General features: G+C 39.7%; 3 protein-coding genes and 1 long non-coding RNA gene across 6 annotated transcripts; 1 reads left to right on the top strand and 3 right to left on the bottom strand.

Annotated features, from left to right (window-relative positions):
* The first annotated feature begins 17,024 nt into the window (after window positions 1-17,024).
* Window positions 17,025-47,280, top strand: lin7a (lin-7 homolog A (C. elegans)). 2 transcript variants are annotated; one of them, XM_055006700.1, is made up of 5 exons: window positions 17,025-17,144; window positions 27,980-28,051; window positions 37,158-37,367; window positions 37,772-37,983; window positions 45,269-47,280. In XM_055006700.1, exons 2-5 carry the CDS (start codon window positions 27,992-27,994, stop codon window positions 45,291-45,293), a joined length of 507 nt encoding a protein of 168 aa, XP_054862675.1. In that variant the 5' UTR covers window positions 17,025-17,144; window positions 27,980-27,991; the 3' UTR covers window positions 45,294-47,280. The 2 variants fall into 2 exon arrangements, with proteins under 2 accessions (XP_054862675.1, XP_054862676.1); XM_055006701.1 differs by having other exon boundaries at window positions 37,772-37,987.
* On the bottom strand, window positions 34,598-35,741 carry LOC129347906 (uncharacterized). Its single transcript, XR_008600246.1, has 3 exons — window positions 35,669-35,741; window positions 35,527-35,592; window positions 34,598-35,119 (listed from the first exon to the last, which is right to left on the bottom strand). It is a non-coding gene; the product is annotated as an uncharacterized LOC129347906 (long non-coding RNA).
* Window positions 47,281-55,505: 8,225 nt separating the features above from the next.
* myf5 (myogenic factor 5) lies at window positions 55,506-57,926 on the bottom strand. The gene is made up of 3 exons (XM_055006335.1): window positions 57,377-57,926; window positions 56,416-56,488; window positions 55,506-56,042 (listed from the first exon to the last, which is right to left on the bottom strand). The coding sequence occupies exons 1-3, from the start codon at window positions 57,827-57,829 to the stop codon at window positions 55,846-55,848; spliced, it is 723 nt and encodes a 240-aa protein (XP_054862310.1). The 5' UTR covers window positions 57,830-57,926; the 3' UTR covers window positions 55,506-55,845.
* Window positions 57,927-67,045: 9,119 nt separating this feature from the next.
* Window positions 67,046-68,488, bottom strand: myf6 (myogenic factor 6). Of its 2 annotated transcripts, none has more exons than XM_055006662.1 (3): window positions 67,927-68,488; window positions 67,530-67,710; window positions 67,046-67,432 (listed from the first exon to the last, which is right to left on the bottom strand). In XM_055006662.1, exons 1-3 carry the CDS (start codon window positions 68,479-68,481, stop codon window positions 67,323-67,325), a joined length of 846 nt encoding a protein of 281 aa, XP_054862637.1. In that variant the 5' UTR covers window positions 68,482-68,488; the 3' UTR covers window positions 67,046-67,322. The 2 variants fall into 2 exon arrangements, with proteins under 2 accessions (XP_054862637.1, XP_054862639.1); XM_055006664.1 differs by having other exon boundaries at window positions 67,530-67,620; window positions 67,927-68,486.
* Window positions 68,489-71,479: the final 2,991 nt, after the last annotated feature.

Raw genomic sequence — 71,479 nt, 5'->3', positions numbered from 1 at the left:
TCCCTATTTTTTTTTTTTTTTTTTTTACAAACTTCAACTAAAGGATTTGGCGACCCGGATTAGATCCAGGTGTTTCAGATTTCCCTACATATTCTGTGTCTCGTTATTCCAAGGCAGCGTGAGCTCACGCTGCTCCAAATATACAGCCTGTCGGTTCCGTGCGCCTAGGTTTTCTTTCTTTCTTTCTTGCAGGATCGGAGCGCTTGTTTCCTCCATCAAACTACTGTTTGGGGCAAATACGTGTGAGGGGATGAATCCACCGCCTGTGATGCGTTTACAATCGTGTATTATGTAATATCCTCGGTCATATTAATCCGCTTTTTCTCATGCGTAAACAGAAACTAATTTTTTGTGAGACAACTTTGTGTTTGTGCAGGTGCAAGACTGAAAACTGCTGTTGTGGACGTAGTTGTTGCCTCTTCTTTTTTTTTTTGTACTTGTTGGAAGCCCATAGTGTGTAAACAAACTGCAATTAATGATGGATTGTGGTGATATTGGCCAGGATGTGCCTCTAATGCCTCTCAGGTTGTGTTTACTAAGAACTGACCATGTGACTAACACATATTTGTCCCCAGACCCCCCTCCCGACCATGCATATGATAGTAAAGCCTCTAGGGTGGCATTCTGCATAATTGCCATTTGTCCTGTCTCCCTTATTAAAGAAAATAGCTGCAGTCCACCAATAAAATACTACAAATGTGCAGTATTATCACAGCAATTGCACTGGGAGGCTTGAATAAGTACAAAATGTCCTCAGAAGAAGCAGAGACTAACTTTAATTCCCTACTTTCTTGTTAAAAGAGTCTATTTTTAGTCGTATATTCAGACCAAATGCTGAAATGGAACTCGGCACAAGCCTCGCACAGGAAACGGATGCTGTCAAATATAGAGAAAGGAGACACCTTAGATATTTCCTGTGTGCCAAGTAAAGCTAGCATCAGCTCCCCAGTCACTTCCAAGCCACAGGAGGGGGGCTATAAATACACTTTAACCAGTTGGAGTAGACATCATCGTGCAGGAATTCATCCGATTGTGTTATTGGTAGCATAAGTAATTAACCGCATTAACACTTCCTGTTGGTTTTTGTGCATTTATGCTCAATTGCAGTTCAGTAAAGTTTAATGCCGGCTGGCAGTGAGGCTGCTGGGTGCAGAAGTGCCAGAGCGTTCAGAGTTAATGAAATGAGGCTAAGATTGCACCGGGCACACAGATCCACTATAAAGCTTTTCCTACATCGCCTCTCTGTTCTATAGATTTATAGAAAGAGGCTGGAAAAACAGGCTGTTAAACAAACTGAGGCTAAGAGCTGTGTCTTCCAGTTTTTTTTTGGTGAAATGTCAGCATTCAGCCGTATCTGATCTTAGTCATTTGCTGGGGCAATGATTCAGATGTGACCTCAGTTTGTACGCAGGGAGGAGGAGGAGGAGGAGGAGGAGGAAGAGCAGGGTGGGGGTGCTGATCCATATTCACATACCGGGGCTTGAATCCGACCAGTCAGCAGCTCACGTGCTGTAATGGTACGGGCCGTAGTAATGATAGTTTCACACTGGAGCTGTCAGAGAGAGGCAAACATTATAGGCTTCCACTCTGGAGAAAACACTGTAATTGCTAATGAAAAGGTGCTCCGGTCTCATGTTGGGTGTGGGCCGGAGGTTGCTGAGTTTACTGAGTGTGTCATCGCAGGGAGGATCAGAGATGTTGGTCTCCACGGCTCCCACTAGGCTCGCCAGGTCAAAGCAGGATGAAGAGTTCTTACATCACTGTCTTTCCTGTTATTGTCAGAGGAAATGACTGTAATAAATAAGAGCCGGCTAGGACAATGGATTCGAACCTCCCTGTATGTAATCCTGCCACAGTAGACGGCAACTGGACTTCTCTGGTTCCTTCAGTTCTGACCTGAAGAAACCTCTTGAATGAGAAGTGAAACATCTTCAGAAACCAAAAAGACGATAACCACGACCTGGATGACAGCATTTCTATATGAAATAATGATAGCAAAGGGCATAATGACAGACATTTCTACACCGATGAGTACGTCTGTGTGCCAAGAGAACACAGTAAATATGAAAAACAGGAGTCCAAATTAGCAGCACCGCCGTGCTTTGAGACAAATGTAAACAGCGGCCTGTTCTCCATGAAGTGTTTACATGCTCATAATGTTGAGTATGTTTAGCATCTCAGTTTTGCACGCAAACACTTGGGACTAATGGACCGTCAAGTGTAGACGTCATGGTGGTGCTAGACAAAAAGACTCAGAGGAATATCATAAACTGTTCCATATGGACTGATTTTTGGGATGGATACCAATTTTAGGGAGTAAAAAATTCTGATATCTATGCGTCGACCATAGTGTTTAACCCTCGTGTCGTCCTGCGGGTCAAAATTGACCCGTTTTAAAGTTTGAAAATGTGGGGGAAAAAAATCCAGCGAATTTCGCAGGATTTTGGTTGATTTTTTTCTGAATGTTCTTAAAGAAAATATTCGAAGTTTTACTGATATATATTTAATCACTTTAGATATTTTTAGGATTTTTTTGGAAGATTTTTCCTCATTTTTTGAAAATATTTACAAGAATTTTCTTGCCAAACTTGGGAATTTTTGTTTTAAAATAATACTTTTAAGGGAAACTTTTAAGGAATTATTGGAATTTTCTTCCTGAAGGTGGCGGAGGGGGGATGGAAGTTTTCATCGTCGGGGTCCAACAGCATTAGCATTAGCATAGATATCTCCGTCTTCGCATTTTGTCTTCTGTTTACGAACACGGGCGAACTGAAGCATGATTATGATGAATTAAATGCATGGCATACAATATATCCTGCTAAAAACTGATGTATACCAAGGATCACAACCTGCACATACATCTTATAATTGCAAAACTGCAATGCAGACGGTGTATTACTGTAAGAAAGCTTTGATGTTTTTATGTATCTACAATACATATCTTCCCTCCATTTCTCAGAATGACCTTCAGGAGCCTCAACACACAGCTGTAAACTTATTGCATTCAGCTGTTAGCTATAGAGCTGGAGACGTAGAAACAGAGAACACAGCCTGGTGTTTCCCGAGGAAGGGCCATGAAAGCTTCAGATTTTCAGTCTGAAGAAAGAGGGGTTGTGCTCCTTGCACTGAATTCAACATCTCATAGCCGCCTCACATTCTGATCTATTATTTCTCCCTGCAAGGTTCAGCTCCAAATGATAACTCTACACAGAGGCCCTCGCTTCTTAAAGTACGACTTGTTTTGGTTTTTCTTCGCTGCGTGGCGAGGTCCCTTTGAGTCAGACATATTTTACTCCGTTTATAGCCTCCTGTCTTAACAGAGTGAGAGGAATAACTGCAGGCTCAGTCCTTGTTTTCCCTCTGAGAGATCATGGCGAGTTCACTGATTTGAAGCAGGACTGTGTTCCCATCACATGCTCTCAGTCATACCAGTGTTTTGAAGGATTAAAGGGGCGCTGACAAGCTGACGTCAATCGCAGCTACTGATGCTTCGACCCACCTCCTGGTAATACAGAAATAAAGACTCTCTTGGAGGGACGCTGCCCAGTAATTGCCCAGAATGAAGAGGACAATGGTAGTTTTGTGGTGTTTTCTGTCTTTGCTTTCATCACAGCCTCCTGCAGGAGCCATTAGCCCTCTAGGAGTGATTTATTCTTCCTGCTATGTGGGGGATCGTCGCAGTAGGGCAAATTAGAGCTAATTCTCTTGGCATGAGGACAGGGCTTGGTGGGTGAAACCATTGTTGTCCCATTTTACTTATTCAGGGGGTGATTATTTCAGTTTTTATGGTTGGGATTTAGCAGCGTAGTCACCAAGGGCACCAAGGACACCCAGGTCAAAGTGGCTCTGACAGATGGCAAGGCCTTTTCAGGACTGTTTATTCTCTCATGCATGACATTCAGATAGCATCTCCCAGGCTATAGAGGTGCGACTGGAGTCAGACAACGGGCATTTAAGCCTCTTCTGTGTGTCTGCCGAGGTGGGAGGCGACCTTTCGGTCAACAATCAAAGTCAGAATATGAAAAGAGGACCCCGATGTTACGGAGATTTAATAACAGCATCGTGGTTTGATGAGCTCGGCCTCTGAGGTGGATGTGTTTATTATCATTGCTGCAGTTTTGTCGAAATGACACTTCTAAGTAGTGAAAATGAATTACACTAAGTTCTGCTCACTGTTATAAATGGACTAATTATACCAGGAAACTGGAACGCTGCCCGGCGCCGACACATTCCCACAACAATGCTGAGGAGCCTTGTCGAGCGTTGAAGCCTTCATTACGTGACACTGTGGCTTTGTTCAGCTCTGTGGCTTTTCTCTAATCAGCAAATGATGAAGATGACCTTTTTTAGTCACAGCCTGATGTTAGCAGAGCTCAGGGAAATGAGTTTCCAGGGTATGGTGAACACACAGCTACAATCATTTTATACCACATTAGCTTTTCACACTACATTGTATTTTCGCATTCTGCAGAAAAATAGATTGAAAACACAAACTTATTAAAAAACTAACTTTTGTATGAGTGTAAAGTGTGCTAGCGTGTGATGAGGGAAGCTTTGGTCTCCGTGTAATTAACCAATTGAACCTCAAAACCCGCTTGAGGGTTTGAAAGGTGTGCTATCTTTAAAAAATAGACAAAATTACAGCATTTATCACAGCGGGAAACTGTAAAAACTGAAGCAATTGTGAGATTTTCAAGTTTGCAAGAATAGAATAGAATAGAATAGAATAGAATAGAATAGAATAGAATAGATCAGATCTTTATTGTTACTGTTAAACAACAAGGAATGGCAGGGAAATAAATATTAACCAATCCTTGAACAAATCATATGTGAGTTTTGCTTCCATGTAGAAAATTACCTTTAAGCTTAACATTGCTATATTTTGTCAAAATACCGTTATTGTACATATTGGACTGAACATTTTCTGTTAATAAAAAAAACAAGAAAACTGTCAGTAATAGTCACATGACAAAATTCAGGGATTTTTTGGCTCAACTGCAGACTGAGTTTATAGCAGAGCAGAAAGGAGACAGGTATGGAAACAAAAAAAATTTAAAATTTAAGTGGTAAAATTGGTTAAATATCCATAGAATGTGGAGTCACCATTTCAAAGTAATCCAAAAATGTTTACTTCAACCAAAACCATCCATTGTTTTAAATATCTAATTTATGAAATCCACTAAAAATATAGCATTTACACTAATAGGATTCTATGAAAACTGAAATATTCTTCACTTTAGAGCTCAATTCTGACACTTGGGCTGCAACTAACAGTTGTTCAGCAGGAAGGTTGTTCATTTTTGTGGTTGTCTCCACTCTGTTTGTTGTAATTTTAGGTCTTTTTGTGGTTGTTTTGCCTATTTTTAAGTTATTTTGTGTCTCTCGTCATTTTGTGTCTTCATATGTTAAATTATCTGTCTCCATCGCATGTCAACAGGTTTACTACAATATCTTTATGAATAAATTTCAATTTTACTCAATTGTATATATGATATTTAGAAGAATCTTTCTGTAAAAATGCCATGTGGTGTTTAGTTATAGGCGGCCATGTTGATTTTAGGCCTGAAAACAGCAAAAATGTCAACTATGATACCTGTCAACTATGTTACAAAAGGTCCCGCATTTATATTTTGACCCATAACTTTGTGTCAGAAATCATGAAAAACTCTTTATACTAAACAAAAGACATTTCTGAGTTCTCTCTACTTCTAGCCATGCTTGTGTTGTTTCCATCGAGGTGCAGGATTTTATATTGCAGTGAAAAATGAGCCCACAGTGAGTAAAATGTGACAGGAAGCAGAAAGGTTAAATTACATAGCATGCTGTTCATCATCATGACTGTTTTGTTCAGTATGTGAGCTGTTATCTAAGAAATCACTGCAGCTCTGATTTTATCTGCCATTTTTAATTCCCTCCATTAATTATATTGTTTTTGCACTAACTTGCCCTTGTTCAAGACTTCGCAGTTTGAGAAATTCACACAACACCACCCTGTGAAAAACGATTAGCAATCTTCAGGTAGAAACTGGAGATGCAGAGGTTCATTAACGCTGAATATTTTGTTAGCTTCCTGTTTCTCCAGACTCCCCAGTGTTGCCTCCAAACTGATGTCATGAGGTCATGTTCTCGACATCAGGTCTTATGATTACTGTTGCTAGGCGACTGACAACAAAAATGGACGTTAACTTGTCTGAATGTCATGTGAGGAAGAGAAGACAGCAAAAAAAGTAGAACCAAGAGCCATCAGAAACATTTCAATTACGTCCAGCTCTTGCTGCCAACCCTTCTTGAAGGTCTTTCACTCGGCGTATGATGACACATTCATTTAGGATTTCGCGATTGGATTTGAAAAGGAATACTGCATGAAACATTTTGGAAAATGAAACAGCCGCTACCCTGGTGTTTGAAGTGTGTTTGAAACGCTCAAATCCCTTCAACTGACGGCATGAGAGCATAAAAGCAGAGGGGAGAGTAAACGCTGTTGGCCACGGTTGAAAACAGCAGATTTTAGGGACTTTATCTCCACAATCAGCTCTGGTTTTTTGGAGTTTCCCTAATGAACCTCCATAAATATTGTGATTCAATCATCAGCACAGTTTTTAGTGTCAGTGAAGCCTCGACAGTGCCGTAATTAAAAAACTTGAATTGAACTTCGCTCGTCTAATCAGTAAGTATCGCTAATGAGAATGGCCTCATCCTAAGCATAGCGCAGGGAAATTAACTTCTGACAGGATCTGTGCTGGTGTCATCACTCTGCTTCGAATCGCAGCAGTGCATTATACTGTAACTGCATCTCCATGTTGCCTGCGCTCATTTACTTTGACTGGTGTCACAACTCCTCATAGATGTGAGAAGATACTCTGTAATTGTGACTTAAATTTCCCTTTGCACTTAGTGATAACTTTTTTTTCCTTCCCTGAGCCTTTTTCTGGCAGATAATGAGAGAGAAAGATACTTTTTCTTGTGCCATCATTCTGTAGAAAACCCTGTTCATTTAGATACAGCAGCATCCACTGCCTCTCCTCTTTCTTTGGAGCAGAATGTGTCAAACTACGCGGTGAGAATGACTTAATTGCGTGCAGTCGGTTTGCTTCGGAGGTGTGCTAAATTTGGCATACTTGCAATTGTCAGGGAAGAGATTAAACATAGAGTTTTCAGTGACGCAAATGTGAAAACCTTTACAGATGTTGCACACATCTGGACCCGCTGAATTCCCTAGAGGGCTAAAACTGCGGTTCTCTGGGTTTGGACGTAAAAGTCAATACAGTACAATGAAGCAGTCAAAAGTGAAAGTTGTTTTTTCGCCGTCTGCATTTTCAGTCAAATGCTGATAAGGTCAGGATTCTGGTGAGGTCTAGTGATGGCAGATGTGTCCAAATGTTTACTGTCTAAAGCAGAAAATGGAAAACTGAGACGCAAAAGGCAAGAAGAGAGATATAGCAAGACATGATTAGGCTATATTTGGTCACAAACTGAAGGAAATGGTTCGGATAGTTGATGAAAAGACTGGCAACAGACAGGAGGGTGTGGTGGTCATGCCGTCGCCATCTGCAGGACAACAATGGAACAGCAAGTTCTGGAGTGATGCAAAAATGAGTAGCCAAGTTTAAAGAAACAAACACCAGAGATTAAAGCTGGATAATCATGTGAGGAACCTGCAGAACCAACCAGCAAGCAACAACATTAGCAACTAACTGGTGAACATAATAGAGCATTTAGCAGCTAAAGAGTCAGATATTTCTTGGAGGAATTGTGGAGACTGGCCCAAAGGAAGTATAAATATCTGTCAGGTGACCACAGCATAACTGATAATGTTTCATATCTGGTAGATGAGTCATATCAACAGCTGATAATATGTCAGAGTTGTGTTTACAGCTTGTTTCTGCTGCACTTGGGTGGTCCAAAAAATAATGCATTGTTGGTATGACATCTTTTTTTATTATCAACATTTACCACGCTTTAAGCAAAGTAGGTTTTTATGGCTTTTGTACTTTCACTTTGACTTTGAAAGTGGATTTCCTCATGGTACTGTTTTTATTACAATAGGTACGCATCGTTCTGCTTCATAGACAACCGTATTGCCCTTCCTATCGAATATAGACAAACCCACTGGACTTGTGTGGATGGTTTTAAAAGGTGACTTTGCACTTTGCACAGGGTATAGCAGCTAGTTACATTATGGGCTATATATATATATAATTGCGGGACTTTTTGTAACATAGTTGACAGGTATCATAGTTGACATTTTTGCTGTTTTCAGGCCTAAAATTAACATGGCTGCCTATAACCAAACACCACATGGAATTTTTACAGAAAGATTCTTCTAAATATTATATATACAATTGAATAAAATTGAAATTGAAAGTTATTTATAACTATCCACTGTCGCAAAATTTACATCACGCTTATCCTTGTGAATTGGCTTTAAGGCCTCTGTATACTTTCCACATCCATGAGGGTCTATGTGGCATCATTTCGGTCATCTGCTGAAGTACACAGGAGTCCTCCACGTACCTTGTGTCCATGCAGACAGTCTGTGTGGTGACTCCTCTACAATGGCAGTAGTATGCATGCGTGGGATACAGAGATGCCAACCTACTACGCATGTAGGGAACTGTGTTCTCTCACTGGATCACACTAGAAAGTACTAAAAATATACAGCTAGCCATCTGTGATGTTGACCCTGTATATTAAACTAAAATCTAATTGTAAGCGACTGCAATGGAAGTTAATTAAAAATATATCATGTCATAGAATCCCACAAAATCGGGGAAAAAAAGCATCATAGTGATGGTGACATATTACTGATGCACTCTGTATAATAATGCAATGTATTTTTTAAGATCATCGTAGATTAAGCAGCAACTGAAGCTGTCCATAAATGTAGTGGAGTAGTGCAATTTAAATCTAGTGACATAGCAAAATGCAAGTACCTTAAAATTGCAATTAAATACAGCCTTTGCTGTGGTGCCGAAGTGAAATGTAGCTTAATATTAAGCACAACTGTTCAGAGTGCATTAATGAAATGCTGTAACACATGTCATATCCAGCGGTTTTCATGTGTGTTGTTATTGTATAGTGGAGGTGGTTAGTCAAGGATGGGATCACGTTTCCTGCATTTCCCTCCAGCTGAAGTTATTCATAGCATGAAACAGGCGCACCATGTGGGAGCTGAGCACACACTCGGTGTTATCTTGAACTCCGCTTCATTTGTTCTGTCAGCCTTCTTTCCTCAGTTGAAGGTACAGCATGAGATGAGCGTGGTCTTTGCCATGGTTATGTCAGTGTTATTGGAGTGCACAAGGTCATTCAGCTGCTCTTTCCCCCTCCTCTCTCTCTCTCTCTATGTCTGCTGGACTATTAGGTAACGTCATATGTCATTTCAGTACGCATCTGATTCGGGAATCTTTCCCTGTTAATGTGACGTAACTGCGATCCCCGCGGTCATCTGAGCTGCTTCGTCATGGAAATAAAAAAATCACCCTTCGATGCTTCCGAGCCTGGATTTTAATACCCTTGTGATCGGTCACACGGCTCATCTGATGGCCCACTTTCGCATTTAGCAGTGAAGTGCACTCGGGGGACGTTTTCTCTCAAATCCATGTACTTGATTTGAGTTGCAGGGTTGAAACGGAGACCTAAACAAAAAGGAAGTGCTTTCTTGCAGTGCACTATATAATCCAGTGTATGCATGCAACATTAGAGCCATGTCTTGATTTGCTTGTACTCTCATAGCAGTATCTCCACTGTGGAGTAAAAGGCTGTAGCACTGAAGCATAATATCTTTCATATTTTCCATGTTTGAGATAAGCTATCTGTGGGAGCGGTAAAGGGGAAAATGTTCCAGTACAGCAGACATTTCATTACCTCTGAGCTGGTCAGTGACAGCCACAGAGGTGTATGAGTACTGCTTATTACCATTCTGTTTAGCGTAGCCGCCTGCAATGACACTGTCTTGTAATAATCACGGTTTCTCTTTGTATATTTACGATAGCTGTCACTGTAAGCAACATTTAAAAAGTAATAATTGAATTTTAACCGCGCAGCTCGTCTGTTTGATGCAAAGCTTATGTAATTCAAAGTCAGTCTAATTTGAAAGATCATATCAGGAAATGGGCAGGCATCACTTTTGATCAGCGAGATGAAAGCACCAGCAAAAAGAAAAAAAATCTCTTCAATATCAATCTTTGAAGTTAAGTTCCAATTTCCCTGCAAAACTCCTTGATGTGGATAAAGAAAATGGTGCTAATGAGCACGAGAAGGCAAATAGCGGCAGAGGAAAAAAAAGTGGATGGCCCTTGACCTTCGTTTAATGAGAAAGAAATGCTCCTAAACCTCCCAGACCAATGCCCTTGCTGCTTGGAAGTGTACCAACTCATTATGAGCTATTCAGAATCAGTGATTCTGATACGCAGGCATAGAGGTAAAAAAAAATGACCCGTTCACCTTGATAAGAAATATTAATGCTGCATATTTAGGAGTGTATTAGTGCTTTAAAATCCCGTATGGTGCAATGAATGGATAAGTAGCATCATATGGGCAGAAATGAGGCTCTGTTTGTCTGAATGTCATTAACCTTATAGGGTTAGTTCACCACTTTTACATAACCTTCTGAGGTTAGCATCCTGCTTTTTATGGGAGTCCTTGCCCGGATGATGGGATTACAAGTTTCACAAACCTTTAGTGGTGTCAGATAGTAATTCTCCCGGTTTCTCAGGATAATGCACAAATTTTGCTGCAAGCAGTTTTCACTCGAGCTACACTGAACAACAATATATAGGCACAGCATGTGATGTTTTATTGAATTCTAGGCGTTCTTGTTTGACACGGAGGAATAGAGGTTTGTTGTTCCGACACACAGCATCTCTACAAAAAAATAGACTTCATGAAACAAGCAAAGTTTTTATTCCGAGGACAGTTTCAGACTTTTGAATTTATCTTGCTTTACTGAAAGCTGTTCTAATTTTAGTTGATTCATTTGTCTTAAATATTTTATGTAATATTTTTATTTTTTGATATTTTATTACTCTCTGTGTCTGTTATTTGTGTCTTACTGGGATTTATGAGGCCTTCATGCTTCAGTCTACTCCGATTTAAACTGAAAGTTGGTGGAAAGAAGTATGTAATTTATTATAAGTTCATAATGGGCAGATGGAGAACAGAATCAGAGACCAGAAATCACGAGTTCTAGTCACACATCTGCAACACATACAGCCAATAAGGTTGTTGATGCTGCTTGTTGAATGTTGTCCCACTCTTCCCGAAGGACTCGGTGAAGTTGACAGACATTTTGGCAAACAGGATCAGGATTTCTGAGATGACACATGGTGGAGTTGTGGAAATTGAAACACCTGGCTACTATCCTAAAAACTAACAACTCATTCCCGTCTTTCTCACGTCATCTGTAGCGTCGTGTTTGAATAAAGCTGCATTTTAAGGTGCCCTTTTATAGTCACTAGTCCAAGGAGTGTCTGCACATTTTTCTACCCATAACAATAGAAATTAGATGTTTTGCTTTTTCTCTGAATCAGAAAAAAGACCATTTGCATGCTGTGTTTATATTTTTGTTCAGTGTACTTTCTGCAGAAGAAATAGTCCCAATTAAAATGTGGTGCTTTGTGAATCATCCAGAGTAGCTAGGACACTGTTTTGGACATGAGATGTAACTATTGATTTTTCAAAATGCAATTTCTCAGCATTAAAGTCTAAATCCTATTTACCTCATTTGCTTTAGGCTGGAGGCAGAAATTATAGACCCAAAACTGCGAATTAGATGTTGACAGGTGAATTAAAAGCAAAGTTTTCTCAGACGCTGAGGCAGACACCGGTTAGCATTCAGAACAGTCAGCCCAGTGCCAGGGGTCATAATCAAGCTGGCAGAGTGTCCAAAAAGGGTCAAAAAGGGTCAAAAATAAACAGGGAGAAAGAGAGGAAAACAGACTAAAAGACTGGAATAGCAATTATAGACACATCCTGAGCAACCTGAAGATTTGCTAAATCTCTTTCCCAGAGGCTGATAGTCCAATTATGGTGAAGCAGTAGCAGTAACTAGACACAGCAAGCCCGTTAATATCAGGCTTTCTCTACATTTTTGAAATGGTGAAAACACAAAAGCAAAAGTGTAAAAAAAAAAAAAAAAAAAAAAAAGGATTGTCTGCTCCAATGTAAGCTGCAGATGTTGGCACCAACACTTGAGCTCAATGGCTACAGAAACGACGGACCATACAGGAATACACACAAATCACAAAGAGGCACCAGGGCAAACTGGTTAGATCAAATACCAGCCGCCTCGACTGAGAGTTTTGGTTGCAGATGTATACTCACGTGTGGTGATTGCTGGGGTCTTCTGGGAGGAGGAGTTGTGGTGGCGAACCAATCCAACGGGTTGGGAGATGTGGAGAACTAATCACTCCTCATGGGTGCCAGGTGAGATCTGGAGCTCAGTCTTCGGCCAGCTGGAATCAATCACCAGTTCTAAACAAACAGCCACCAGCAGCTGTAACATACATATTTTAAATTCATAAAGACAACATGTTAGCCATCAGTCACTTAAGAACCAATTTCAAGCTGCTGCTGCATCGCTAGAATGCTGATTATACAACGCCAGCATCATCTGACAAACTCAGCATAAACATGAGTTAAAAACAACTGTGCTGTGAATTTAGCAGTAGTTCCATGTAAAATGCCGCTCAGAGAGAAAGTTTAACGTGAAAGGAAGGTATGCCCAGATAGCTCAGCTGGCTGGCCAGGTGACCCATAAACAGCAACTATAGTCCCTGATACAGTGGTCATGGGTTCAAATCCAGCTCTTGGCCATTTTGCGCATGTCATTCCCCCACTCTTCTACTCATGTTTCCTGTCTCTTTCTTCACTGTCCTATATAATAAATACCAAAAACATAACTCTAAAAAAAGAAGTGAAAGAAAGTTCTCGCTCCACACAATCGCAGATACAGAGAGTTTTCTTCCTGAAAGGGGCATGAACAGCAGCAGCTGAACTGGATTCAAAGCGACAGATACTCAAAGAACCCTTTTAGAACTGGACTAAAACCAGGGCTTATACAGTCATGGTGAAATGAACCATCTTTGCAGTATTTTGTGTCAAAAAATGAAAGAACATGTAAGATTTAAATTATTTTGCTGAAAAGAGGCACCAATATGTGACCTTTGTTGGCCAAGGATCACATTGTTGGCTAACTACATTTGCTTGTGGGATTACATTAAAGAAAAGAAAAGCATCCACACCTGTGTAGCATCTCTCTACTGTGCAGAAGCTGCTCCTTCATTACTCCACCAAGGAACGCAGCGGAGTTATGTGACGATTGGCGTTGGTTTGTCTGTCTGTCTGTCTGTTAGCAACATTACTCAAAAATGGACTTACAGATTTGGATGAAATTTTCAGGGAAGGTCAGAAATGACACAAGGACCAAATGATTAGATTTTGACAGTAATGTGGCTTATAGTCTGGATCCACAGATTTGTTAAAGATTTCTGTATCATTGCAAGATAGCGGCATGGCGTCACTGTAACTACGACTACAAGCGAACACATGATTGCAATCCTACTACCAATTCACCGCTGTGGACCAAAAATTTTTGAAAGATTTCACCTCTCGGAAATTATACGACTGGGCAGCCTTGGAAGAGTGCTGTGCTCTCTGAATGCTTTTGCTTGTGCTAAAGATGTTGTTTGAACATTGCATCTGGTGTTCCTCATCCCTAAATCCTTTTCTCTTGTACTGTTAAAAGTGAAAACATGGTGGTTGAAAACATGAACAATCTCAGCAGGCCAAAGTGAATCCAGTGACCGATTCGGAGGCGTAAATGTGCCACTCCTATCATTTCACGCTGCTGGTGCTGAGTGAGAAAGAAAAGCCAGCCGGGCATAGCAACAGTAACTAGCTTGGCGGGGTTTGGTGAACAGACCCTCTGGGGATTAGAAGCAGGTGTGCAGGTGAATGCGGGGATCAGGTGAATGGAAGTGGCGGGAACACGCTGTGGGCAACTGCTGGTTGGACTGGAAGTGATAGGAACTGTGATTACTAGCAGGCAAAATCGAAGACAGACAGACGATGTGACGTTTTTATATATACACACACACACATGCGACCACATCTCAATACGATGCTCATACTTATTTGATTAATGGCTCATTAGCATTATCCTGAAGACTCTCATCTGCCAGTGTAACTCTCACCGGAATACTTCTCACCGTGGTCTCGCCGGGAACAGAACCTGCAATTCCGAGAGGATCAATATAATCCTCGGTGCTTTATTACAGAGCGCTTGAAATAGAAACAGCCACTGGATTTCTGCGAGGCAAGCTAATTATACACAGCATAAAGGTGAAATAATACAAAGCATTACTCTACAATATATGTGTGTTTCACATTTTCCTTGTATGGCTTTATACAGTATTCACAGCAGCCTGCGTTCAGGAAGAGCTCTTCTCTCTGTCGTTATTCGGTAATCCCAGAATTCAATATCATGTGTATATTACTAATGTTCACACAGTCACATTATAGATACCTGCCTTCCTTTTGTGGATAGGTTTTTGCGGAAGTTTGCTTAATATAAATCATGAAATTTTTGGTGTTTATCGTCAGGGTAGGTTTCCAGGAAATCAATTCAAATCAGTGTAATGTGTTATGAAATGATGGAAACATAAGTGTGGGTGTTTGTATAATGTCTCAAAGCACAGTGTGTGTTCATCACGACAAGAGATGTTGGTACAATCTTGCAGTGAGATAAGAGATCAGATTGTAGTCTCTGCTTGTTAAAACGTCAACAGAGGGGGCCATTCTCTTTACTGTGTAGATATAGGAGCGTTGAGATCGAGCTTAGCTGTTATTGGGACATTTCTTGGTTGGGTGGTGCAGTGGGCTGTCCAATGCCATTTTACTTTGTTAAATTGCGTCAAACCAACTAAAATCTTATCTATTTGCTGCACTTTGAGGTAAACAAGTCGTGTCTTCGCTTCTTTTTTTTATGCTATTTTTCTGGCTTGCATATGACGCACAAGCCTGAGTGGCTACTGTCAAACACTGCAATCTAGAGAATGTGTCCACTTGTGGCTGTTGTGTATCGATCGATGGCAGACAGGGTGACGGTTGGAAGCATAGTTGGAGCTTTGGGAGGGTCGTTAGAAAAAAAAAGATTCTGTTTTTGCTCAGTGTGGTGGCATGAATCTAAACCAGCTGCTCAGCTGTCAGTCAAAATGTGGTGTGGGCGTTTTGTTGCTGCTGGCCCATCATTTTAAATGAGCACGATAAACTCTTGGTATATGTTTATAGACACTCTATAATTTAGTCATTCTGGCTGTCCATATTGTAAATTTACTGTGTCGGTGTGCTCACAGCATCAACTGAACACAGTGTTTCTCCAGGGATCCTTCCTCTGATGTCTTCCTGAAGTTTCCTGCAGTTTTTATTCTTCTTCTGGGAGAGTTTTTCCTTGTGTATACTGAGCGTTAAATATGGAGGGTGCTGTTCAGATTGTCAAGCCACCTAAGGCAAAAAGGCAATTTGTAATATTGGTGTATATAAATCAAATTTGACTCGACTTAATTTGATAAACTGTGAAGTTAGCTGAAAAAAAGCATTTATTCCCAAAGCAAACTTTGAGCCCCAAGCAGTTTCTGGGCATTTTCTACTCTTGTTACATTTATAATCACTGTGGGATCTTTTTTAATTTTATTTAATGAAGTCCCGCAGTTTTAATATCACAAATTATAATTTTTAAAAAAGAGAAAAGAGGAGTTTTCTTTGACTATTCATGAATTTCTTTGACTATTTATTTTAGAATGTTTGAAAAAAAATTTAATCAAAAATGTGCAAAATTTTCAAAGTGTCCGTAGGTGTTGCTAATACTGGAAAAATAGATATTGACGTATTTAATTCTCAATTTATTTCCATACTGTGCAAACACAACCTGCCGTTCAGCTGAAAAGTCACTGAATTTTTGTTCCTTGACTCTTTGTCTAAGCTGAGTCACTAATGGTTTCACGGTTGCAGCAAGTCACACATAATTTTATTTTTTTTTTTACAGAATCTGGTTAGAGCAAACACTTCATTTTTGCCAGATTTTCTGTTTTTACAGTCTCTGACTCTGACTAATGGTGTGATTTTGGTGCTTGCAGCTTTTAGGGTTCAGAAGGTTAAAGAGTGCAAACATTCATTCATTATGTGTCAAGCTGATATGTTTAATTCATTCCTGTGTTTTATCATGTTGAAAATTGAATATTTTAACAGTTTGGACCACATGAAATGGAACTGGTGTTCCTTTTTTAACATTTTTATGTGAAATAATTATTAGTTAATCGACAAACTGCAGACAGAAAAATGAAAATAATCATTAGCTGTGGGTGTGATCTTGTGATAGCAGCAATAACAAGCCTCGGCAGTGTGTTTTGGTGTGAAACTCAATGCGGGAGAAACTGTAAAATTGCACCTGTCATCTGTCTTTGTGTGGCCACTGGTCTCTGGACGCACGAGCTGAATAAAACATGTTATTGACCCAACAATCCAAGTGCAGTGATTGAGCACCAAATCACTTCCCTCTCCTTCCACTATGTATCTCTACTCAGCCTGCCGGTTCCAGAGGACGAGAAATTAATCAGTCGGACTGGCGGAGTCGTTCAGCACAAGCTCATTAGGGGAGGAGAGCTCAGAAGACCTCAGTGTCACAGCCTCTAACTTAAGGCTCAGGGTTTAGTGTAAATACGTCGTAAAGCCGGCCGGTGAACACTCCATCCAGTCCAGGAAGTGTTCCTTTTGAACAAATGAGCCCTCGTGCACAGAGTTAAGCCAATGCAAACGATCCATGGGTGGGATTCTGTCTTTCTTGCAAGCGCCGCCGTCCGCTGAGTCTATTTCCATTGTTCCACCCATTGATTCGCTCGAGCGCCTTTGTCATGGCTGTGCTGTTAATGTAATTGAAAGGGGCATTTTTTTCCTCCTCTGTTCGTTTGGCGTGGCAAACCTGACACACACACACACACTCACACCCCTTTGTGTTCTCCCATCCAGATGTTGCCAGGGCTATCGAGCTGCTGGAGAAGCTGCAGGAGTCGGGCGACGTCCCTGGTCACAAGCTCCAGTCTCTGAAGAAGGTCCTTCAGAGCGAGTTCTGCACGGCCATCAGAGAGGTGAGTCGACTTTTTTCTTTTTCCATCTCTGAAACTCCCCTTCTTTTTGATGGCATTTCTCATACAGGCGCTGAAAAAAGCAATGTTGTTTTTGCGCCGGCCGCCCTATCAGTCATGAAGCTCAGCGCTGCGGTGATTTCACCTCAGAGCTGCTGTTGGTGAAGTTGCTGTTCTTTCAGCTCAGCAGTCATGGCTGCCGTGTTGTCTAACCCAACACTTTTGTACCTTTTTTTCCCTGTTGATTCCAATCAAACCACCAGAAGAACAAATCAAAACACTTCTAGGTGGAAAACGTACGATGGATTATACCACTGTGACAATGGTTGCACTTACATTTGAAGTATGTTGCAACTGAAAATTGGACGCTTGAGTCATTGTTCATTAAAATTGGGGCCGAAGCTTGACGAAATAGTTCTAGGCAGTTTTAGATGACAAATTATCTTACACAAAATCTAGTTTTTCATTGTTTTTCAAAATAACTGCAATAGAGTGAAGTGATACTTGATTGCTTTCTTTTGTTTAGTTCGGGTTTGTTGTTTGTTTATTGTGGAATTGTTTATGTTTTGTTTGGGGCTGATACGATTGCTTCTCGTTTTGGGGGTTGTTTTTGCTTTGTGTTGTTTTTTTTGCGGGGGATTTTTTGAAATGTCTTAGAAATGTCTTTATTTTTGAAAGAAAAGCATTTTTTTTCAGTGAAGTACAGTCACTCCTGTGTTCTAATGCTACATTGTGTTAGATAATGGTGTTGAAAGGCTCACTGATGATTAGAAAACCCTTGTGCAGTTATGTTAGCACATGAATAAAATTGTGACTTTTCATGGAAAACATGAAAACTTTTGAACAGTAGTGTATATAATACCAGGCACCCGATAACTAAGGTTGTAAATTCTACATCCTGGTGTGTCGAGAGACCCTGACAATAACAGAAAAGACCATCCCCTTGTTTCTTTACTTTCTTCACAGACCAGAATGTGTGTCTCTGAATGAGCCGTTCAGGTTTGCAGCCTGCGGTAGCATCACAGCCTCTTTTTCTTCTGAGAAATGTGTCAGCAGCAACAGCAGCTTAGTTGGATTTAAGGCTAGAGATGCTGAAACAGGGCTAACACCAGGGGTATTACAGGCATGATGGAAGGAACAGTCTGTGCAGTACTTCTAGCTGAAACTTGAAATACACACTCGTTCATCGGGGGTAAAATACTGGACCTTTAAAATGTTGTTGTTCCTTTTAATGAAGCCGATATTCACCTTGTGCTATTCAAATGAATCTGACCACTGATTTGATATCCAAACTTCCAGCTATTCAGTCAGCTGGTGCAACACGCTGCAACACAACCTTTTATTGGTGTTGCTTCATGTCCTGCCTAAAGGTGAAAGATAACACTCCCGGTTGGTGTTGTGTTCTCCATTGGCACCAGACTGTGCTCTCAGGTCACTGCTGGTTCTTTGAAACTCAACCCAACAGGAAGCTCGGAGCTGCAATAACAAAATCAGAGCATGTAGCTTGAAGTCGCCGTTGTGCTACATCAATCAACAGCATAATGAAAAAGTCATTTCGTCTGGAGCTGAACAGCTAAAATCAGAGACAGTATATTTCTGAGTGCATGAAAAATTCACTCGGAGCATTTAAATGATCACAGGGCCGGAAAACATTATGAGCATTTCATTGGGTTTGAAGGTTTGATAACCTCATTACACTGAATTTTAATTAAGCAAATCACTGTTAGAGATCAGTTTTAATCACATTTTACAGGGAAGAAGTAAAGTGTGAACTTTAAAAACAGGAGGTCTTTTTCTTCCCCTGCTCTTGTTAAAACGCCTTCAATCACAAACCAGCCACGAACCGATGTGTCATCCCAACATCATTCACCAGGAGGACGGGGGTGTAAAGCAAACAAGAGCGTTTGCTCTGCATGGCACGTCTACACAGCCTGATAATCACAGATCTTGTATATTTAGTGTCCTGTCGGTCATGGCGCGCTGTAGCATTACCCAGTGACATGAATTTGTTAAGCAAACAGCAGCGAGAAGAGCAGGGAAACAGATGACAGATGCCACAATGGCCTCTGTGCTGCGAGTTAATTGTAAACAAAGTGAACATGTAATTTGTCCTGGAACGAAAGACAATTAGAGGACTCGGGTGGTATGTTAAGGAGGGCTTCACATTATTTTCTTAAGGGAATTGAGTTGTAAATTTAAAGGATGTGTAATAAGATTTTACTGCTGCTGAGCACATAAAAGTAACCATAATATGTTTTAGGAGTGTTGATCTCTATCAATAAGTGAAGGATTTCTAGGCCAGCTGCTGAAATTTGTGCTTTATAAATTCATTTTCTAAGCCAAAAAACCCCGATTCTGTTACTTTCTGTTTGTTATTTTTATGGGCTAAACAAAATAATGAAGAAGGTCTTAAAATCTGAAAACACTGCAAAATTATGGCTTTGTTTTAGGTGGAGTGGGAGGAAGATACTGCACTATAACTAAATGTCACGATGGGAGAGTTTTTTGTGTTTTTAGTTAATAACTGGAAAAACTCAATGCATTTTGTGTTGTAAACCAGCGCTGACTTTTTCTGACCTTCGCTAGGTGAATTATGCTTGTTGCTTTTTATATATTATAGGGAAAACAACTGAAATATGTTCACAGATTAAAAAGTCTAATGCAATATAAGATATTGTCAGAAACATTATCAGTCCATTTAAAACCTGGCAGGATAGTGGTGAACCATCATCTTCAAGGAACAAATGTAGTCAGAACAAACTCTTAGATGATCGCAGGGAATCAACACTAGAACTCACGTCTATGTTTAATAGTGAAAGTAAGAGCATTTCCACATGCTCAATGTGAAGGGAACTCAAAGGACTGGGACTAAACAGCTGTAGCTCTAAGAAAACCACTGATTTGGTTTGCTAGGTAGCATAAAGATTGGACTCTGGAGCAATGGAAGAAGGTCATGTGGTCTGATGAGTCCAGATTTACCCTGTTCCAGAGTGATGGGGGCATTAGGGTAAGAAGAGAGGCAGATGAAGTGATGAACTCATCATGGCTAGTGTCTACCAGCCTGTGGGGGTTAGAGTTATGATCTGGGGCTGGTCAGGTTCAGCAACGTTATGTTCCCAAAGAATGAGGTCAGCTGATACCTGAATATACTGAATGACCAGGTCTTTCCATCAATGGAGTTTATCTTCCCTGATGGCATGGACATGTTCCAAGGTGATGATGCCAGGATTCATGGGGCTCACATTGTGAATGAATGATTCAGGGAGCATGAGACATCATTTTCACACATGGATTGTCCTCCACAGAGTCCAGACCTCAGCCCTATTGAGAAACTTTGGAATGTTCTGGAGCAGATTTTGTACAGGGGTCTGACTCTGCCATCATCAGAATAAGATCTGTGTAGTGATTGATTTCGGACACAGCCCAGGATTGTTCAGAGGGTTGACAAATAGTGGGATTTGACAAGACACTGGATTTGATACGCCTTCAAGGCTGCAGCTTAAACTCATGATTGTACAAGTTCATTTATTTTCCATCCCGAGTCTCGTCTTAACAATGTAAAGTTTGCCACTGCTGGCAATTAGGAGAAATCAGTTCTGACAGAATGTTAGGTAAAACTCAGTCTCATCCTCTCACTGTGTCCGGCCCTGTTCTGCTCTGTTCTGGTCGGCTCGGGGGAATCCTGCCACATCCTGGCACCGACTGCCCGTCTGGTAACTGGCTGACTGATGTCAGTGCCAGTCACTGGAGTGCAATGACAGAGATTCTCAGAAACCTCTGAAAAAGGGGCCTCAGCAACGGCCCTCTGATGAAAGCAAAGATGTGTTCCACTTCAGCCGAAGAGATCTGGCTGAACACAGTCACCAGGGAAACCATGAGAGACGCTCTGGGATTAGTGGGCAGCAGTCGAGGACGGCCAAGCTTTATAGTCGATTACAGGTTTGGGAGCGCTGATGATACAACAGCATCTCAAAGTGTGCTGAGCCAGCTGGAGGAGCATTTCTGAGTGCTGGCTACCGCATACTGTAGATTATTACTGTTATTACGCCGAGCATTAGAGGAGGTCTTGTGGATGAGGAGCACAGTTCTCAACAGCTGTGTCCTCCGATGCTCCGTTTGTGTCGGAAACAATTAGGAGACACAATCTTTGAGTGGAGGGGAATCTCAGTGGGAAAGCGGCAGTTAGGCTGGATTTAATGGGCTGATATGTCGAAGTCTTTTTGAACGTGTTTGTTTGTGACAAGATAAAGCATTTACAACCACAGGGTTCGCTTTTCTATCGGATCATGTGTTCCTCTCACACACAGCACGCTTCTATTGCAACCTCTTAATAGGAACCAAAATTAATCTGTTTACCTCAGTTTGTATATGTATTTATACTTATATTTTTATTTATTTTTGGCATTTCTGCCTTTATTATACCAGAAATGAAAAATAAGAAACTGCAGCAGAGGGATCAAGGGTTGAATGTATGTGTGGGATGTAGTTTTCTCAGGGAGTGATTGATTATCTGAAACCAAAGCAGTTTTTGGGTGTTTTTGCTTCTGTCACATTTTTACTAACTGTAGGCTCATCCTTCACTGCAATATAAAGTCCTGCACCCCCATTTTAACAGTACAACCATGACTGGATATAGAAAGTACTTTGAACATGTCTTCTGTGATTTATGACACAGTTACAATGTCATAAATCATAAAAAAGTTACATTTCTTTGATTATTTGTTTGGCAAAAATAAAGAATAAAAACAATTCAACATGTACAGCAGTTCTCCAGTCCACGTGTTACCAGTACTGTAAAAAACAAGTGTGACTCTACATGCTGTAGATATTTTACTCCTTACATATTTAAATTGTTTCCATGCTTGAAGGGGTTCAAAGCAGAGTGGTCTAACCCACGAAAAATTTGAATGGACTTTCACATAGTTTCTGTACTATTTTATGGTCTAAATATAACGTTACAGTGGTGCTTCCAATGTTAGAAAACACAAAACTTTGAACCCATTTTCTCAAAAACTACAGAAAGTAGGTTAGACCACTCTGCTTCCGATTTTTTTGAATCTGAGTAATATCCCACCACGGCAGGAAAAAAAAAAACACTTTCAATCACCATGAAATGATAACGATAACTTGGACAACACATCACCATTGTGACGGAACACCAATTTCATGCAATTGTGAAGTCACTGAAAGTTACTTTTCAAAATATAATAACAGCAATTTTAATCCAGGAACTGCCAGGAAGTGGAAAAATATGTCAGTTTTAAAATTACGACTACATGCTGTGTGGTAAAGTCCTTTAACAAGAACTTCCTCCGCTTTACAGCTTTTTCTTAATCATTGCTATTCATTTCTATACAATCATATTCTAATTCAATCTGACTGCGCTTACTTCTCTTTTCTGTATGCCATCTATCACTGTTAACTGCTTTAAAGTTACGAGATCCATAAAATGTAGGTCAAACTGAGAGTCCAACCCAGTGATATGATTCCACGGGGGCTCACATGCTGGCAGGCTGGACAAACTAATCTCGTCTATAGACTACAAACTCCACTGTACGTCCATCAACAGAATGTACAAAACATGAAGCGGCCTTGTTAATGATGACAAGCCGGCTGTCAGAATGACGAATGGACGGCAGGGAAAAGAGCCAATTCAGCAGCGACGGGCTAAATGACAAAGAGTCCGGTTGTCTTTTCTCGGTACGTTCATCAATGGCGATGGTGGTGGTTGGGGGGGTAGAATCTTGTGTTTCCGCGTTAGTCTCACTGCATCACCCTGAATGAGTTGTCAGGGTCAATCAGCCTTGCAAATGGGAAAGGAAGGACACAAGACGAGATGACTGGAAGAGCTAACCAGCTGGAAATGATGGAGGGGGTGGAATTCGCAGTATATTGGGTTAGAGGAGTCCCACTTGACGAACACAGGAAGCGCTGCGACGCAGGGCCGGCAAGATTGCATCTTTCATCAGCTTCGAAATTTGCAGTTGATTTTCTACCCCGGCAGAGGTTTTCAATCAGCGTAACTGACTGTCTTTTTTGGTGCAAAAGCGAGGGCGGAGGATTTGTGTTGATTCTATCACGGCGCCTCCACCTCCCACGTCACATTAACCTAAAGGATGAAAGGTGCGCCGAGGCAGACATGGGTGTCATGGGTAGCTCGGTTTTGTAAAGTCATGCAGCGGTTTTCATCCCTTTCCAACCACATCAACCAGGCTGCGACCTCTCTCTCTCTCTGTTTTCCCCATCCCCCTCCCAGCTCTCCATCTTTCAGCAGAGAAAACAGGAAGCCATGGTTACAAGCAGCATCACGCCAGCCTGCCCTGTAGGCATCTCTCACTCACTATTCTCAGGCTTTGTGGCGTCCTCCTTGGAGGTGCCGGCGCTCTAATAGAAAGAGTGTGTTTGTTTCACTGTTACGTCCAGGAATCTCTGTGGTAAACTAAACAGGACGGAAACATGCAGCTGGACGGACTGTGTTGGTGTTGTAGAGAAGGCACAGTGAAGACATTAGGCGAAAGAAAAGAGGAATTGAAACGATGCCTGCAGGACAACTGGCCTTTTTTAGAGCAAAGTGCAGCCACCACAAGAGAGGAGGCTGACATTCAAAAGCACACAGCTATTTGTTCCATTCTATGGCTCTCATTCAGGATAAATGCGCACAGAGATACCGAGTGTGTGACTTGTTTCACCGTCTCTAGAGCTCTGCGATAAAATTCTAATTTCAATCTCATTTCCGATGCACAAAGAAAATTAAATATGTTTAATAAACTAGGTGGTGCGGCGGTTCGTGCTGTTGCAAACCTGGAACCTTCCTCTCTGAAGCTTTTCTTTCCACAACTCTCCACAGGAGATGTAGCTAATGGATGCTTTCAGGAGCAGCAGGCAGTTGTGTTTATCGAAAAGTTTGGATGAACCCACAGCAGAAATCTCTCTCAGCACTGCCTGGTGAACACAGTGGACCATTCAGCTAAATAACACCTTGATATTTCCCTCAGAACTATCAAGAACGTGAATATTGGACTTATTTTGACCAAAAACATGAACCCAGATGAAACCTAATGTTGCTTTTCTGTCTTGGATTCCACATACACTACCGTTCAAAAGTTTGTCACACAGACGATTTCAAGTTTTCCATGAAAACTCACACTTTTATGCATGTGCTAACACAAGGGTTTTCTTGTGATAGCACAAGAAATGGTGTTTCTTTCAACACCATTAACTAACACAATGTAGCATTAGAACACAGGAGTGATGGTTGCTGGAAATGTTCCTCTGTACCCCTATGGAGATAGTCCATGAAAAATGTTCAGCTTGAATAGTCATTTACCACATTAACGATGTCTAGACTGGATTTCTGATCAATTTAATGTTATCTTCATTGAAAAAACTGCTTTCCTGTCAGTTTATACTTTGCTAGAATGCTCTGGAACATGGTGGAACTCATCAGGATCAATTAGAATGGCATAAATCTGCATTTTCGCAAATATTTGTGACAATTTTAAGGCACATGGACTATTTTGGATGTGCAAATTTTAGAAAAAAATGCTTTAAAATGGGGAACATTGTGAAATCTATCATTGACATCTGTTTTACCAATTTCTCTCACTTTTTTATGGCGTATCCAGCCAGAAGAAGCACATTTTTAAAATAAAAGATGAAAATTTGGCATAATTTTGGGTTTAAGACTGATTCAAGAACTAACATAACTGCACAAGTGTTTTCTAATCATCAATTAGCCTTCCAACACCATTAGCTAACACAATGTAGCATTAGAACACAGGATGATGGTTGCTGGAAATGTTCCTCTGTACCTCTATGGAGATATTCCATTAAAAATTTCCAGCTAGAATAGTCATTTACCACATTAACAATGTCTAGACTGGATTTTCAATGGGGAAAAAAATGCTTTTCTTTTAAAAACAAGGACATTTCTAAGTGACCCCAAACCTTTGACCGGTAGTGTATCTACATGAGTTGCTATGATGTGAGTAGAATAAAGTAATGTTATGGTGAAGGTCCGTCCTCACCACTGCACATGCACCAGTCAAAGTCAACTGGACCCATGTTGGTCTTTTTTAAACTTTTTAAACTTTTTTTCCCCCACAGCTATAATTAATTAGACCTTCAGCTGCAAAATAAGTTTAAAATTGCCTCAGTGATGGATCCTGAGAGACCTGAGAGATTTCTTTTTAGTATCATTATTTTTCAACTCTCTGCTGTGCCACTTTTTCTCAAGTAGGTGCCAAATATTGCATAAGCTTTGCAGCTCTGTCTGTAACACTTGTAATGTTTGAGCAGAGCTATTACTAAACATTTACATAACGGAGACCAATGTTTGAAGGCGCAAAAGGCATTATTTTAACAGACAGATGAAGACACCACGTTTACAGATTCCATGTCAGCGAAGCGCTAAGAGGGAGAGACGGTTGCAGAGTGAATAAATAGATGTAATTAGCAGTTGCAGTCGAGTTTATTGGGCAAAAAAAAGAGAAATGAGGGGAAAAGGAGGCAGCTCTACAGAGAAACAGAGGCGAGGGAAACCTTTTGTGGCATTTACAAAGCTGTGCTCAGCCTCAAAAAGTGCAGAGGTGGAAGAAGTTCTCGGGGAAAAAGGTATCATTTGGGAGCTGTGTGGACTCCAGCCTCCTCCTCTCAGAATGCATCAGCACCATAAATCTACAAAAACGTGTCGGAAATGTAGCGCCGCACTCTCAAAAGCCACTCATTTGGTCTTTGAGATTCATGAGCAAACAAGCCGACAGAAGCTCAGGGATATTTTTCTTCCCCGCTCTGAGATCCCTACATACAAATATCTCACGGTTTGTATCCTGTAAGTGTACACGCCCTTTTTGATGATTCAGAGAAGCGAGGCCTTTGTAATGTTGTTCTGGGGCACGTCGAAGCTTCCGACAAGCTGCTTTGCTTTGATGAAACACGTTGTCTGGTGAGCGGAAACACATGATTAAAATTCACTTCGGAGCCGCATTATCTAAGATGTCGTAGATAATGGTTGTGTTTGTTTTGACACTGAAAGTTTGGGAAAAATGTGCAGTTTCATTTGTCTCAGAGTTTGCTCATTTGCTCAGTTAACTGCAAGTGCTACGCAGTTAAAACGAGGAGATGCGCTGGCGCTTGGAGATTTGCCCACGAAAATCATCAGATTTTTTTGCTGTAATTTATGATTTTCATCCAGAAGCTCAGCAAAAAAAAAACATTTCCTCTGTGACTTCTTGTCGTCGCCCCATACGCCTAAATCATCTCAAACCCCCCTCCTCCTATTATACTGATCATTATTTGGAAGCAGCAGATATCTGATTACCTTCCCCGGAATACATTAGTCGGATATGCCTAATATATGCCACATCTGACTGTGTTTAAAGTCTCAAAGCTGCAGTGCACTAGCTTGGCAGAGGTACGTTTGAATGACTGCATTAAAAACAGTCTTTCAGAAAAGAGGTAGTTTGGTGTTACAGTGCATTAACCACACATCGTCATTCAGCACGGCCTCCTTCTCTCTTTTATTCTTTGAACAAGTTCAGTTGTAAGGTGTCCTTTAAAGCCACATGTTAACTGGAAAGGTCAGCTGTCTGCGCTGATTCTGTCTGCTTCAGCGAATAGGTAGAAAACCTTTTTATTCATCTGACTGGACGTACAGCAAGACAGTAATTTAGTCTCTGCGGTAATGTATTATGATTTGTTCTGTGGAGACTTTTTGTGCTGTCGTTTACCTCAAGACCAGGTTATGGTTAGTTAGAGTCCATATTATGTTTTTTTGTGTGTTTCTGTGCTTGTAAAATCTAGGGAAAACCTACAAATACCCACTGAATTTACGGCTCCTTATCTGCCTGAAATGCCTCGTTTTGAAGTCCAGGCTTTTCCTCTGTTACGCAGTGACATCATCATGTACCTCATTTGCATAAAGTCCACCTATCAGCTAGTCTGACATAAACTCAAACAAAGACTGAGAACTTTTCTTGCAGTTCACCATTTTTTCTTTACTATAGCAACTTCTGCTAGAGCTACACCCTTATATTGAGACATCTGAGTGTGCACCACCTAACTAACATGACCTTGCTTTGTCGGGACAGCTGACAAATCAGAGCTGAGATAGATTGTCAGGTGGGAGGCCTTAAAAAGACAGAAAATGTGTTTTTTGAACATAAAGCATTGAATTATATTCTAGTAGACCCCAAAATTAAAATTATAACCCTTCAAGTAATGACAATATGGGCTCTTTAACATTTACTTTTCTTATTTGTCATTGTGCTGCACAAATATAGAACAGCGAGATTAAGTTGACATTACAGTGTACATTTTTGCATTCAAACAGAAATGGTTAAAAAAGAAATATATTCTAGTTGCCAATAAGATGGGTGCTGGATCAAAAACATCCAGAAAGAAGAATTTTATTTGCCAGCAGAGAGAAAGGAGCTTAACGGGAGCTTTGCGCCCTAAAACATCTTTAATACATTAGTTGAAATAGTCCTCTCTAAGTGTCTAGATGCAACAAGTCTCATTTATTTGATCTGCTGCTGATAATCCCAATGTGTTCGCAGAAAGTCCTTTTAATGGATTTTATGCCGCAAGGTGTAATTGAATTAGATAAAACCTTGTTATTTTCATATTTGCACTTTTAGATGGTACATGTAGTGATAGGATTTCCGTGTGCCGTGTGTTTCCCATCAGTCAGCCTGGTATAATGCAGTACGAGTGTGTGCAATCAGCTGTGAAGGGAGGAACACCGTTATTTGACTATGGAAATGAAGCGTTTGAGCTCAGATGCAGGGTGCTGATTTCATGTGTAATTATAACACCTGTCTCTCTCCGTCTCTTTTCAGGTGTACCAGTACATGCATGAAACAATTACGGTGAATGGCTGTCCAGAGTATCAGGCGAGGGCCACAGCCAAGGTAAGAACTGCACCGAAGACTTAGGTTCACATCTGTTATTCTCAAGGAAAAACATCATATATCAGTAATGGGCAGCGTAACAAATGAGCGGTGTTAATCACATTATCCCATGATATCATCCTCATCATTCCTTCTGGGCAAAGAGGATGAAATTAGCTAAGTATCCTCTTTGCTAATGTAATGGTCGTCATTAAGAGTGTGTGCTTGTGTGTAAAATAAGTAGTAACACAAGTTTCATAGGAATAAATCCCCCCCAAAATTGGAAAAACTATGGTTTATATTGCTCGCTTTGTCTTATTCATTTATTTTATTGTTTGTATGTTGATATTTTTGATTCTGTTGAAGGTTTTTTTCTATGTATTTTCTGTTTTAATCACATTTTTGTTGCTCTTTATCACATTTTTATCATCTGTTTTAGCTAGTTTTTCAATCTAGTATTATTCAATTCGGTTCCGTTTTATCGTTGACCTGTCAGTGACCACTTTAAACTGCGTTAAACTACTTAAAATGTACCGTTTTAAAAGTTTGATTCACTGTCAACAGCTAAAGGACTTTCTCAGCTGTATTTTTGCTGGTATCCCACCTTCATTCTGTTTTGTTTTGGCTGCTCGGATCAGAAGTGCCTGAATAGCACTTGGCTTTTTGCTGTAGCTATTTGTGTTCACACAGATGTTTCTGCTTAACTGATAATGTGAGACGCGCTCGCAAATAACTCCAAATAACCTTCAGTTTTATGTAAATTATATCTGATGCTTTTCTAACTGCAAGCTAACACAGAAGGCACATTATCTGACTGCAGAGATCTCAGTCCTCATTTGCTGCTGCTTCTCTCTTATTGCATTAGATCCCATAGAAAACAACACAACACACGTAAACATTATCCGTCACGGAATGACTAAAAGGTGGAGACCAACTAGTGCTGGATTTTGGCAGAACCGATTTCGATTCCAATATTGATATAATGTATCAGCCAATACTTATTATATATACAGTGTGTCTTCAGTTTTGAATAAATCCCCAACAGTGTCACCAGCGAAGCACCCCCACACCATCATACCTCCTCCTCCATGCTTCATGGTGGGAACCATACATGTAGAGACCATCTGTTCACGTTTTCTGCGTCGCACAAAGACACAACGGGTGGAACCAAAGATCTCAAATTTGTACTCATCAAACCAAAGCACAGATTCCCACTGGTCTAATGTCCATTCCTTGTGTTTCTTAGTAGGGAGGTTAAGTCCAAAAAATAGGCCTTTGACTTCAAGTCATGATGCAAAGGTCCCCTTTGGTATGGAAGTACCTGCGGGTCGTACAAATACATTTATCCTAAGACACAAGTGAGATCACACTTTGTATCGGAAATAACTTGTTTTTTCAAAAATTGACGCCAATGCGCTGAAAATACTCTTAAGCCCATATCTTTGCTTCTGTTATGGGTATAATGACAAATTTGGTGTCAAAGTGTACATTTTGGGGGTCAAAGAATCCAATAAAACGGATTTCAAGTTTAAAAAAAAAAAAAAGTTTTCCCCTTACCATGACAATTGATTTTTTTGTGAATGTTCTTAAACATTAACATTTTTTTTTCCCCACCAAAAAATGTTCAAAGATTTCCCAAAAATGTTGAAAATGTGGACATCAGAAGTTTCACTGTGACAGTATATATTTTTTCCCACATTTTCAAATTTTAAAACGGGTCAATTTTGACCTGCAGGACGACACGAGAGTTAATAAACGCCGCTGTCAGACTGGATGAAAAATCACCTTCTGGAACAATATAGCATATATTTGTTTTGACACATTCAAATCAAGATGAATATCAATTATGGCACACTTTGATATTTAAATACAGTCTACTGCTTATGACAGATGCGTTTGATGACCGATCATATCTGCTCACAAATTAATTTTGGGAAGAGCTTTTTGTTGCTTGGAAAACGTCACATCCACGTGACGGGTGAAGGACATGATGAAAACATTTGAAGGTGACGCGTGAGTTGAATGAGAGAGAGATGAGCTTGACCTGCTGGATCTAAGCAGGACTTTTCATCAGCACCTCGCCCGCAGGCTTTTATGAAAGAAAACAAAGGCAGAGGGTTTGTCTGATTCCGTGTGAAGAGGAGGACGAGGAGGATGAGGAGGATGAGAAGCGAGGAGGAGAAAAGATGAGAGCGCTCGCGTGTCCTTCATCGGCTCCGTGTCCGGCCGAGTCCACTCATCTCCTGCACATCACAGAGTGGGTGGACGATGTGAATAGAAAAGGATAACAGAAACAAAGGGGGAGCGTATCTTTGTGTATGAACACAGAGCGATTGTATGAGACTTGAAACGATGAGAGCCGCTGACCAGAACCTTTTCTCTTTTGCTGGGCTCCACTAACTCCTAACACCTCGAGTGCAGCCCCTGCACAGTCTGGTAAAATGCAATTTTAACACCTGGCTGGAGTAATGGTTTGGAGAATTACACCTTTTCACTTTCTTGCTGGGAATTAGATGAAAAATCAACATCACTCTCATACCATTAAATATAGAGTCAGCACTGGGAGTTAATTAGCTTCAATTAGCATAATGAGTGTAAGCAGAGGGAAACAGGTAGCCTTGCCCTGTATGTAGTTTAAAAACACACCTCTGACACTGTTTACATTGTTTAATCAATACAGAAACTGAATGTAAGAATGAATTTTTGGGATGAGTCCAGGGGGTAGTTAACCTAGCTTAAATAGCTAGTGAGTGCAGTGGGAAACTGTTCAGCCTCCGTTTAAAGATCAGACGTATGTCTTGCATTGAAAACTGTACAGTTCTGTTTATGCAGAGCTTACAGAAATTATTAATTATTATGCACGTTTTATTTATATAGCACCTCCACAAATCTGAAAAATTCCCTTCAAGGTAGCATTTTAGCAACAGTTGGACAGAAAAACTACCTTTAAATGGGAAGAAATCTCTGGCAGGACCAGGTTCAGGGAGGGCAGCCGTCTGCCTCAACTGGTTAGGGTGAGGGTAAAGGGGAGAGAGAAATAAACAATGCATGAGACAGCAGCAAACACTAGAGAGGTTGGTGAGGTCAGTTACTGCAGATGCAGAACCAGAGATGCCGTCCAAGAGGGGAAAAAAATACAAAATACAGAGAGAGAGGTGACATGCAGTGGTGGCATATGAATGGATTAACAGTAGAGGAGATGTGTTCAGTGCATAATGGGAAGTCTCCCAGCAGTCTGGGCCTACTGCAGCTTAACTAAGGGATAGTTCAGGATCACCTGAGCAGCTCTAACTATAGGCTTTATTCAAAGTTTTAAGCCACATTTAAAAATAGAGAGGGTGCCTGTCCTCAAAACCCACACTGGAAGTTTGTTTAACTGCAGAGGAGCCTGACAGATGAAGATGACCACAAAACTCCAAAAGCAAAGTGCTCTATTGGGATAATTTGGTACTATGACATCTTAAAGATACGACGGCTTCCATATGTGAGGAGAAGGGTTTGAAATTGTATTCTTTATTGTACAGGGAGTCAATGAAGGGAAGCTAATATGGGGTAAATATCAGCTCTTTTTCTGGTTCAAAAGTTTGGGGTCTCTTAGAAATGTCCTTATTTTTAAAAGACAAGTTTTTTTTTCAATGAAGATAACATTAAATGAATCAGAAATACAGTCTAGACGTTGTTAATGTGGTAAATGACTATTCTAGCTGGAAACAGCTGATTTTTAATGGAATATCTCCATAGGGGTACAGAGGAACATTTCCAGCAACCATCACTCCTGTGTTCTAATGCTACATTGTGTTAGCTAATGGTGTTGAAAGGCTCATTGATGATGAGAAAACCCTTGTGCAGTTATGTTAGCACATGGATAAAAGTGGGAGTTTTCATTGAAAAAGGTGAAATTGTCTGTGTGACCCCAAACTTTTGAACAGTAGTGTATAATAACAGAGAAAATCACCCTCAAATAACATAACGTGATGATAGTTGAATTTTTGAACTCGAGAAAGTCTGCTTCTACTATTCAGGCTCACTAAGCAAATCTTATTTTTAGTCATCCGACTCAACAGTCCTCGTATCTAACTCTTGGCAAGAGTGTATAAATGCATTTCCCAAACTGACATGTTTTTGTTTTTTTTGTTTTTTTTAAAATAAGATGCAGAAAATATGACACATTTTCTAAAAGACGCTATATAAGTGTTATTTTCTTCTTTCAGAAGAAAGCTTTGCTGTCAGCAAAGATAAGCTTATTGATTATCTTCTCCTGCATTTGGAATATCCTGTCATTTCCCAAATGGGCACGACTGTCTGATCTGAAAAACAATATCTCTTTTAATGACTAGTATAAAGTAAATTCACTCTACAAAGAAACTGTGACAGTTAAGCTGGAGGGAAAAAAAGTGTCTTTTTTTTTTCTCAGAAGTAACCACGAAGACGTGATTTAAGCTTTGAAAGTACTCATCTTTCTTTGCCCCAAACTTTGAAAAGTCGCTGCTGCTAAATCTGTATTAAAATTGCATATTCACTAGGCAATTAAACACGCAACAAATGGTGTGAACTGGCTTAGTTTCGGGGATTCTGTCAACTGGAAACAGTGAATATTTTTAAAAGTGCTTAACTGTCTCTAAAAACTCACTATTCATGAAGGCCTCAGTGCCAGTTGCACTCGATCAGTATCAACGTATAGGAAAAAGGAGAAGCACAGGGAGTCTATAAGGCAGAGCAACAATGATGAAATGTGCGAAATGCATCACAACCTTTATGTTCATCCACTTGTCAAGTGTTTTTGTCAGTGAGACAGCAAATCTCCCAACGGTCACATTTTGGGTTTCACTCGAACAACTGGATTCTCTTTGACTACTTCATTAATTTAATCAATTCAGCCTCTAATTTGTGGCCCGAGGCTTTTATTGCTGATCCTAATGGAGGCAGAAGCAGAGAAAAACTCATCACTTTGGATGCGTTAAGTCATACTTATACGGTGTGGTGCGTCTGCCGAGTATCCTCTAGCAAGCTTTTCATTTAGAATGCCTCCTGTGTTTGAGAGGCGCCGGCCATCTGCCAGATTGTTTTTTTGCTCGCAGAAAGCCAGATAAAGTTGTGAAGGTCGATGTGCTGTGAGGCCTGGGAGGCGACGGTATGCATGCTGAGGAGCTGCCTTTTAGCTTCACAGTGGGACAGGAGAGGGAGAGCAAGAAAAGGCAAAGGACGGGGAGAGGGAGAGAAAGGGGAAGGGGGAAATCGTCATAATACAATGGCCAGATTAAAACAGGCAGCGGGAGACGAGAGGGAGAAATGAGCGAAGCAGTTCGAGCAGGAATGAATGTGGATCTGAAGATGCATATGAATATGGAAGAGGGAGCAGAGATGCCGACAGGAGGGAGCGTCAAAGACCTCAAAGTGCCGAGCTTCTCGTCTGCTGCTGGGAATTTCGATACACATCTGCAAAAAGCTTCAGACTGCACTCACCCCCTCCTCTAGGTTTTTTTTTTATCCTCCCCTTTTCCTCACATATCATAAATGATGCTGACTTGACAGCGAAAGCACCTGTGGCGGTGCATCTGTGGATCAGTGGGCACAGGGCATCTCTTTCTCTGTTCGTCTGCCATTAGCTTTCCCCGGCTCTGCCTAACAAGCTCCTGGGTGCTTTGTTCTGAATGTGCGAGGAGCGAGGAGCTTGGCTTGCGGTTCAAAGAAAACCCCACAGCCAGTGAGCGACTTCAACCAGCTGGTAGAGATACAGAGGGTGAAAGTTGCCTGGCTGCTCCTTCAGCGTGAACTTGGATGTGTTAATCCGTGTGCTTAGAAAGCCAGAGAACTTCTCATATGCAGTCGAAATCCCCAGCCCTGACTAAATCCTGACGCTTTGTTATGGCTGTCCTCGCTGAAATGAGAAGGTGCAGCAGAGGTTCATACTCAGCTTCACACTCACTTCGTAATACTAATAAATTGCGTTCCTCCCTCGCGTTCGTTTTGAGTGAAGCCGGTGCAGACTGCAGGGCTTTGCTGTTTCTCTTAAACAACAAGCGGGTTTTGCAAAAAGCTACAAATCTTATAATGAAGTCGCCGTCTAATTAAAAAAAACACAAGAAGCAATTGAATATGTGCATCTTCCTCACCTTAGTTAGCAGCCACACACTTATTGGAAAAAGCTCATCTTACATTTCAGACACATCTCCAAGGTGGAAAAAATAAAAGTGTTTTGTTGCTGGCCAAGAGCCTTTTTAAAGACATGGACAGGTATTTTTTAAAAGTACCTTTTTCTATAGCTTTTTGTCTTCATATAAATGTAGTTTTACTGTAAGGTGGCCTTTTGGAAAAGAGGGGGGTCCTCGGTTTATGACGTCCTCGACCTACGGCGTTTCATCACTGGATGGAACTAGTTGACGAGCGGAGCGGATGAATATGTCGTCATGTGGCGCTATAAACTACTTTGTTTATGTAACATGTACATGTGGCCCAAATATTTATTTCAATATTTTAGGATTTAGGATTTAAAGGTAGGCTAGTTCAAAAGATCTGGCTCGGCTCGCAGAGGTGATAGTACAATAATAAAACACAACAGGACAGGAATTCAAAGTTGGTGTTGGTACCATATATTAAAGTGAATTTTGACATACAAAATATAACCATGAATTATAACCAGAAACAGAAAACCCAAATATTTACAATCTGCAGAGATATTGTTTAAGTGCACTTGAGTGGAGTATTTACAAAATAATAATCAAAAAACAAAAAAAAAAAAACAGCTCAGCCCACGATGGGGAAACCAGTTTGGGATCTAGTCACACGCATGGATGAATTTAGGACTGCACAGTTCGGTCCGGACAGGTTGTTCAGTTCATTCTGACCGGGTATAATTCAAAGAGTCCTTGAAGGTCCCACACACAAGTTGTCCAATGTCCATGGGCCATAGGCTATAGGCCTCAGGCCTCAAGTGTGCGAGTGAGTGGGTGTGAGTAAACGTTGGGGTGGATAAAGGCTGCCACAGCCTCCTACCAGTACCAGCAGAAGGTGTAGACCGAGGTTCTGGGACTCCAGGTAACTTAGCTCCCCATCTGGGGATTACCCCAACAGGATGCAAGGGGACCTGGCCTGTATAATATATATAAACAGGACCATGCATCAGAAATCATCAACACTAGCTAGTTCATTTCATAGAATCTCAATTATTGTTCAGTTACTTCCAATAACTAATTCTTTTCTTGTGTACACAGTATATAACATCAATGATTCATTCCATAAGTCAGTTCATCCCATTTGCAACAATAGAACAAATAGAAAAGTTCACAAAATCATTTGACCAATGTTTTGTCAAAATGCTATTAATATTTGAATGCTCTTTAACGTAAAGAACGATTATATTTGAATGAATGTGAGCGCTGTATTAGCATGTCAAAGGCTAGGTGCTACATAGCCAGTCTATAGAATTGTCTCGGTTCGACATGCTAATGCTAAGCTAGCGCGACCAACAAACAAACATTTCAGACAGACAGACTCACCAATTCCCTTGACAATCCCGACATATACCGCGGCCAAACGGCTCCTACTCCCGCGGTAGGCGAGGACTAAAAAGAACATAACCATCGGATGAGTATTTTTGATGTTAGAAAGGTTATTTTAATAGAACCAAGCGCTACTGACCTGTGGCAGCTATCCAGTGTGTTTCCCCAACACGCTACTGAAGGGGAACCAGCGCCGGGTAGCTTGTATCAAGCGACACAGGCCGAGCGAGCGACGTGATTGGTCAGCTACAGCTGAGCGAGCAATGTGATTGGTCGGCCACAGCTGAGCGAGAGCAAAGGTTTAACGGTCACATGACGAGAGTGACGTATAGAGAGCAAAGGTGAAAGGTAAAAGGTCACATGACTAGGACGACATATTGTATATTTTATTTTAAATGGATCTTCTATTATTTTAATATAGTCTAATTTAAACCTGGGTTACATCTACATTCTTCGGTTGTACGGCACCTTGGATTGTGCTACATTCACTAACTTTTTGCACTTCATTATGGCTCCCAAGCATGTCAGACTCTTCTGATGGCAGTGCTTCAAAGAAAAGGAAAGCCATCTCCATGTGTGCTGTCTTCACTGCAACGTAAAAGCTGCAGCTATCCAACTAGTTAAACTCATGCTTGCAAAATGACTTTTTTACTGTGGCTTTTGATACGCATTACAGAGTGAAAACTGCAACAAAAATAGTATAAAATGACATAAATAGATGTAAATAAATCCTTTTAACTTAACCTGTAAGTCCAAAAATGAAGTTAATTACTTACGACATTGCCTCTGTGGTGTTTACAAAGTAGAGGGCCGTGCATCCAGAAAAGCTCATACTTGTATAAAGCTAAACATCAAAATAGCAGACAGGAAGTGACAACTGTCAACAGACAACTTTAAAAAAAAAAAAGGCTTTTTCAAACTAAAAGTACATCCACAGTTCTGCCTTAAGGGCAACACACCATGGAAGTAAAATTAGATTTAATAAAACACTCAGAACAGGGCGAAACACCGGCGAACATCGGCATTATTAGATCAAGTTCTAAAAACAGTGCAACATATTCTGTTATTTTCTTGTAAAATGACTCGTACATGCATGAAAGTCATTGTTATTCATGACCTTTATGAAGACCTGATCAATATTGTGACGGCTTTGTTTACATTTTCTCCAGTGTTCCGACTTACAGCAAAAATCGACTTACATCAGTCTGTAGGAACAGAACTCTAATGTAAGTTGAGGACCCCCTGTACCCGTCCAGAAAAACTGAATGTAGAATGTCAAAATGTGGGCCATCATATCCTTTTGTGAAGTTGGATGTGGCCCAAATAGTGTCGGTGCTAACCTTGCTAACAGGACTTTTTACATGGTTGTAGAAAAATGTACACTTATTTCTCCACTATATTGAGCGACATAGACAATAGAATCTGTCCACACATCATTCCATCCTTCTTCAATGAGCCTTTGTTGGTAACTGGTAATAGGTTTGGTTTTTTGTTGTTGGTTTTTTCCAGAATTCTCATTGAACAATATGGTTTTGGGTTTAGGGTAGTCTTATCAAACCATTCTACAAATATGTGTACAGAAGTTCAGTGCAAAGTCACCAAACCCTGCTTTCCTTGTTTTCCTTCAGGCTACAGTCGCCGCCTTCGCAGCCAGTGAAGGTCACTCTCACCCGCGTGTGGTGGAGCTTCCGAAGACGGAGGAAGGTCTGGGCTTCAACGTGATGGGTGGCAAGGAGCAGAACTCGCCCATTTACATCTCCCGCATCATTCCCGGAGGCGTGGCTGAGAGGCACGGCGGCCTAAAGCGAGGAGACCAGCTCTTGTCTGTCAACGGCGTGGTAGGTTTAGCCACACTTACATTTCAATATAACGTAAGTGAAGTGAGGATAAATAAAGTGGAGGGAGACTGTAGATGGGTTTGTCTGTGCCTATTTATTATTTAAACCTGCCTTCAAAATACTGTATATATCCTCAGCTACAGTAACTTTAGCAGCCTTTCACAAAGTGTTCTCTATCTACTTTGATATGTTAGCCAACAATCAGCAGAGGTCAAAATGTTGCACACGTCTTGAGTAAGGAGCAGAAACCCACACAGAGACCAGACTCATTCCAAGCAATCACAGGGGATTAAAAATGGAGGAAACATCCTTTTTTCCTTTGAGGGGTTACTATTTTTAAACAGATATTAAAATCAGATCCCTTTAAATTCCTCTCCTTCTCCGTCTCTGTAAACCCCCTGCAGAGCGTGGAGGGAGAGCACCACGAGAAGGCGGTGGAGCTGCTGAAGGCGGCCAAGGACAGCGTGAAGCTGGTGGTCCGCTACACCCCCAAAGTGCTGGAGGAGATGGAGGCTCGCTTCGAGAAGCTGCGCACGGCCCGGCGGCGTCAGCAGCAGCAGCTCCTCATGCAGCAACAGCAACAGCAAAACCTGGCCTCTCAGCAGAACCACATGTCGTAGGTGAGGCGCTTCATTGCTTTAAGGGTGGGGGTAGAGGGACGTGGAAGCCAGGAAGTCTTTTTCCACCACGGCGGTTTGAGAGAGTCTTTGGCTCACCTCGAAGCATGGGATATCAACATCCAAAGAACCAACTCACAGCCGGGATAAGTTTATCGAGAGTGGTACTTAAAACGTTTGCTGTCGTAGGACCAAGAACTACTAACATCACAGGCTGGGTCAGCATTATCGTGACCCACGAGACCAGTTGGCTAGTTCATTAGATTTTTTGTTCGCAAATTACAGCAAATCAAGCAGCAAAATGCTACTACATGCAACAAAGCAAACTTTTCCTTCCTATTCTCCCTCCTATCCCCTCTTCCCCCCGCTAAATAAGTACAGGGGGCCTTCAAATTAGGTTGGAGTTCCGTCCCCAGTGTGGTGTAAGTCGATTTTCACCGTAAGTCGGAACTCCGGCGAAAATGTAAACAATGCCGTTATGTGCATCACGTTATGATCAGTTCTTCATAAAGTCATGAATACCAACGACTTTCATGCATGTATGAATCATTTTACAAGAAGATAACAGAATATTGTGACTAATATTGTTGTTGATGTTGAGTTTTTAGTACAAGATTTACCTATTGTCAGTGAACCTGCCATGTTTTCACTTTAATTATACAGACAAATACTGCAAACAATTAACACTGAAGAATTTCAAGGGTGTTACTCAGGACATTATAATGCAGGAGGAAGCCCTGACTTCCTCCTGCTGAGGCACATTACCAACATGGGCACTGTGTCTTTAAAAACGTATAAAAGGTCTCTAGATGTCATCAAAGACATGTTGTTAACGTCTAATGATGTATGCTATCTTCTCCATTGTCATGTTTGATGCCATCACGTTAATCATCCTTCCAACTCTTGGTCCATCAACATTTTTCCACTTAAGGGAAATGATACGTTTAGCTTATAATATACACATATCTGCAAGTCTAGATTCCTTTCTCTCCAAGTGTGGGATAGTTGGATTGCTGGCTGGTTAGCTAGCAAGCTGCTCATCAACTAACATTCCCCAAGTAAACACAGTGACTGCTTTCTCACATCAGTATTGCATTTGTAGTTTTACTCATTATGCTCAGCGTTCGTAACATTAACGTGAGAAATTAGTTGCTGTGTTTGCTTGTGTACATCACAGTAGCGTCACCTGACCAACAGTGGAGGCGATAAAGCCATCAAAGTTATCAATTTTGTAAAGAAAAGGAGCTAATTCAAAAACAGTGGCTACATTTTTATACACGTCTTTTAATGGCATTAATTTTTTAAATTTAAACTCCATTCTTCCTGCATGTCCTCTCCTTTTCAGTGATATTCTGTCAGTGGTTCATCATCCCCTTTCCCCTGGCAACTTTGTCAATTAACGCCTAACCTATTTTGTCCATTGTATTGCTAACGTTAATGCTACATTTGTAGCAATAATATTACATTTGACATTTATGGCACTGCTGCGAGAAATTTGTAGCCATGCACATTAGGTAATGTTTGCTAAAAATTAGCACTAGCACCAACCCAGACTAGCATTCAGTTCCATTAATAGAAAGGGAGTAAAATTGAAATGCTGCATTCAAAATATAGCTACATTTTAAGACGTATAAACAGAAATTAAGTATAACTTTGACAATGGTTGTTTTGAATATGAATTTACATGTTGTGACTTTTTCATTTAGGAAATAATCTTGTTCCCTGTCTTAGCAAAAATGTATTGAGGAAATCGATACTGCTCTAATGTTTGTACAGTATGTTTTGACAAGCAAGAGACAGTTAGCTTAGTTTAGCATAGAAACAACCGTTTCTGCTCTGAACTAATACTTCTTGGACATTTAAGCTGTTTGCCACAAAATTATTACAAAACATATTGCGATACAAAAACAGGCAGACTGTGAGCTTTACAAATGCCAGTGTAGATGCAGCTTCATATTTAGCAAACACATAAGAAGGGTTGTATCAATCCTTTCACCTTCACTTACTTTCAGACATGAAAGTATTGTCAGCTAGTTGTCATGAATTTGTCAATTAAAGTTCATACTGCAAGTGTTGGTCTTCTAAAAGTAGTAACTCATGAAAGAATAGCAAAAATTAGAATAGTCTAAAATCACTGTAAAGCTGTCCCAGTTCATACGGCGAAGGTCAAACTGCAGTGAGCACAGCTTATCTTTCAGCTTCAACATGGATTTTTTTTTTTTTTTTTTTCCTGTGGCGCAGATTTGGATCACAAGTGTCTGCTGTTTTTGGACTGGCATGAAAAAAAACTAATCAAAACAGGGATAGGGAAATATCCACAGACAGTATTACCTTTTATCTTTTTCTGTGTGAGCATGTGCAGAGCCTCAGGCTTAGACCTCCCAGCTGTTCCTCTTTCAAGGTGACTAGACTTTTACAGTCAAACAAATCCCGCTTAGTAACTTTCACACATCTTCAGACAGCTTATTTTGACTAGGAAACACATTTACTGTGTATATCTTGATCGGAACATTGTTTGTCATGTGTTCAGCTGCAGAAAGTGTAAAAAGTAACACAATGAAACAAACAATAAAAGAACTTGGATGAAGAAAAAGTGAAGTGGAAGCAAGTTCAGCTCTTCTTTTGAGGTTTATTTGCCGCACTCTGTTTTGCCATGCAAGCACTTTTATTGGCTCGTATGCAGGTGCTACATCCCGGCACAAAGCCTCAAACCTCAGCGGTGGATTGTGCAAACTGAGCAGCCAGTATACTCTGTGCAAACATTACCGTTTCTCCTGTGTTCTGCCAGCGATTCTGTTGTGAGGGTTGTAAATTATTCAAGCTCAAAACCGATTACATCTGTGGCTCGTGCTCTGCAGTTATGTGGATAAGTAGGTAAAGCCTTTACTGTTGTTAAATGCAAGTTAAAGCTGGATGGAGGGTCTTTAGACAGTATTATTGCAGTCCAAATTTAGAAGAAAGCTCTGCACTGTCAGTCAAACAGCAGACACTAATCAGACCATGAACCTAAATCACACAATGCGATGCTTAATTGCGCTTAAATTATTTAAGCGTCTCTGTGATGTATTGGAGGCGGGTCCGTGTCCAAGATCTCTGTGGCATCGCCGTTTGATGGTAAATCCCCCAGGCGTGTCTCTTGTCTTGCACTTGGTGCGCTGCAGCTTGGGAAGGTATTTGGGAGCTTGTAACAGTGTGTTGTGGTGGAGCTACAGACAGGCAACTGAGCAGGGATCGTGTTTTATCAATGCCGGCAAGCCGACCGCAGAGATTTGCTTTGGCGGCCAAGAGACTGAAGTGACGCACAGGCAGACGAGAGTGCAACATGAGCCACTGGTCGGTCTGGTTTCCACCTGTCTCTCTCCCTGTCTGTCTCACTGTATCTGTCTTCCTCTACCTGTCCACCACACACAAACACAAAGTCCACTAGCTGTGGCTTTAACCTATTGATCAATAATTAGAAGATGATGATCTGAATAATGTATATGGGTCAATATATAACTGAGAGACTTTTGAAGTTCATGGGATTGTTAAGATCCGACCTCTCGGGTTGGTTGGATGCAACAAAAATAACCAGATGTTAATGGTTCAGGTAAAGGGATTTTATTTTTTAGTGGCAAATCGAACAAAAAAGTGATCATATGAAGAACTCAGGACTGGTGGATGTTGCTAAATCAAAGAACAGAATATAACAAAACGAAGGTGAAGAGTTTATAAATCGAGCTAACACAAACAAAACAACTAAACTGCCTAGCTAAACTTGACCCTCGTGTCGTCCTGCGGGTCAAAACTGACCCGTTTTAAAGTTTGAAAATGTGGAAGAAAAAAAAATATTTTCACAGTGAACACTTCCACATTTTCAACATTTTTGGGAAATTTTTTAAATGTTTTTTGGTGGGAAAAAAAAGAAATGTTAAAAAATGTTTCTTTAAGAACATTCAGAAAAAAAATCAACCATTGATTTTTTTTTCTGAATGCTCTTTGAATTGGATTTGGATTGGATTTCTTGGAAGATTTTTATTAATTTTTAGAAAATATTTACAACTTGAATTTTTGTAAATTTTTTTAATTTTTAATTTTTTGATAAATTTGGGATTTTTTTTTTAAAAAAAAATTAAGGAAAACTTTTCAGGAATTATTGGAATTTTCTTCCTGAAGGTTTTGCAAATTTTTATAAATTTGGGGATTTTTTTTTGCTGAATTTTTGGATTTTTTTCAGACAAGGGAGCAATATTTTTTGGTGCCCATAAATGAAGACAACAGGAGTGTTAAGTACAGTAGCAACACCCACCACAACAAAAACTAATACAAAGAGTGCACAAAAACAAACGAAACAAAACTGGTGCCTCTGAATGCACACACTGAACACACAGTTCATGAATACTCAATACTGAACAGCTTCTTCACACAGTTGATGGACTGCTAACTGGACCTTCAGGCTCCACTGAGACTTGGGACTCCATACAAAATTAGCAGCCGCCAACAGAAGCTCAAATTTGTCTGTAGCACCCACTACAAGTACATACAGATCAGAGGACCACACAGGACAACAAGACAGAGGCACCAGGGTGGACTGGTCACAAATACCAGCCAGCTAGTTTGGCTGTAGTTATATACTCTGCAGGTGTGGTGATGGCTGTGCCCGGTTGGCTGGAGGTGGAAGGGAACTGGATGGTGGCCCAATCAGGAAGGTTGGGAGGCGGGGAGAACAAGGCTGCAGTGCAGGTCGTCCACTAGGAGACATCAGTGGAGATGGCTGGCAGCTGGGGTTCCAGAGAGGCTCTGAAAGCAGCCACAGCTGGGCCTACACATGTCATCAAACCACACAAAGGCCCAAAAGCAATCCACCCCCAGAAATAAGACGGCACACAAACACCTGTAGCCGTAACAGGAATATATCTTGTGTACTTTTTTATTAAAAGTTAAAAAATAAAAGTTTTTTTATGTTCATTATGATCATGCCTTTATAAATTCCATAATTATTTATTATAGAAACAATCACTTATTTACAAAAAATGACTGGATATCACTAAAATGTCAACTAAATAACCGAATTTAAAAACAACCACCTTCTAATTAGCGAAACAATAATAAAATGAGATTCTTCAAAATTAGTTTTGATTGTGTTCTTTTTATTAAATTGAGATAATCATGATGGATATTTCTTTTTTGGCAATATATCAAATTTTATATGGAAAATAACAAATTGTATCTGTGTCTGAGAAATTGCTTTCAACTAAGTTACTCATTACAAAAACACCTCTGAAGGAAGTGTGTTAATTCCAGATCACATGACCTGCTCCACATGATGTCATTTCCTCCTGAAGAAAAGACTGGCAAGACTCCAAGGCTTTCTGAGTTATTTAATATAAAGTAGTGTGTGAGTCAAGTGTGGATTTATGGCATGTCAACAGGTTTACTACAATATCTTTAGAAATAACTTTCAATTTCAAATTTACTCAATTGTATATATAATATTTAGAAGAATCTTTGTGTAAAAATGCCATGTGGTGTTTGGTTATAGGCAGCCATGTTGATTTTAGGCCTGAAAACAGCAAAAATATGATACCTGTCTACTATGTTATAAAAGTCCCACAGTTATATATTGACCCATATAAGAAATACTGCCTCTGCTCCTTCTTCCTTAAGGGGGATTCATCTATTATAAGTGTGTACGTGGTTCTTTCAACTCATGAACTCAGGATTGCGACATGGGAAGTCATGTACACTGCATCTAGGGAATGGCTCATTTTATTTATTTAACACGCTGTGGGGCATTTTCTGACTACCACATTCACTCGACTTCAGTCCACTTGTAGCTTTATTGTACGCTCACTCAGAGAACACAAAAAGCAGAGCTGGTCTCGAGGGCAACGGAGGCGTAGAAGTCTTGTGTTTTCACAAATACAGTTCCTAATCTGCCCATCATGCATCCCAGAATCTCCCTTATCAGTCTGAGGGAAGCAAGCTACTGCATCTGACTCTCTTATCCTGTCAGCCTTTGTGTGGTTGCCTACAATCCTACAATACTATGTTTGTTCATGTCCCTTTTTCTTTTTGGCAAGTCAGCTTGTGACCATGTGAAAATTCAGGCTTCTGTGCATTTCCCATTGCAATCTTCTGATATGTCTTATCATTACCCCTTAGCATTTGTGAATATATATTTCTACAAGCATATTAAACATATGTAAAATAGGATTTAAATGGTTGTACTCAGTTCTGCTCTCCCAAACAAGCGGCAATGTAGGAAATGCAAAATGACAAGATGAGGACTCTGGAAATCAATGTTTTCCTCAGAAATGATCAAATTAAAAAGAAAACATCTATAAGACTAAAACTGCAATATTTTAACTCACCATGCACTGATAATTAAACTTCTGTGGCCTCCACCATTCCTGAAAACACCAGCAAACGCCTCACAGCTGGTAAAGTCGCAGCTTCCACTTACTAGGTTGTGATTAGCACCAGAGGGGGGCGTTCATGTGGACTCAGCAAACACGACCCCATTTAAAGGCACCACAACCACTCTGAATTTAATGGAGGTGTTTCAGGCAAAGAGAGCTTCCTCGACTGTAAAATGCTGTGCAGAACTGCAGAACTTCTCAGCCGTCCTGGACAATTAACTCATTTTGGACAGATTTTGAACAGTTAAGGAAGATTTGTTTTTAGCAAGTTCTGGACAAATTTGAGTAATATTTAGTCATTTTGCACATATTTTGGGTCATTTTTGACAAATTTTAACAACCTTTTGAGAACACGCTTATTTTCTGAGGTCAAATTTGAGTCATTTTGGACTTGTTTTTATTGTTTTCAGTCATTTTTGGAACCCAGCTAAGCCTTCCTAGATGTTTAACTCATTTTGGACTGATTGCGAACAGTAGAAGAGGATTGTTTGAGCAACTTCTGGACAAATAAATTTGGACAAATGTGGTGATTTGTTAAAGATTTCTGGATCGTTGCGAGATAGTAATGTTGCTGACAGACAAGTGTACGCCGATCGTCACATAACCGGTAATGAGTAGTTCAAGGACCATAGGAAAGATTAAAATCCTAAAATTTTTCTGTTTTTACAATTTCTGGCTGATAACAGGTGTGATTTTAGTGACTTTTTTTGCCCAACAACATGCCTTTCAAGGGAGTTTTGGGGTTCTGAGGGTTTTAATTGACTAATAAAAGCATCTATCAATACAGAATCAACTTCAGTGCAGCTCTGTTTCTTGGACTGAACTGTGGTCTAGCACAAAGGCATTGCTCTCAGCTTGTTTTTCTTGTTTTAATGACCCGCAGGTTGTTCCAAAAGAAGAAGAAGTAAAGGAGAGCGAATACGGTGGATCTGTAAGACCATCTGTTTGTGTTGAGGATCCCAAAGGAATCTCCCCGTCACGGAGGAAAACCAACAAGTACAAGACTCTTTAACTTACTCTCTCTCCCTTCCAGTGTACCGCCGATTACTGAGCAAAAACAAAGAGAGCGTTTGTCCCGAAATTGGTGCTTCGAAAAACAAGTATGAGGGAGGCTAACACTGAAAGTCGTCCAGTTTAACTTTGTATGCCCTTTTCTAAGTTCTCCTCCCCTGTGACTTTTACCGACGCTCCCTTTCTTGTGTTTGTCGTTTCGTTTACAGTCCCTCCATTTTGATTGCTTCCATCCATTATGCAGTGGAACCTTTTTGCCATTTTTGCCCTAGATATCATTTGTACAGTGGTGTTTCTATTGATTCTTCAACTGGTGCTTGTGTCTCCGTATGAATGACCATCGGTTTCTTTTATGTGTCAGACTTGTCCTGTTTTGGATAAACGTGAACTCTTTTTTACCTTCTATATTGTAGCAAGAAGAGGATTTTGTATTCTGTAGGTTTAGCAATAACACACATTCTTCAGTTTTTAACCACTAAATTCACGATCCAACGCACACAAACACAGTTTATGTGCAAACGTAAGTCATTGGAAAGCAAACCGGGTCTTATGCACTGTACGGCAGCTTCTCCGTCCAAATCGGTGCCATTTAAAGAGATTATTGATTTACAGGCGGCATGTACAGTTAATGTGCAATAACTGCGATTAACAGAAGACTTTATAAGCTACTCCCAACTGAAATTTATCGAGAAAATATATGCTACAAAGAGGTTCGGTGTCCTGTTCCCGACAGATTAACAGAATGTCATCCGTTTTCATTTCAACAGAGCGGGAATTAAATTTTAAAAACAGATGCTAGAATTATCTTTATTTTTTAGAACCTGTGTATTTTATAGTTTATGAGATCAGAGATTTAACATAAAGTTTTATTGTTCCTCAGATTATTATTTCAGATGTTTTTATTGTATAAGGCTGAGCACGTAGGTTATGTGGATCTATTCCTTGCGTTTTTGTTTGGACAATCATTGTGAGAAGTGTTGAGACTGAGTGGAATGTTTTTTTTCCTCTGTATCTGTAAGAGAAATCAGCTTTTCTCTCCCATCCAAGAGATGAAGTTGTAATCCACCAGGACTGTGTTTACTTTTGTCTCCATCTCTGGTGCTAAGTCCTCCTTGTTGTGTCTTTCTTTTTTCTGTTTTTACTCTGCATTTCCCTGAGTTCACTTATTTGTCATCTTTCGCATCTCTTGTGTTTATTGTTGATATTATTTTTTTGTCATTTTCTGTAGGTAGGTGACGTTCTTTTCTTTTTGTTCGTGCAACCATACAGGCTTCACCACTGAAACTTTTCTTTTTCAGTTTAACCAGAACATAAAACACATCACTTAAATTTAAATGAATACCAGAGGGGTTTCTTTTCCCCCATGAGAGACCAAGTACACTCTGTATGCTAATAACAGCTAGTATAAGAGCTGCTGATGTTAAAAAAGTTGCATTTTTATTGGAAATGGTGCAGATAATGTCTTTAGAATGGCTTTGGGGATTCATTGATAGTAAACGATGATTTCATTTCAAACTTATCTGGTTTACACTATATCTACTTGCACAATTTCAACTCCAGAAGAGCAAAAGTCTTCTCCATTTCCCAAAAAATCCTGTTAGCATCAAGGTCTACTTTGCATTAAGTGGCTGTAATGCTCAGATTTTATGTAATATTCAGACATTTTTAGTCTCTTGCTCACTCTTCAAACAGTACATCTCAATATGACAGAACCCTTTTTGTATCTTTAAATTACAGGTACTCTTTCTTAATTGACTTGCATTTTTGAAGCTGATGGTCCTGCACTTACCGTAAAGATTAAAAAAAAGGACAACAAACTGTTGATATGCAATTGTTATACATACTATATTTGTATAAATAAATCTATGTGCTTGTGTACAGTGATTGCTTTGTCGACTCTTTTGTGATATCCCACGTTGCATGTTGATGGTGTCATTGAATACTTAATTAGTGGTTTAGGAACTGATTTGCTACCTACTTGGTGGAAAAAAATCCATAAAAATCTACACTGCCTGTCCAAAAAAAAGTCACCACTCGGATTTAACTAAGCAAATAGGTACGAGCCTTCCACTGGATAATTACTGCAGTGATGACTCTTACATGATGGTAGGAAATCAACAGTAGAACTCACAGCTATGTTTAATAGTGAAAGTAAGAACATTTCCACACACAATGTGAAGGGAACTCAAAGGACTGGGACTAAACAGCTGTAGCTCTAAGAAAACCACTGATCAGTGAAGCTAATCAGAAAAAAAAGGCTTCAGTTTGCTATGGAGCATAAAGATTGGACTCTGGAGCAATGGAAGAAGGTCATGTGATCTGATGAGTCCAGATTTACCCTGTTCCAGAGTGATGGGGGCATCAGGGTAAGAAGAGAGGCAGATGAAGTGATGCCCTCATCATGGCTAGTGTCTACCAGCCTGTGGGGGTTATGGTTATGATCTGGGGTTGGTCAGGTTCACCAACGTTATGTTCCCATAGAATGAGGTCAGCTGACTTCCTGAATATACTGAATGACCAGGTCTTTCCATCAATGGAGTTTTTCTTCCCTGATGACATGGACAAGATGGTGATGCCAGGATTCATGGGGCTCACATTGTGAATGAGTGGATCAGGGAGCATGAGATGGATTGTCCTCCACAGAGTCCAGACCTCAGCCCCACTGAGAATCTTTGGGATGTTCTGGAGAAGACTTTGTGTAGCAGTCCGACTCTCCCATCATCAATGTAAGACTTTGGTAGAAAATGAATGCAACTCTGGACAGAAATAAATGCTGTGACTTTGCAGAAACTTTTTGAAAAGATGCCATAGTGAATGTGTGTTGTTAGAGCTAAAGGCGGTCCAATGAAATATTAGAATGTGCGACTTTTTTTCGGATGGGCTTATATGTTTGATCAGAGATGTAGAAAATATCTGATCTGTTTAGTCCCTTTGCAGCAATAATGTTGGCTTAGATCCTGGTACACCTGCTTCCAAAGTCTACTGTGTTGTCATGAAAACTAAAAAGCTGCAATCTTCCCTTGAATTGCTCATCGTGCAAGTTTTCAATTGTAGGACCTGACTGAGGACATGGCTTCATCGTGTCCCCAATGATAGCCCCAGCCCTGACTTTGAAAGGCAATCAGGTGCCCAGTGAATTCCTCTTTGACAGTTTGTCTCTGATTGCCCGATTGATCCAAGTGCAGCTCCTAAAGGTGCAGTGATTAAACCTCCTGTGCTGAAATGTCCCTCTGAAGCCTCTTTCCAGGTTTTCAGCCCTGGAACAGAAAGTCATTGGCCCTTTGTTAGCGGGATACAAAGAGCAGACAGTGAAACTAATAAAGAGAGCCTTGTAAACAGAAGTCAAACAGTGACAGCAGAAAGCACAGAAGCGACGTTTCGTACACGCTCTTTCACACAATAAAACCCCTGTTAGCGCCGCTCTCCACGAAACAAGCGGTTCTGCAGCAGAAGACCAAAAGCCTGGGGTGATAAAAGTCAAGCGTGCAGGTGACATTAATGCAGGTGACAAATCCCTCACTCATGGCTGTGGGTGTTAATCAGGAGCAAAGAGAGCCTGAATGTAGCACCTTCTCGGGGTTGCATGGATACAAAAGGCTCAGTGACGACTCCTTCAAAGACGATGAAGCAAAACAGATACGATCATCACTTTCATGAACGTGAACTTCAGCTTCTGATCTCTTATAATCCTCTATCCATACCTCCTCACTGAGTGTATTAACACTCCTAATTCATCATGTTTTCACAGTGATATCCATAGCTGCACCCTGTTATGGCGTTGTTTTGATATGCAGCAGTGTGTGCTGTTAGCCGGACAGATTGAACCCACACCGACTGGATCAGATTGGAAGTGACAGATGGAAGCTGGATGCATATCTTTCATTATTTTTTTCCATAATATTATTTGGTTTTCTTTACGACCAAAAAGATTTGTGGTATATTAATAGACATATAAATAAATAAATAAAAGCTTTCGCAGAGAGGCAGAGGCCCTGTTCGCAGGAGGAATTGATTAATTATTTGCTAAATAAACTGTGTCTCCAGTTAAATAGAGATGAATCATAAATGTCTCAGACTGTCAATATTGATACGATTCCTCCAAAATGAGCAATACAGCTCAGAGGGAAAAGAGAAAATGGAAAGAAATGGATGAAAAATCAAATATAGAAACACTTGAAACGTGTCTAAAATACAATAACTACAGTCGTGAAAAAATTAGGACACCCCATTAAATACTGACGTCTTTTTTAAGAAATGTTCAACACATCGATGTCTCATCTTGTGGTGATTTAATTGCAGGTAAACAACAAAAAAATAGCCTTGTTTCACTCATTAAATAAAAGATATCAACAAAAATGTATATTCTAACTGAGAGAAAAAGTTAGGACACCCTTTGGCTGAAATAACTCCTTTGAGATGCTTCTTGTAGACATCTACCAGAAAGTTTGTCCTCCTCAATACAAATTCTTCCAGCTGTGAGATGTTCGAGGGATTTCTTGGGTGTGATTAAGATCTGATAGAAAATACATGAATCTACCTGACATGAAATCGTGCAGGAACACAAATTAGAATTTCAACAGTAAGAGGTCATAAATAACCACCGATATTGAGATATTTATCAGAGGACATGAACAATATTTTATAAATACTGGGCTTTTTGTGCAAAAACAAAATGAATGTATAGTGAAAATCATATTTTATGTTACCATTATGGACAAATTGATGCACATTTGAAGATAAACAAACACTTATAAGCTGTGGGAACTCAAACGCATTGATTTTATGTTAAATATTTCATCTGTACAAGAACAATTTGACCTCTTTTCACTACACCCTGACCTGTCTGGCTGCATGCAGACAGTACAGACAGAACGTAGACGGTAAATTCTCTCTTCAATCTGCAGTATCAACACTGTAAAAGCTGTCACTGCAACACCATCATCTGTCAACCAAACAAGGCGAACATGTTCCAGCCTCGCGAACAGCTCAGAAGTGAACCTACATCATCTCCCCTCCGTCCTGTCTTTCCTTGCTTAGAAGCAACATCACACAGTTTGCCAGAGGGCAGATTTAAATCTCTGAGGACCCCAGTTGAAACATTCATTATGAGATCAGGATTCTCTTTAAATATGAGAAAACGTGTGAAATACTGTACCTTGATCGGCTACATTAACAAGATGGTAATTATAACAACATCAAGGTGTCAACTTGCCCTTAAAATGGTCAATATATAATTGTGAGACTTTTTGTATCATAGTTGACATTTTTGCTGTTTTCAGGCCTAAAATCAACATTACCGCCTATAACCAAACACCACATGGCATTTTTACAGAAAGATTCTTCTAAATATTATATATACAACTGAGTAAAATTGAAATTGAAAGTTATTTATAAAGATATTGTAGTAAACCTGTTGACATGCCATAAATCCACACTTGACTCACACACTACTACGTCTTTTCTTCAGGAGGAAATTACATCATGCGGAGCAGACAGAAAACAACAAAACCAAGGTACAAAATGACAAAAATGAGGCAGAAAATGACAAAACCGAGACACAAAATGACAAAATGAAACACGAAACGACAAAACCTAGACAGAAAACAACAAAATAGATACACAAAATGACAAAAACAAGACACAAAATGACAAAACCGACACAAAATGACAAAAATGAGGTACGAAACGACAAAACTGAGACAGAAAATGACAAAAACGAGACAGAAAATGACAAAAACAAATCACAAAATGACAAAACCGAAAGAGAAAATGACAAAAACAAGACAGAAAATGACAAAAACAAGACAGAAAACGACAAAACCGATACACAAAACATGGAGCAGGTCATGTGATTTGGAATAAACACACTTCCTTGAGAGATGTTTTTGTAATGAGTAACTTAGTTGAAAGTGATACAATCAGTTATTTTCCACATAAAATTTGATATTTTGCCAAAAAAGAAATATGTCATGATTATCTCAACTTAATAAAAAGAACACAATTAAAACTATTTTAGAATAAACTCATTTTATTATTGTTTAGCTAATTAGAAGGTGGTTGTTGTTAAATTCAGACGGTTATTTAGTTGACATTTTAGTGATATCCAGTCATTTTTTATTAATAAATGATCGTTTCCATCATGAATAATTATGGAATTTGTAAGGACATGATCATAATGAACATAAAAACATTAATTTTTAATTTTAAATGATGTCAAAAGTCCCTCAATTATATACTGACCCACATATTGATCAGCAAAATCCAAAACATATAAGCTAAATATGACCACTCGTGTTAAAGCAGGAAATACAAGAAACACCTCCCTCTTGTGGTCACACTCGGTACTACAGCAACTGAGTTACCATGTAATTACACTGATATTAATGAGGAGTCCATTTATTATGTCCACACTGTCGGGATTCAAATTCACGTTTATAAATAGACGGACAAAAAAAATCTCCCAGACTCCCAGCCTTCCATGCTCGACCCCGACAACCTTGATGTGAACCTGTAGCAGCTTGGTGTTGACACTGCAGGCATTTGTGTGCGATTCATGAATCACAAGTAACCGTGGAAAATACCATCAGTGACATTCGGACGCAGCCGTGGAGGTTCGTGAAACACAAGCTGCAGGAATGTTTCACAGCAATGTGGCAGAGATAGAATACTGTTCATCTGCTAGTGTTGTATTTAAAGTATCTGTACAGTAGCAGAGGAAGACGGATGCAGATATATATGAACATGAATGAAATCTGTGACCTGATATAATGGCTTTTCAGCTCAACAACAATGACATTTATTCCTCCATCCAGAGGGAAATTTTGCACTTTTCATTCCATTATATTAATTTTGGAGCTTTAGTTTACAGATTACCTGCAAAAAACACATTCATAAATATTAAACACAGTTATAAATAACTGTTTTAAAGGTAAAGGTAGCTCCACCTCAACCATCTACAGCAGTAAAATGCAAAACTGCTCAGTTGCTAGCAAAATATATATATTAGTATACCATTCACATATTTTTTTTTTTTTTTAAATTAGGAGTACTTCTGTCAAGTAATTGAGTATTTTCACTGTGCAACATTATGTTTTATGTGCTTCAGACACCTCTGGAGATACTTGCACTTCCATGTCTCAGACTTGTATTTCCATTTTATGCTATTTTATATTGCTACTATAATACACTTTACTTCTTTTCACATTTATCTAACAGTTAACACAGTCTACTACAGATTTTATGCAAAAATACTCTCAGTATCCAGTTTTTTAAAAGTTCATTTAGCATTTTGCTGCAGTTGTATCAACACAAACATCATAACCTTCATAAAGTGACGATTAAATAGTATTAAAGTTATCATAATCAATATTTACCTGAAGCATAAAATAAAATTACATACAGGTCATTCCAGGATTGGAGGACATTTTACATCCCATCCATCAAATTTCAAATAATCCATAATACTAAAACATGCAGTTGTTGTGTGAATTTTCTTGTCCTGAGGCCAAAAATACCAAATAAGTCTGGAGTTCCCCCTAAAATGCCATTTTTCTCTTGTCCCACCCCTCTAATGACTAATTGATTCTCAAATAAAACAGCTAAAATGAAACCTAAACCTGCTCTTTTTTTGGTATTTTTGCTCTTTGATGTCTCTTGTAATTGTGGGAACCGTTTTTTAATCAACATAATATTTTAAATACTAATTATTGTGCATGTGTCCCACAACAACCCTGTTAGCATAACCTTTTAGCTAGTAGAAGAAGAGAGTTGACATCATCTAACAGTTTTCCTCTCTTCTGTTTTTCATCTTTTCATCACATTGTCAGCCTTGACTGAATGATCAGACTAATTCTTTTACTTTACTGTCAGTAAGTTTGTCCTCTCGGTCAGCAGTAACAGCGAGCTAAATAGCTAGCTTCTAAATATTAGCATGGATTAGCTACCCTGTTACTGTGATTTGGTTAGCAAACAACAAATAAACAACAAACAACAAATAAAACATGGAATAAAAATTGTTCCACTGATGTGTAAGCTGAGTTAATCAAGCTTTTGATAGTTTATTGCCTATTATTGATGAATATGGAGCAGGAAATTGTAAAAGAGAAGGTTTGTTTTTCAAACATTTTGAAGCCCAAATGTCCTTCCATATAAGGAGCATTTTAATGTGTTAATTGGCCTAATTTATATACTGTTGGATGGTTTATTGCACACTTTAACAATGCATTGTGTTCCATATCTTGACTTCCAAATCAAACTCAAACAAAGCTGTCAGATGAATGCAGTGGAGTGAAAAAGCACATCTATAAAGAAAAAACATCTTTTATCTTTTGCTTCTCAACAGTCTAAAAACAGAAAAGGAAAAAAAACCACATCTTACTTGGAGCCTGATCAAAGACAACACGGCATGCAGCTCCTTCCTCCTCACTCACACAATAAGTACAATTAGAGGCCATTTGTTGTCAACTCTAGCGTTGCCAGGCCTAATCAAGGGTGTCAATGATGACTCACATTTGGTAGGAAAGAACAAACAGGTAGCGCCGCCTCCCCCTGAAGCACACAGACACCAAAACGTGACGTGCAAAATGTGCGAGTGATTGGAAGGACAAGCGTGATTTAGACTCGTGCGCAGCGGAGCTACATGAGTGATTAGAGCAGTGTGAGATGATAAATGGTATCAGCTGACCTCCATCAGTGTCTAATGTGATTCCTGCACCTTGTTAGCTGCAGACGGTCTAGACCGTCCAGCACCATGAGTGTGTGAGGAACATAATAAATAGCTTGCCCTTTTATTTAAGTAACCTTTTAAAGAGTCCAATTCATTATGATGCAAATGAATCTGCTATCTTAAATGATTCATTTAGCTGTTTTTGCAAGAAAAGCATGTATTTTGTGAGAAAAAGTTTTCAAGGCAGACTAATTAGTGTTCGACTGATGTGTCGTTTTTGAATTTAGTTTTGCTGAAAAAGCCCCGAGATTCATGTTAGCGGCGCCCTTAGCGTCCAGTTTATTAATCTATTACCACTGTTTGAGCTTATTGCAGCTGCTGCCGTAATGTGAGAGCATGTGGTCACACAAAAAGTCCAAAAAAACAAATACCTTTCTACAAAACAACAAAAGATTTAATGATCACCACACAATGAACCATAACAAGATACAACGTTGCTTGAATACCATTTTTGAACAAGCCAACATTACATTAACTGCCATAATTAAATATGTCTCATTGGGTATAATAGCATATATAGAATAAATGGTCATTTCATGTCTCGTTTTTGTGGTTTGTGTCTCGTTTTTGTCATTTTGTCTCCGTTTAATCATTTTGTGTATCGATTTTGTCATTTCATGTCTCGTTTTTGTCATTTTGTGTCTCGGTTTTGTTGTTTTCTGTCTCGTTTTTGCCATATTGTGTCTCATTTTTGGCATTCTGTGTCTCGGTTTTGTCATTTTGATGTGTCATTTTTAAATTCTGTTTTGCTGAAAAAGCCCCATTTAGCATTTTTCAATCAAGATTCATGTCATTTATTAATCCATTGCCATTGTTCGAGCTTATTGCAGCTGCTGTCTTAATGTGGTCACACAAAAAAAGTCCAAAGAAACAAATACTTTTGTAGAAAACAACCAAAGATTTAATGATCACAACACAATGAACCATAACAAGATACAACGTTGCTTGAATACCATTTTTGAACAAGCCAACATTACATTAACTGCCATAATTAAATATGTCTCATTGGGTATAATAGCATATATAGAATAAATGGTCATTTCATGTCTCGTTTTTGTGGTTTGTGTCTCGTTTTTGTCATTTTGTGTCTCCGTTTAATCATTTTGTGTATCGATTTTGTCATTTCATGTCTTGTTTTTGTCATTTTGTGTCTCGGTTTTGTTGTTTTCTGTCTCGTTTTTGCCATATTGTGTCTCATTTATGGCATTCTGTGTCTCGGTTTTGTCATTTTGATGTGTCATTTTTAAATTCTGTTTTGCTGAAAAAGCCCCATTTAGCATTTTTCAATCAAGATTCATGTCATTTATTAATCCATTGCCATTGTTCAAGCTTATTGCAGCTGCTGTCTTAATGTGGTCACACAAAAAAAGTCCAAAGAAACAAATACTTTTGTAGAAAACAACCAAACATTTAATGATCACAACACAATGAACCATAACAAGATACAACGTTGCTTAAATACCATTTTAGAGTAATGCAACATCACATTAACTGCCATAATTAAATATGTCTCATTGGGTATAATAGCATGTATAGTATAAATGGGCATTTACATTACATATTTACAATCTCATGTACAGTCCAATAAAATAAAAAAACACCACTGTTTGCCACATGTCCTCAGATTCTTCCTCTGATTTGCATGAAACTAGTTCTCATCTTTAGTTTTTCTTTTGTTGCTTGGTGCCTGTGGTGGTATATCCACGTCACAGCGAGGGTTTTCTTCACAGGACGTGGTACACGGGCCTGGACCCGGGGCTCTCCGGTGTGCAGGGCTGCGAGTCGGAGCTGCCGGGGGAGAAGGTGGCCACGTCTCTCAGAGCAGCCGGTCCACAGCTGGACTCCACCGAGGACAGACGGTCCACGATGCTGGACAGGCACTGAAGACTCGAAGCTCCGGCTGCTTTGTCGTCCAAAGTCTCTGATAAGCCAAAGAAAACGACTCGGATCAGTCAAATCTGGCACACTAGGGTGATTTTCTTATATGAACCCTTAAATACGATCTGAATGGTTAAAAATCAAGAAATCTGTGTAGAATTGATAAAAACCCCATCCGTCTCCATCGAAAATACGGATATGAGTTTATTCAAACACGCAACAAAATGTATTTTCATACATTTGTTGAACTCTTTTGGTTTTTTATATTGAATTCCTCTCGCCACGGGACTCCCAGAGGCAAAATGAAATATAGATTTAAAATAATGCACCATTCAGTTATTAGTTTTTAAAGCACTACGCAGGCGAGAGAGTTGTTATATTCATATCAGAGCGCTGTTGCTGTCAAAAGGTCTCACCATTCTTTGCATATGAATAGCTGTTGCTGTAGTTTGCATTCAGCTGTTGCCACACTGGACTGTTGCTGTCAGCCTGGAAGGAAACGAAAAATCAAATTTACCCTTGAATTCTTGAAAAAACACAGAAAGAAGCAGGCAGATATGATGCATTCAGTGTGTTCAAACATATATCGGATAGGAAGAAGTAGGAAAAAAAGCACAGAAACAACCTCATGCCCTTCAAGATATTCTGGACAGGCTAATAAATCCTGAATTCCAAAGTTATTGGCTTCTTTATTTCACATCCACCTTAAAGCCGAGGTGGCTGTGTGCTCCCCTCCCCTGCCTGGCTCTGAGTGTGGCAAATCGATTGTATCAGTGGAAGCAACACCAGTTTGTGCAAGATGACACTTTCTCCTAGTAAATCTGCAGAAAATCCTGGCAGCGGTGCAGAACATGCAGTCAGGATGGAATGCAGAAAAGCGCCCGCTTTTTCCTGCCAGACTTCAGTAAGGTGGATTTAGTTTGGTTTATTAGGGCCATAAAGTGTCCGGTGGTGGGAAAGCCATTAGTCCATCCAGCAGTAGAAGTTCTTTTGTATTATCTGATACACTGTCACCTTCACACACACACAAACTAATTCAACCTGTAACCACAGGGATCACAAACAGAGGACAGAGATTCTTGTAAGACCATAGTTTTGATGCTTGTATTAGGGAATTATGGGAGAATATGACATGCATGGAGAAGCATGGTAGTTGAGGTCTTGGGGCAAAACAAGCTTATTTGATTAATAGGATTCTAAATTGGAAAGGCAAAGTCCCATTTTGTCATGAAATAATCTAGGAGCTAATGAGAGGTGGGAGTAGTGCTCTGGATTAAACTCTACACTGATGATACCCGACAATGAAAGGCTTTTTCGGGTGTCTGAACACAAGACTGTGTACAACCAGATGTTTGCTGGAAGCATGTGAGGTCTTACCATGCCGTCAGAGCAGCTGGACAGCGGGCTGCCGGGCTCAGAGCTGCTCTCTCCAGGTAGGCCGTAAAAGTTTTCCACCTGCTCTCGTAGCAGCTCCTGCAGGCTCTCGATGTACTGGATGGCGTTGCGCAGGATCTCCACCTTGGGCAGACGCTGGCTGGGGTTGGCCGAGGTGCAGCGCCTCAACGCCTCGAAAGCGTGGTTGACCTTCTTCAGCCGCCGGCGTTCACGCATGGTGGCAGCCCGCCTGCGGTCCACAAAGCTGGACTTGCGCTTGCAGGCCTTGCAGGCCCACTGCAGGCAGTGTCCAGGTTGGTGAGGAGCTCCAGGAACCCTGACGTGTTCGTCCTCCTCGGAGCCGGCGAGCTCCATGCCGGAGCCGAACTCCAGGCTGTCTGGGGACGAAGCACAAGCTCTGTCGTAGTAGACCTGGGATGGCGAGAAGACATCCATGGCTTGTTGAGGAAAGGCGTCTAAATGGAGGGATGCAGCGGAAGGAAGGAGGGTAGAGGAGCTGGGTGAAAGAGAGGAACCCTCTGAGTGATATGAGTGGTCTGTTGCCCCAGGCCCCCCTTTTATGCCCCCAGGCCAAAGCCCAGGGCCCACATTGGCCAGATCTAATTACCATGGCCCATTGGCCCAGCCAGAAGGCAGGCTGGAGATCCCTCCCTGCCCCATCCCAGCCCGCTGCCTCTCACCCCCCAGTACCCTGCAGAGTTTCCCACATCTGCACTTACTGGTGTTTTCCCACTCATCACCACGTTCCTCAGGCCTTCTCCTGCAAGGCCACGATGAACACAAATGTTTGGGAATGTTTCGGGAGAGTGAGTGAACGTTTGCAGCTTTAAACCACCACACAACCCTGTTTTTAATATGAGTGCATTATTCTGCTTGATTTACCCGAAACCAGCCTCCAGGAATCAAGTCGTAGCTCACAATGAAAGTGACACACTGCTATGAAGACATAAATATTCCAGAGGGGGTGTTTTGTTTAGTCAAACTGTGCAGAAAAAGAGGGGGACCACTTGTAGGAGTATGCAGGCCAATTTTTACGGTGGAGACAACAGCGTTGCAGATGCAGCCCAGCTGCAAAGGAAGGTGTAACATTTCAAGCCCTGTGAATTCACATTACAGCGGCAAGCCTCCTCTAAACACCCGAGCTCATCACTGGAGGTGCTGCGAATGAGCCCATCCCTGTTTGCCAAAGCTCATTAAAAGCATAATTACACAAATGACACCACAGCACCATCTTGCCTACGAGGGGCCAAATTTTAACCATTAAAAGTTATTGACTCACTTCAGTTCGGCACACAACAGATGGCCATGATGGTGCAGAAGTTTTCATGCAAGTGGATGAGTCAGGCTTTAAGAGGCTTTAGGCACTGAGGAATGCAAGGCTGTTTGTAGCGACAACATCTCAGCATTTATTTGTTCCTTTGTTGATCTAAAAAGCATTTCAAGGAACAAATCCTGTCAGTCTATCAAAAGCATGGCTGCAGGATAAAAAATCGAATTTACTAGTTTACATAAACCTTGTTATGATTTTGATGGGTTGGGTTGATGCAATGCTGTTGGTAATTATAGAATTACTGAATTTTTTCTTCACTTCAGAAATCCAAGTCCTTTCCTCTGTCTTAACTTGTCTGGACAAATTCAGGTTTGTGATTGAAAATACTTGGGATTGTTGAGGAAAAGCTAATATTCTCTAACTCACTGTAGCTTGTTGGTTGAACATAATTTCATTAGAAGTTCTCAAAAAGAGTATTTTATGGCTTTAAGGCAAACAAATTATCAATTTAAGTAAATATTAACATTTTTGATGGGTTGGGATTACACAGTACTGTTGTTAATTGTGTCAGCTTAATATTTTGTGCAATTTAAACTAAACATTTTTGCATTAGTTGATTTAAAACTAAATAAAGTTGAGGTGGCGTCACAAAATTGGCTTGCTAACATCATTTTTCAAGTCCTGTCCTCTATGTTAACATGTCTAGACACATTCAGATAGTTCAGATAATTAAGACACTTGTTGAAGAAAAGCTCATTTTAGTTTGCTGGCTGAACATAATTTCATTAGAAGTTCTCAGAAAGATTATTTCATGGCTGTAAGGTAAAAAAAAACAAAAAAAAACAAGACCAATAGTTTTGATGGGTTAGGTTGACACAAAACTGTCGTTAACTGTGTTAACTTAATATTTTTTGCAATTTAAGCTAAAAAGCAAAATAAAGTTGAGGCGACTTAATAAAATTGGCTTGTTAGCAAGTCCTCTCCTCTACGTTAACATGTCTAGACAAATTCAGATAGGTGCTTAAAATACTTGCTGAGGAAAACCTAGTTCCACTAACTCATTTTAGTCTGTTGGCTGAACATAATTTCATCAAAAGTTGTCCGAACTGAAAAAAGTGTATCCATTCTTTTTTTTTATTAAGGGCAAACACTATTTTTCAGTGCAGGGGGGGGGGGAAATTAAATCAAAAACAGTGCATTTTTCTAGTATAAATACTTTGTTTTATCACAAGCTCTTGATAGAAAATAAGCATGGTGGTCCTTTAATTTGTTCTTCTGTTTGTGGCATTGCTTTCTAAGAAAAGACAGCAGCAGTCAGGGGGAGGCAGTAATTGTGTTGGTGACAGCTTACAAGGATACAATGCGGATATTTCTCACAATGTGTCAAAGCGCTTGGTGAGCCTCCCTCTCTGGGAACTGCGTGCACCTAAGAAAACAGCGCTACCTGCCGCCTCTCAATTGCACTGGGAGTTTGGATTAGGCACAGCTGAAGAACGCATCGGCTCGTCCTGCGCTTGTAGCCGCTGAGAGGATCAAAGGCTTCTTCGGCTGAGAACAGCGTCGACAATGAGAAAACCCGGCATCCACCGAGAGCTGATTGGTCAGACTGGCGCAGCGTACGGCTTAATTGCGAACGCAGGGAGTTTAAAGTGGCGCAGCCTTTACGCACAGGCCGGTGATGTTATCAGTGCGCTCTGCTGGTCTCTTGGGAACTCTCTGCTTTTGTTTTGTTGTTCTCAAGGGTCAAAGGCAGAGTTAAGTGAAGGGCAGGAGGTGATCTTTTATGTGCATCTCACTCACGTCTGAAAACCTTATTTCTTCTGAACGGCCTCATGCTTTGACTTAATATGCTGGTGGTTTGGTCAGGGAGGCAATTTATCTCCAGCATGCCTCCTGAATGGATCCTTCTCCTCTTCTTTTGCCAGAATTAACCACCGTGTCGTCCTGCGGGTCATAATTGACCCGTTTAAAAGTTTGAAAATGTGGAAAAAAATATATTTTCACAGTGAAACTTCTGATGTCCACATTTTCAACATTTTTGGGAGATTTTCGAACATTTTTTGGTGGAAAATAGAAATGTTAAAAGTGTTTCTTAAGAACATTCACATAAAAATCAACCAAAATCCAGCAAATTTTGCTGGATTTTGATTGATTTTTATGTGAATGTTCTTAAAGAAAATATTAAAAGTTTTACTGACATATATGTAATCTCCCTAGATATTTTTAGGATTTTTTTCTGAAGATTTTTACTCATTTTTTGAAAGTATTTACAAGAATTTTCTTGCCAAATTTGGGGGATTTTTTTAAAAATAAAACTGTTAGGGCAACTTTTAAGGAATTATTGGAATTTTCTTCCTGAAGGTTTTGCAAATTTTCTGAAATTTGTGGAATTTTTTTGCTGAAGTTTTGGATTTTTTTCAGACAAGGAAACAATATTTTTTGGTGCCTGTAAATGAGGACAACAGGAGGGTTAAAACCCACACTGGAATCTGTTTAACTGCCAAAAATGCAGCTGGTGAAATTGGATTTTTTTTTTTTATTAGAAAAATGCTCTTTTATTCAGGCGTTCAAATAAGACAAAAGCCCTTGTTTTCAAAGCTCAGTGTTTTCCTCTCAAAGGCTATTTTCCCCCACATAAAATCCACGTCCATTTTACATTCCCCCCAAGAATTACTGAAACAAAACCCACTTTGAGTGGCAACACCATTTGTTTGGCACTGAGCAGAAAGAAGTACAGCCCCGCAGCACTGAATCCTGTGTTTTTTTTTCCCCTTTCCTTGCAGGGTTTTCAAGGAAAGTCTGGATAAATGTGAGCATTCAGCCCCCCAGGCTTAACTCCCCCACACCTCCTCCCATAACACCTTTCATCAGCTCTGACTTTTAAAACACTGCCTTCACAGCCAAATGAGAATTATATGGTGTCATCAGTAACACTGAAATCCCCGTTAAAAGTCAGACGAGGGAAGACATGAACTCGGAGAGGGGGATGTTTCTGTTGCACGCTTGATGATGCAAACAGGAGAATAAGAGGACGAGGTTCAGAGCACAGCTGGATGTTGAGTCTTTTACAGCGAATGCAACTCCGCTAACAGCTCCAAAACGCAGGTTTGCATGCCAACAAAGAGCGCAAATTTTACACCCACTTTCAACCAAACACTTCCCTTTTTATTCCGAGGACAAAGTGTGATCGTTGATAACAGACTTTACATTGTCGGTTACACGATGGAGCTGCAAATGGAGTAACGCTGCTATCAGAGTGAGTGAGTGAGCAGGAGCCCATTAAATTCACATTACTGTTCGGAGCGATCAGGTTTCTGTCTGGTTTCTGCTGAAAACAGGATATTTGGGATAAGATATGTATAGTTCTGTTGAAAAGAGGCAGAACTAAGCTCTGGCATGCAGAGCTTAGTTCAGTTTTCATATCCTCATTTGAATAAAAGTATGGAACAATGCAAAGTAGTTTAACATATTTCCAGTTGTGTGTTGTGTTGCTATTTAGTGTATATTTTAGGACTATTATGATTCTAAGTCTTGTGTTAAGGCTTGAGCAGCATTTTAATCATGCACTTTAGGTGATTATTTTAACAGAAAACTAACTCACAGCTCTGAAATCCATAAATGTAGCATAATGGAGCTTTTAGCAAAGGTTAAATTTCTTCATTAATCCCCAAAATTGAAACTAGTTCAGTTTTCTCTGCGCAGTAATAAATGAGGTGGACAGAAAATAACAAACTAGCAGATATTCTGAGAAGACATTGTAGTAATTCAAGTCAAGTTAAACTTATTTAGCCTTTCGATGCATAAGTGGGTCAAAAATGATCCGGTGAGGTCATGTTCTTGTAATATCTTTGTAATGAAAAGTTTTTGTCATTTCATATTCCAGCTGTTCATCAAAAAACATGTTTTTGATATCATTCCATACACATTTTTATTCTACCTTTTATACTTTCACAGAAATTGTCATATTGGAAGGATGGAGAGCAGCAACAGTTGGAGGAAAAGAGCAGAAAAATGCCAACAAAATGGATGTTTTCATTCTTCTATTGCTTCTCTGTGTAATATTTTTCTTTTCTAGTCATCAAAATGTTCAAAATCTGATATAAAGTGAAAAGTAAAGCAGTTTCAAACATGAAATTAATCTTATGTGGACAAAAATATAATACAAACAATAATATAAATTAATTTTCTTAAGCAAAATGACAAAAATGGCATAAAAACACATTGGTCATTGGTCATTTTTGACCCACTTGTGGAAGAGTGTAGGGTCCAATCATTGGTGCATCTAAGGGTAAATTGCTTATTTTTGAAGCAGATTCAAACAGAAACTGAACTTAAGTGCATTAGAACTGAAAGAACAGGTCATAAAAACAAAATAAAACACAGTGACTTAGGGATAAATTGGAAAAAAAGACAATAAAATACGAAAAATCAAAAACTACAACTCAATAAGAGGTGAAATTAACCTGAGGAGGGGCTTCTGTAGCAACATGAAGGCTCAATCTCAGAACATCCAAGAACATCTGACTGGTTGACCTCCAACTGGTGCAAGAGCACTGATAAATAAACCCATTTAAAACCTTAAAAACAGATGATAAAACTTGAAAAATCATCCCTCAGACAGTGGAGAAACATACAAGGTACAGACCTTCACTTTGAGTGAAACTCTTGACTGAGAAAAGCTCATTTTGACTACTTAGCTTATCTGCTTATGAAGTTAATTTAAAAAAACTGGAGCAGTTACTAAATTAAACGCTGCTAAATCAGAGGAATAAAGATGTAACGCTTTCACAGCTGTGGGAACCGAAATCCTTCTAAAAAAGCTTCGCGGAGCATCTTTAAGGAGTCACTCAACACACTTTTCAGACCACTTAGAACACCAAACAGGCACAACTCCAGACTTAACTCTTTCATCGGAGTGCCTTAAATACAAGAGAGGAAAAATGGCACTCTGGGTCGTCGTTTTGGTCACACTACAGGTCGGATGTACTGAAAAAAATGTTGAACTGTGCCTCCAAAGCAGACATGTATTGAAAAAAGAAGAGATTACACTGGATTTGTATTTGATTTCAGTGAAAGTAGCAGTGAAGGGTTGAACTGTTGGGCTTCCATGTACACTACATTCAAAAACAACCCCAGTAAAAGCCTGTTTGAGCTCTGTGCAGTCTGGAGCCTCAGGAGCCTTCCTCAATATTCTTCTTCTACATCATCGTAACCTCTGGTGTTTTGCGTAATAATGCGAGCTGTTTGTTTCTGTTTGTCCCCCATTTCACACCTTCTCTTTTCTTTCTGTCTCATGTGCACTTCATAAGGTATTCAATTTGTACTCGCTGCAAAAGAGAAAATCAATGTGTACTGTAAGAAAAATAAGAAGAAGAGGAGATGACCTTCAAAACTAGACAGTTTGCGCTGTCTTCTTGGTTGTTCTAATGAATTATTAGGAGTTTGGAATGAAAGAAAAGCTAGTAAAAACCAAAACACCTCAAATTTGTGTCACTACTTGAGTCAAGGAGCTACACTTTCCAACAAACTGAATCCACACACTCTGTTTTATATCTTTGTTTTTGCTCCTTAACTCCTGATAAACCTGACAAGCTAACTCAGGAGTGTCAAACATGTGGCCCGCGGGCCAAAACCGGCCCACCAGAGGCTCCAATCCGGCCCTCAAAGTGTAAAAATTACAGAGAAAACATCAATTGCAGATTGTAAATTTGGAAAAACTATAAATTTAAAATAATTTCTAGACCATGACAAGTTGTTTTCATCCTAAAGTAAAATACTAGATTACTCATTGTTCATTTTGTGTCTCGTTTTTGTCATATTTTGTCGTTTTTGTTGTTTTGTCTATTTTTGTCTGATTTTTGTCGTTTGCCTCGTGGTTTTGTTTCCTTTTGGTCTCGCTTGTGTTGTTCGTCTATTTTTTTGTCATTTGGTTTCTTTTGTTGTCATTTTGTCCCGTTACTGTCCATGTTTTTGTCGCTTTTAGTTTTGTTTCGTGTCGACTGTCTCGTTTTTGTCATTTTGTGTCTAATTTCTGTAATATTTTGTCTTGTTTTTGCTGCTTTTTGTCTTTTTTGGTCTGACTTGTCATTTTGATCATAAAGTAAAATACTATATTTTTCAGTTCTAGATACCTGTGACTAAATTTTTTGTTTCTTTGTAGATACTCTATGATCTGGAAGTTGTAATGTGTAAATGATAAACTGAGGCATAATGTTGTTGAAACTGAACTTACTTTTCTTAAGAAGTGTCAGGTTGTTCATAATGTTTTGTAAAAAGATAACTCTTTGAATGTGAACATTTTCATAATGGACTTTTTGCACTAAAACAAAGGAAACATTTGGAGTTGTGGTTATTTATAGGTTATTATGCTGTGATTTTACTGGTCCGGCACACTTCAGATCAACTTGGGCTGAATGTGGAACTGCACTAAGATGAGTTTAGCATGCCTGAGCTAACTCTTTGCATGTACATGTGTGTGTCTGCAGGCCTTGAGGGATGACGCCGAGGCCTGGAGGTCAACCGAGGCTTTGTGTCGTCTGCAGAGATCTAAAGGAGCCCAGCTCACCCCGACACCATCAACAAACTCCCCCTTCTCATGTCAATACACGACTCGATGGATTCCAGCGCCATTAGCGTGGTGTCACACGTTTTAATAGCGTCGCATGTAAACGGAGCGATGACGAATTAAGGCCCTAATGGCTGGCATAGCTTCATCCCCCTGCTGGGCTTTGCACTCAAGCCTTGCAACCCCAGTTTCCAAGTCCCCAACATACGATAGGAGAGAGCAGCAGAGGCACGCTGTGTTTGGAGGGGACTCGAGTTACTGTTGTGGGATCAGGTCTGCTGGATGCCAGTTGGAACAAAGAGAAGCAGCCTGGCAGCAAACTATTCCAGGCCGCTTTAGACGGTTTTTATGGACTTCTAATAGCCGTGAATGCTGGGGGGGGATGGCTGGATCTTGAACTAATGCTGATTTTTTTTTCTCTTCATGCAACTTTGTGGTCAATGTGAAGTTGGAGTGAAGGGTACTACACCGTAAAACAAATCTGACAGATAAATTACATGAAAAGCTACAAAAATTGTAAAATCTGTGAAAATAATAGCAAACTTCTGCAAAATGGTGGTATTTTTAGCTGATTTAAATACAGCAAAAATGACATTTATTTTACAGTTGAACAATGTAAAAGGACAAACTACTATTTGTAAAAGCATACATTTTTTGATGTGGACATTATTTACTGCTTTAGCCTTTTTTGTGTGTTTAGAGCTAACAAGTAAATGAAAACTTTTGTCTGTGATATTACTAGATATTATCTGTAATTTACCAAAACTGAGAGAATCAGTAAAGTAACACTATTTTTTCTGTTTTGAACACAATATTTAACAGTGAAAAAAATACAATTTTCTAGTGAAATGTTGTAAAATAAAGTATTATTTGCAAAAAATCACGATTTTTTTATTATTATTCATAGTTCCTGCCTTTTACTTTACTGTAAACATGTAAATTAACATTTTTTTCTGCAATTATATTCAGTAATTTAACAACGCAAGGAAATCCATGAATTGACACAAACAAATATTAATAAAACTATATGAAAATGGTAATGGTAAATCCTTCACAAACAGATGTTTATATAAACTTAAATGACAAATATCTTTAACCTTGTAAGACCCAAATATAAAAAACAGCAAAAAAATTTGAATTAAATATATATATATATATATATATGTATATATATATATATATATATATATATATATATATATATATATATATATACAACCAAATATAGAAAACAATTAGCAAAAAAATTGCAAAAAAGAAATATATATATATATATATATATGTATGTATGTATGTATAAACCTGAATATAAAAAAATAGTAAAAATACATTTTTTTGTTGCAAATTTTTGTATTGTATCTATATAAAAAAACGCAAAATATATATATATATATATGTATATATATATGTATGTAATATAATGAATAGATTAATACTTTTTATTTTTTATCTGTAATTTATCAAAACGGAAAATATGTAAAATAACAGTAAATTGTTAAAAATATACATATATATATATATATATATATATATATATATATATATATATATATATATATATATATATATATATATATATATATATACAGTTATAAAGCTTTAAAAAAAAAACAACTTTTTTTGCCATGATAACTACAAACTCAGTTTTTAAAAATAATCAAGGTTTTTTGTTTTTATGTGAAGAAACGTCCTAGACTCTACATGGTCTGAAGATTGCATTTTCTCTGTCTGTCCAACACAAACCTGGTGAAAAGGATCAAACTGTCCTCCCAACATGCCCTTGAAAACTGAAACATACAACGTTTTAGACAACTGCAAAAGTATAACAGTGTAGTTTATTTTGCTGGTCAGCTATGTACAAATATTTAAATAAAATCTCAGCTTTCTCAAAGGAGTTGTTAGCTTTCGAACACAAAATAAATACATCATGTCGCTATAAAATATGTACAAATTCGCTGCTCTCCCTGTACAAACGAGGACTTCGGAACAAAGAGAAGCCAGAATGGTTGGACAAAGTGGAAATAATTTAGAGAGAAACAATGGAAATTTGAAAATATCAAGAGGGCTTCCAAGTTAAGCTCTTCGCCGTGGCTTCAGTTTTCCGAGACATCCTCAGAGAAGTTGATCTTGTCGTCGGTGGTGATGCTGTCCACGATGGAGGACAGACGGAGGAGGCTGGAGGATGCAGAAGAATCACTAGTTCCTGAAGAAGCAAAGAAAACCAGCTTACAACACAAACTGACAGCTGTTTTTTTAGGTTTATTTATGCATTCAGTGCAGACTGGAAGTGAAATGTGTACCTTCTCTCTGGTTCAATGCTGCAGTGGAATGGTCAGCAGAGGTCGGCCAGGTCTCAGAGGACTTCTTCCAGCTGTACTCTTCACCGGCCACCTGCACATTCATGAGATTTTTGCAAACATAAAGCAATCTTGATGGAAAAAGAATGACATCTCTGGTGATTATCCCACTGTTCAGGCCCAGCTGGAATGAAAATATCATCGTGACACATGGAGATAAATATTCTGTAAACACATCATGATGTCATTATAGAAGCCACAAACACATTAGGAGTCCTTGCAGGGGGATTACTGGGGCAGTAACAGTCATCATGATGTCATTTCAAAGTCATCTAAATCCCACTGAGGCGCACTGGGAGACAGGTTCATAACACTTTTGGAACTTTCTGCGTGAGCTTACGTTGTGTTCCTTGGTGTTAAAAGCAGAGCCGTGCTTCTCCTGCTCGTCCAGCGTCTGCAGCAGGTCCTGCAGCCTCTCGATGTAGCTGATGGCGCTGCGTAAAATCTCCACCTTGGGTAGCCTCTGGTTGGGGTTGGCCACCGTCTTCCTCTTCAGCGCGTCGAAGGCCTCGTTGATCTTCTTCAGCCTCCTCCTCTCCCGGAGGGTCGCGGCCTTGCGCCTGTCCGTGGGCGCCGACTTTCTCTTGCAGATCTTGCAGGCCCACATGAGGCACTGGCCCTCGCAGTGCGCACGGAGCCCCGGGGGCGCAAGGACGTGCTCCTCCCCACTGCTCTCCCCCCCGGTCTCCGACGGCACGTTGTCCTGGCCCGGGGACAGCGGGCTGTCGGTGTCGTTGTACAGAGGGGACACCCCCGCCATGTCCAAGTGCTGCAGTGGTCCATGATCCGCTTCCTCTAAATAGCGCAAATCATTGAAAAGATAAGTGTTGGTCTCAAAAAGGTCCATCATATTGTTGCGCACCGCTCTTCTGTTTTGACAGCGGCACTCTGGCATTTAAATAGAGCAGCAGGGACACAAGTCAACAGGCTTATATTTAGAATGTGAAACTCTATCCAACAGTTTGGCTGCCACACTGCAACAAGCGTCTTTTTTTTTTTTTCAATGGGTCTTTACAACATACTGACTCTGTGTAGGAATAAATATACATTAAGGCCTTCAGAAGCTGTTGAAATGTCACCTTTAGTTCCCCGACAGGTGCATTATCTCAAAAAAGGGCAGCATGGTGATATTTCCCTCTGACAAAGTGATAGAAATTACTGCGACATGGAGTTTATTGGTTCTGCTTTTTATTCACCCCGTTCATTAGTTGTAACTCGTAGCTTTATTGATGGTGAATTCATTATTTATTGCTGCTGTCAAGCTCAGGATATTTGAAAATAAAGCTTTTGGGTTGCCAGGTTGTGAAAAATACCTTTGGCTTCTGGATATGTTGTTTACAACTGTGGCATTTCTGTCTATGAATACAGGAATGCTTCTTTAAATTGAAATGGCCAATCCTGCATGACATAAAATCATCCACATGGTGACATAAAATCATCCACTAGTGACATAAAATCACCCACTAGTGACATAAAATCACCCACTAGTGACATAAAATCACCCACTAGTGACATAAAATCACCCACTAGTGACATAAAATCACCCACTAGTGACATAAAATCATCCACTAGTGACACAAAATCACCCACTAGTGACACAAAATCATCCACTAATGACATAAAATCATGCACTAGTGACATAAAATCATCCACTAGTGACACAAAATGATCCACTATTATTCAGTTAGTAATTAATAATAAAAATCTTCTTATTCACTAATACTAGCCACCGTAGTGAATATAAACACACTAACTTATGTTACGAGTCATTAGTTAAGGCTTCCTGATTGGAAAAAGTTCTTCAATTTGCTTCATACGTGTCAACAAGTCATTCAAAAAGACCTGCCTGTGCTCAGCGCAAGGTCATTTTGTTTGTGGGTACATGTGGGAGTGCTTTTTGTGTTTATTCATGTTTTTTTGTTCCTTTTTGGTAACTTAAATTAACTTGCATACCTATCTTGTCCAAGTACTTTTTTATGCAGTTATATTTTAGACCATAGCAACTGATTAATGTGGGATGCTGCGTTCATGGCGTGATGTAAACTCCCCTCAAAAGGCCTTTTTCCACTTATTCAATTGCTTAATATTGGAAATCATGCAACGAATGAGCAGCCTTGCAGGAGTACTGTGCTCTCTGAGTGCTTTTCTTGTGATTGTAATGTTTTCCCCCAACTCAGATGATAGACCATCAAACAGGTTTTTAAAATCTGGCAACCCACAAGCTGCTCTTATTAAAGGCTTATTAATGCTGTGTTATTGTTTTGCTTGTACTAAATGACTGTTTATCTATTACTATTAATAATATATAAGCTCTGCTGTATAAACAACTCATTAAGTATTCTGCTTAACAAAGAGGAACCAAAGCATTTATCTACAAGGGTCCATAAAAAAAATGGTACTTTTTCTCACCTCGGTGGTGCCAGATACAAATAAATTCAGTTTTATGTGCCAAGTTTTTTAATTATTCCTCTCTTAAAACAACAACTTGCAGAAAGAATCAGTGTCCCAGATGATTTGGCTGATTTATAGATCTTAGACCTCGCTGTTGAGTTTCTACTGATATAAAAGTGCCAGTGAAAACATTATTTTAGCCTTCAGCACAGAAGGCTCTAACAGATGCAGGTCAATGAGTAGGTTGAACATGTTGCCAAGTTTATTTAAGGTGGAATCACTGAGGGTTTATTAGTATATCATTCAAATACAGAGATTCTTCCCACTGAAAATGTGCTGCGCCTGTTTTTAGCCAGCAGGAATTGTACGGGCAACTGTAACTTGTAGAAAAGCCCAACATAAATAGACAGGAATGTGCAGAGTCAAAACAGCTTTGACAAACGCAAGCACAGGGTGGTATAAATAGAACCGAGGCTCATTCATTTCAGATTCATAAAAGAGATAAAAGCCTATGAGGAGGTGATATATTGCCTGTGGCATTTTTGCTCCAACCTGAAAGGGCTATGATTGGAAACTTCACAGGCGGGAATGTGAGGGATTCCTATTTTTGTATGGCTGCGTGACCTTGTGTTATGAAATGAAATGAGACATTCTCATCAGGCGGCAGCTTTGGACAAAGACAAGCGAGCGCACTTTTATTGATTAACCGTTCACCTGCCCTGATAACAGTTTCTTTACTGAGAGACATATGAAGAGCACGATTCTGGATTAATCACATTTAGAAGGACCTTGAGTGGGACGGACACTCAGCTTGTGTGTGGTGTGTACTACAGCATGAGTTTGCACAATCACTTCTAGTCGTGTTGTTGTGGAGGTCTGGCTCTTTCATCATAGTACCGCATGTTAACACAGCATCTCCAGGTCATTTAACTCATATACAATTAATTATAATCACTGAGCGAAGTGACAAGAGAAATTAATATGAGCTTTTATTATGTAGTTCCAGCTGTAAGTAAGCATGTATTGTAGCTGAGAAATTTCCATCCTTGTATCATGAAATAGAATAACATGCTGTGTCATCACGTTTCGTTTTTCACGTGTCATTGCACACCGTGTTCCCTCGAAGAACCGTCTCCTCCTCCCCTGACCTTAAATGCAACATCTGATGTGTCATTTTAAAGCCGTGAAATGACACGTAAAAGGCTCAAAATGCATGGACACGACACACAAAATGCGACTTAAACATTAAAGTTCTCAATATCCCTAAATGCTGGAATAACTGTTTCAACAGAAAACCAGAGGGAAAGGTGGCAAAGACACTGTGACTGCCACAACCCAGTTTAACCACAGTTCAGTACTACACGGTCAAAAACATACAAACAAAAAATTAAAATGTGGCAGCAACTGTGCCAGAAAAATTGAATTACAAAAACACTGGCATGCTAAATCATTGAAATACTAAAATAAAAAAATGAATTAAAAAAATTAGCAATGAATATAAT

Source organism: Amphiprion ocellaris, chromosome 21 (genome assembly GCF_022539595.1).
Source record: "Amphiprion ocellaris isolate individual 3 ecotype Okinawa chromosome 21, ASM2253959v1, whole genome shotgun sequence".
Taxonomy (NCBI): domain Eukaryota; kingdom Metazoa; phylum Chordata; class Actinopteri; family Pomacentridae; genus Amphiprion; species Amphiprion ocellaris.
The sequence above is the reverse complement of the archived record's forward strand: the minus strand, read 5'-3'. Positions and strand labels throughout refer to the sequence as shown.

Bases quoted from the DNA above. Each gene is read 5' to 3' on its own strand.
- myf6 (XM_055006662.1), bottom strand. From the start codon at position 68,481: ATGCCAGAGTGCCGCTGTCAAAACAGAAGAGCGGTGCGCAACAATATG. The intron at 67,711-67,926 runs GTAAGCTCACGC...TTTTCATTCCAG, and splicing joins TTAACACCAAGGAACACAAC to CTGGGCCTGAACAGTGGGAT. The intron at 67,433-67,529 runs GTACACATTTCA...TTGCTTCTTCAG, and splicing joins AGCATTGAACCAGAGAGAAG to GAACTAGTGATTCTTCTGCA.
- myf5 (XM_055006335.1), bottom strand. From the start codon at position 57,829: ATGGATGTCTTCTCGCCATCCCAGGTCTACTACGACAGAGCTTGTGCT. The intron at 56,489-57,376 runs GTAAGACCTCAC...GTTTCCTTCCAG, and splicing joins CCAGCTGCTCTGACGGCATG to GCTGACAGCAACAGTCCAGT. The intron at 56,043-56,415 runs GTGAGACCTTTT...TTGGCTTATCAG, and splicing joins CTATTCATATGCAAAGAATG to AGACTTTGGACGACAAAGCA.
- lin7a (XM_055006700.1), top strand. From the start codon at position 27,992: ATGCATGAAACAATTACGGTGAATGGCTGTCCAGAGTATCAGGCGAGG. The intron at 37,368-37,771 runs GTAGGTTTAGCC...AACCCCCTGCAG, and splicing joins TCTTGTCTGTCAACGGCGTG to AGCGTGGAGGGAGAGCACCA. The intron at 37,984-45,268 runs GTAGGTGAGGCG...AATGACCCGCAG, and splicing joins TCTCAGCAGAACCACATGTC to GTTGTTCCAAAAGAAGAAGA.